The sequence below is a fragment of the Nicotiana tomentosiformis genome, chromosome 1 (assembly GCF_000390325.3).
Source record: "Nicotiana tomentosiformis chromosome 1, ASM39032v3, whole genome shotgun sequence".
In the NCBI taxonomy this organism is placed as follows: domain Eukaryota; kingdom Viridiplantae; phylum Streptophyta; class Magnoliopsida; order Solanales; family Solanaceae; genus Nicotiana; species Nicotiana tomentosiformis.
Genome location: NC_090812.1, coordinates 42,131,919 through 42,203,598, shown reverse-complemented (window position 1 = coordinate 42,203,598; position 71,680 = coordinate 42,131,919). Strand labels below are relative to the sequence as shown.

The 71,680-nt window shown below is 39.6% G+C and overlaps 5 protein-coding genes and 2 non-coding genes across 7 annotated transcripts; 4 read left to right on the top strand and 3 right to left on the bottom strand.

Moving 5' to 3' along the window:
* The first annotated feature begins 32,448 nt into the window (after window positions 1–32,448).
* Window positions 32,449–34,888, top strand: LOC104095816 (aluminum-activated malate transporter 10). Its single transcript, XM_009602035.4, has 6 exons — window positions 32,449–33,037; window positions 33,168–33,308; window positions 33,399–33,671; window positions 33,770–33,888; window positions 33,991–34,134; window positions 34,253–34,888. The coding sequence occupies exons 1-6, from the start codon at window positions 32,707–32,709 to the stop codon at window positions 34,739–34,741; spliced, it is 1,497 nt and encodes a 498-aa protein (XP_009600330.3). The 5' UTR covers window positions 32,449–32,706; the 3' UTR covers window positions 34,742–34,888.
* A 1,229-nt stretch (window positions 34,889–36,117) lies between these two features.
* LOC104095815 (protein LEAD-SENSITIVE 1) lies at window positions 36,118–38,775 on the bottom strand. Its single transcript, XM_009602034.4, has 2 exons — window positions 38,501–38,775; window positions 36,118–37,012 (listed from the first exon to the last, which is right to left on the bottom strand). Exons 1-2 carry the CDS (start codon window positions 38,592–38,594, stop codon window positions 36,342–36,344), a joined length of 765 nt encoding a protein of 254 aa, XP_009600329.1. The 5' UTR covers window positions 38,595–38,775; the 3' UTR covers window positions 36,118–36,341.
* Window positions 38,776–43,155: 4,380 nt separating this feature from the next.
* Window positions 43,156–54,140, bottom strand: LOC104121367 (bifunctional fucokinase/fucose pyrophosphorylase). The gene is made up of 7 exons (XM_070181860.1): window positions 53,530–54,140; window positions 52,415–52,655; window positions 51,873–52,237; window positions 50,757–50,883; window positions 49,121–50,131; window positions 48,145–48,875; window positions 43,156–43,797 (listed from the first exon to the last, which is right to left on the bottom strand). The coding sequence occupies exons 1-7, from the start codon at window positions 53,857–53,859 to the stop codon at window positions 43,399–43,401; spliced, it is 3,204 nt and encodes a 1,067-aa protein (XP_070037961.1). The 5' UTR covers window positions 53,860–54,140; the 3' UTR covers window positions 43,156–43,398.
* On the top strand, window positions 45,677–46,919 carry LOC104087113 (uncharacterized). Its single transcript, XM_009591515.4, has 2 exons — window positions 45,677–46,147; window positions 46,249–46,919. Exons 1-2 carry the CDS (start codon window positions 45,817–45,819, stop codon window positions 46,917–46,919), a joined length of 1,002 nt encoding a protein of 333 aa, XP_009589810.2. The 5' UTR covers window positions 45,677–45,816.
* Window positions 47,029–47,726, top strand: LOC138896567 (uncharacterized). Its single transcript, XM_070181863.1, has 2 exons — window positions 47,029–47,159; window positions 47,245–47,726. The coding sequence occupies exons 1-2, from the start codon at window positions 47,052–47,054 to the stop codon at window positions 47,659–47,661; spliced, it is 525 nt and encodes a 174-aa protein (XP_070037964.1). The 5' UTR covers window positions 47,029–47,051; the 3' UTR covers window positions 47,662–47,726.
* Window positions 47,899–47,996, top strand: LOC117273680 (U6 spliceosomal RNA). The gene has a single exon (XR_004503693.1). It is a non-coding gene; the product is annotated as a U6 spliceosomal RNA (small nuclear RNA).
* Window positions 54,084–54,157, bottom strand: TRNAV-AAC (transfer RNA valine (anticodon AAC)). The gene has a single exon. It is a non-coding gene; the product is annotated as a tRNA-Val (tRNA).
* Window positions 54,158–71,680: the final 17,523 nt, after the last annotated feature.

Below are 71,680 nucleotides of genomic sequence, written 5' to 3'. Positions count from 1 at the left end.
AGCAGCGGCGGGCTCTATAAATGCCACTTTAGTTCCTCCAAGGCCTGTTGGCATTTCGGAGTCCATGCAAAATTTCTCTTCTTCTTAAGCAGCGAGAATAATCGGCGGCTCCTACCTGAGGATCTCGAAATAAATCGTCGTAGGGCGGCTATCCTCCCCGTCATCCTCTGCACGACCTTTACATTATCCACTACCGTGATATCCTCGATAGCTTTAATTTTATCGGGGTTGATCTCGATTCCCCGATTGGACACCAAGAAACCAAGAAACTTGCCTGAGCCAACCCCGAATGCACACTTTTCGGGGTTGAGCTTCATATTGTACTTTCTCAGTATATCGAAAGTCTCCTGCAAATGCTTTAAATGGTCCTCTGCTCACAAGGACTTAACTAACATGTCATCAATATAAACTTCCATTGATTTTCCTATTTGTTCTTCGAACATTCGGTTTACTAGGCGTTGATAAGTTGCACCGCCATTTTTTAGACTGAATGGCATTACATTATTATAGTAGGTATCGTACTTAGTGATAAACGAGGTCTTTTCCTGATCCTTCGAGTTCATCTGTATCTGGTTATACCCGGAGTAGGCATCGAGAAAACTGAGAGTCTCGTGGCCGGTCATGGCATTAATCATACGATCGATATTAGGCAAAGAAAAAGAATCCTTGGGGCATGCTTTATTCAGGTCTTTATAATCTACACACATTCTAAGTTTGTTTCCCTTCTTAGGGATTACCACTATGTTTGCTAACCATTCGGGATACTTTACTTCCCGAATGGATCCTATTTTGAGAAGTTTGGTTACCTCATCGTTGATGAAGGCATGTTTGACCTCGAACCGGGGTCTTCTTTTTTGCTTCATCGGATGGAATTTAGGGTCCAGGCTTAGTTTGTGAGTGGTAATTTCTGGTGGGATCCCTGTCATATCGAGGTGGGACCAAGCAAAGCAATCCACGTTAATTTTAATGAAATGAATAAGTTTTTTCCTGAGCTCTGGGGTTAGCCCCGTGCCTAGGTATACCTTTCATTCGGGCTGATGCTTGGCTAGTGTGACTTGTTCCAGCTCTTCGACTGTCGATTTGGTGACGTCTGAGTCATTGGGAATTATGAAGGATCGAGGGATCTAGTAGTCGTCATCCTCGTCGATCCCTTACTTCTGTAATTGGGTCGAGGCCGATGTCTGTGGTTGCTATTTGGCCTCTTGTTTTCCCTTCGAATCCGGTCCCTTCATTGATGAGAGCGCCGATACCGGTATTACTTCATCGACTGCAAACATCTCCTTGGTGGCGGGTTGTTCCTTGTACACTATTTTGACTCCCTCCGATGTCGGGAACTTCAGAACTTGGTGAAGGGTCGAGGGTACTGCCCTCATGTTATGGATCCACGACCTTCCGAGCAGGGCATTGTACCTCATGTCACCCTCGATCACATGGAACTTTGTTTCTTGGATGGTCCCGGTCATATTCACTGACAATGTAATTTCACCTTTGGTGGTTTCGCTTGCCATGTTGAAGCCATTAAGTACTCAGGCTGCGGGCACAATTTGATCTTATAGGCTGAGCTGTTCTACGACCCTTGATCGAATAATGTTGACCGAGCTACCTGGATCAATCAAAACACGTTTAACTTGAATTTATTCATAAGGACAGATATTACTAGTGCGTCATTATGGGGTTGTAAGAGCCCCTTTGTATCCTCGTCATTGAAAGAGAGGGTACCTTCCGGTACGTAGTCTCGAGTCCGCTTTTCCCTCGTGATTGACACCTTGGTGCATTTGAATACGAGCCCCTGAGGAGTATCGACCCCTCCAATAATCATGTGGATCATGTGTTGTGGCTCTTCTTGCTCATTCTGTATGTTTGAATCTCTGTTCTTGAAGTGGTTTTTAGCCCGATCGCTTAAGAATTCTCTAAGATGCCCTTTGTTGAACAAACGGGCTACCTCCTCCCTCAATTGTCTGCAATCTTCTATTCTATGATCGTGGGTGCCATGATATTTGCACATTTGATTAGGATTTCTCTGGGCCGGATCAATCTGCAGAGGTCGGGGCCACCTGGTGTCTTTGACACGCCCAATGGTCGATACAATAGCTGATGCATCAATGTTGAAGTTGTATTCCGATAGTCGTGGTGCTTCTTTGGGTTAGACATTTCTGTTGAAACAACTCTTATTCATGAGCCCTTGAAGGCTCTGTCCTCGATCATTTCTTCTATCAATTCTAACAGGGTTGCGTACAGGTCCGTTGTTTCTCCAATCACCATCGTATGGCTGATATCGGTCTCTGTTTGACCGTGGTTCCCGGTCAATATCCCTTTTAACTCTGTCGATGGTCCTGTTTAGATAAACGGACTAGTAAGGAGTCCCCAACTGGTCTTCCTCGACCCTAATCTTTGACTAGTACCGATTGTGCACATCGGCCCAGGTTACAGCTGGATATTCGATCAAGTTCTGCTTTAACTATTATGAGGCTACCACACTTCGTACGTTTAGGCCTTGAGTGAAAGCCTGAACGACCCAATCGTCTGCGAGCGGGGGCAGATCCATACGCTTCATTTGGAACCGAGATACGAACTCTCTGAGCATCTCGTTGTCTTTCTATTTTACTTTGAAGAGGTCCGACTTTCTAGTCTCGACCTTTATCGCTCTGGCGTGTGCTTTGACGAAGGAATCTGCCAGCATGGCAAAAGAATCAATGGAGTTAGGTGGCAAATTATGGTACCATATCATCGGCCCCCTTGATAAAGTTTTTCCGAATTTCTTCAGCAGTACGGACTCAATCTCATCGTTCTTTAGGTCGTTCCTCTTTATTGCGCATGTGTAAGAAGTGACATGCTCGTTGGGCTTGGCAGTTCCATTATACTTGGAATTTCTGGCATGCGGAATTTCTTCGGAATGGGCTTAGGAGTCGCGCTCGGGAGGGGGGGGGAGGGCTTTTGTACGAACTTCTTTGAATCCAAACCCTTCAAAATCGGTGGTGCCCCCGGAATTTGATCAACTCGGGAGTTATATGTTTCCATTTTTTTGTCATTCGCTTCAATCTTCTTCTCACCCGATTCAATTCGCTTTGTCAGCTCCTCGAGAATTTTCAAGATAGCGGGGTCAGTCCCTAACTCATTCACATTTGACCTCCTCGGCACTGGTTCGACCCTGTGAACAACTTCCTGTAATGGCTCGGGTTTGACCCTACTCGGTGCGTGCATCTGATTTTGAAGTTGTGATATTGCAACTTGTTGAGCGTGCAGCATTTCGAATATTATTCGAAGGCTGATTTCGCCTTCTTCGCCGCCCTGTGTATTCTGACCGGCTGATCAAACGTCTCTGCGGATGCTATTTTCTGGGTCGACACCCAGATTTGCATTCATGGCAACATGGGAACTGACGTCGATGGGGTTTGCAACTGGTACTCCCTCGAGATCAACTGGAGGCACTTCGTTTCCTGGGACAACTACATTGTCGTTTTCGCCATGAAAACCAAGACCGTTGTCGATGTGTGTGGGTACTACTTGAGAGTTCATCATGCTGATCCTGGAATAAAAAAACGCTTACAAGAACAAGTGTAAAGCAGTGTGTGTTATGAAAATTAGCACCAGGCAATCACTATTATCCTTAGCCTCACGGTGGGCGCCAAACTGTTTACCCTTAAAATCAGATACCAATTAAATTTGTAAGTGATTTTAAGGATATGTGATTTCACTTAGCACAAACTGGGAAATATAAGAATTGAAGTTAGAAATTAACTGTAAAATGAAGCAAACCAATGTAACGCGCAACTTTGGCCCTCGAGGTAGGTCGCCCTTGAACCAACTGATTATATTATTGAAAAGTAAGAACATAACAACTGAATAAGAGAGCTTAAGAGAGAAAATGTAATATATTGCTTTGTTATGAGTGTCTTTACAAAATGATTGGAGCCCCATTTATATAGTAGAGGAGTTCTACATATGGTACAATTTTAAATACAGAAGAAAATCTTCTGATTGGCTAATCAACCGATCTTGATATATGCCGAGATCTCCGCCACAATCCTCGCCCGGTCATAGATTCCTCAGCTTTCTTTTATTCGACCTAGCAGGATTCCTTCGATCTCGCTAGATCCCTATCCTTCTCGGTCTCGACCTTAGCTGGTCTCGATCTCGATCGATCCCTGAATTACGAGCTAGGCAATATTTATTCATATAACGATCCAATATAACTTGGGATTGGACCTCGGTCTGCCACCCCGGTCTCAATTAACCATACAAAATCGGACAAGCACGATTTTGACCGTATACAAATAACAAAGCCGGAAAAGAAACGTAAGAAATTAGATTGAATGAAATTTAGAATAAAAGTACCATAAATTCTGTGCAAATGACAGAATGGTAAAGAATCAGCATTACAATGAGGATGTGCTACTGAAAACGATAAACCCTAGTGCTTGATTGAGACTCGTGGAATTAACAGAAGATTCAAGCTTGTTTTCCTTAAATAAAGTCATTGTAAATTTGGATAATTGGAAAACAATAATGCTTAAACTAGAAATTTCAGTGAAAAGTGAAATTAAAAACATGCTCCTCTGTTTTCAATTCTGAATAATATAAAATTTTCTAATAAAATATTATTGATTATACAGAATTTTACGACGACGATAGAAATCTAATTTCCTTAAAAACTCTCTTAACACATGATCCTAAAATCATTTTCAGTAGTCATCACCACCTTCTTAAGTAATCAAATACTAATTATATGTTTGTGAAATTAATTTAAAACTCTGACTAAATCAAGAAAAAGGAATCTAAACATCCTAGAATTTAGAGCAGAATAAATTGACTATACTCTTTTCGGGCTGACACTAAAGCACAACCATCACATTGAAAATGCCATGTCCAAAGAACTCGGAAATTGGTTATTCATGCATCAGGCATGGTAATATAAGATTATGTCTCAAATAACTAAGTGTTCTTCCACCACACTTTCACAAGTCCAACTTGTGATTGGATCGACAGAAGCCGTGCATAGTATGGGTTAAATTATGAGGGATACATATGTAGAAATTTATTGTTTTCAATTCGAACTATATATATAAATAATATAAAATATTTAAAACGCAAACTTATAATAATATATTTCATCACCCACTCTGAACCCACAAAATCCAAATTGTAAATTCACCTTTCAGATACATGTAGCAAGACTAGACCTGCATGACTCTATATGTTAATCTAACACAGAAGTGTTCTTTTTAGAGTGTTGCTTTTTTCATTTTGTTTCTGTCAATAAATGAGTAGGAAAATACCAGCTATGATGACCTGCTACTAATTCCTTAACATCGAGGGGAAAAAATTACCTTAAATAGCCTATGAGGGTTGGCCGAGTTGGTTAGCCGAGTAATTTTTCACGTGGGAGACCTGAGATCGATTTTCCTTATCAGCAACTTTTTCAGTCAGAGTTCGTCGCACCGGACGTGCCTAGTGTGATTTACATCTCCTGTATGGTTTGCAAGCTATTGCACAGTGAGTAGGTGATACGAGCTGGGCTAAGTAGCAAAAATCAAGGGGCAATGGAAAGAAAGGCAATGAATCAGTAAATGCAAGAAAGAAAGAAACAAAGAAATGCGAGCTAATCTAGGGCAACAAAATAAGAGTGTATATTCATACTGAAGAAAGAGGAAGCTATTACAATATATTACGATTGCAGACCTAGATTCCTTAGCTGGCAATGTACGATCTCTGTCATTTCTAACTAACTGAGTTGGACCTAATATGTATAGGACACTCAAATGCATGGGTCAATGTGTAAATACTATAACTATAACTTAAAAGTGAAAGGGACTAAACTGACTAACTTGTAAACTTGTTCCTAACCTTCTCCTCAACTAATTTAAACGGCTAGGTACACCTGCGCAAACACAAGGTACCACTGCCTGAAGCTTTTCTCTATTAGATTCGTATCAGTAAGTTACTCAGTACATACCCGAAGGGTAGCGGTTGCAGATTAATTTTTCCAAAACAATCGCCTTAAATAATCGCGTGACATTTGATTTTGGGAGACACATTCAAACAATACAATGACTATTTAAGCTGTAATGTTATTATTAATCCACCTAGAATAAAATTCAAACAGAGACAAAAACCAAAAAGGAGTTTGATGAATGAGTACTCCTTTGGCTTGTAGTCAGAAAACAGAAAGGAAGATCTTGGATTTGATTGGAGATGACTTCTTTAAGGAATACACATTCCGAAACTTTTTACAATAATCAATAAAGGAATTGAGAACAAGTTTTCTTTACGAAAATTTTAATCAACAAATAGCGGAAGTAAGATTTTCACTAAAAGAATTTAAAAAATAAAAAGAAATGTAGACACGCGAAGAAGAAGCTAAAGGAATTCGACATCTTATATATATACATAAAAAATAATTAACCTTCCGCTCACCTAACTCCACCCCTGTCACTGACTATAACCTTTAAGATTCATATGAAATCAGTGGATTTCATCAAATCCTGCAAAGAAAATATTTTTTGGATTGCCTACTGGCTGCTGCTCCGATCCTGATGCAGCTGGAAGTAGATTTATTCCACTGAGTGATTTAATTTCTCAAATGCTTCCAGCTATAAAGGTATATATGGTCGAAATAGATTTTGGCCTAAATACGTTCGAACGAGTTCAAGTGGTAAGAAATCGGAGTGGGATTTTGGGAGTGAGCTCCGAAGGCAGTACTAACGAGCCTCGAGTCCGAAGGCTGCTCAAGAATTCGGCTCGATAACCTTATCGAGCCCGTGACCAAATCGATCCGCAAGGGATTGCGTCGAGGTCGAAAATACGCGACGCCCATCCCGAAGGTCGAACTCGAGCCAAGACCGAAGGGCTCGACCCAGTAACGAGTTCGAGCCAGTATCGAGCTCACAGACAAGAGCCGTTGCAACCGCACCAAAAGAGAGAATCTTGGCGGGAATCGAGGAAGAAATAAATCATCATGGGTCCTCGACTATATGCTTTATTTTATTATTATTTTGTTATAAATAAAGTAATGACCCTCTACTATAAAAGGGGGATCCTTGTAAGTTATGAATATACTAAATACACTGGAACAGAACATATCTCCTTGTGCTTGTTTTACTTCAGTTTATTCATTCTTTCTGTTCATTATTCTCATTTTCATAGTCAAGAATATTCGTATTGCTATCTCTCTATACGATTTGTATCAAAGGGTATCACGTATCCTTAGAACCATACATAAATTTAACGTTATCCGAGTTTTCGGGTAAACAGTTTGGCACCTACCGTGGGGCTAAGGATAACAATGATTGTTTGACATAAATCTGCAGTACACACCAGTTTACAACTTCAAATCAGCAATGGCTTTACATATCGACCACGAAGCCGGCCTTCAAGATGAAACCAACAACTTGGCACCCCGGGGCGGAAGGCCACTTGACGATGGCACTGAGGCTCGAATCGAAGTACCCGAAATTCGAGCCAAAGTACCATTGGATGTCAATTCACGAATAGCTCTGGAGGCGAATCAGCATTCCGAACTGGAAAACAACATTCAGAGTGCTACTCGATCCGTAGCCCGAGACACCCATAACGCAGGGGAAATCAGAGCCAGCTTACGAATGATCTTCGAGATGCTACAAGCCCAAAAAGTAGCGATAGCCCAGTTACAGAGCCAAGCTCATATACAAAGAAGGCCGGATCCCAATCCGCTTCGAGAAATCACCCCTAGAACGGAGCCCGCCATAGTGAAATCAAACGAGCAAGAATCGGGGACCACTCCCGAAATTACTAAATTGCTCGAGGAACTCACAAAACGAGTCGAAGCCAATGACAAGAGAGTGGAAACGTACAATTCCAGGGTTGATCAAATTCCGGGGACTCCACCAATGATAAAAGGGCTTGATTCGAAAAAAATCATACAAAAGCCTTTTCCCTCGAGTGCGGCCCCAAAACCAATCCCCAAAAAATTTCGTATGCCCAAAATTCCCAAATATAACGGTACGACCGATCCTAACGAACACGTCACCTCTTACACATGTGCCATCAAAGGTAACGATTTGGAGGACGATGAGATCGAATCCGTGTTGTTGAAAAAGTTCGGGGAGACCCTCTCGAAAGGAGCAATGATCTGGTATCATAATTTACCGCCAAATTCCATCGATTCTTTTGCCATGTTAGCAGATTCGTTTGTAAAGGCACATGCTGGTGCCATAAAGGTTGCAACAAGGAAATTGGACCTCTTCAAAGTAAAGCAAAGGGGTAATGAAATGCTGAGGGAATTTGTATCCCGATTTCAAATGGAACGCATAGAATTGCCACCGGTCACAGACGATTGGGCCGTACAAGCTTTCACCCAAGGGTTGAACGAGCTAAGTTCGACAGTATCACATCGGCTGAAGCAAAATTTGATCGAGTATCCAGCAATAACTTGGGCAGATATACACAACCAATATCAATCAAAAATTAGGGTAGAAGATGACCAGTTGGGAGCTCCGTATGGACCCGTGCATCAGAACAGGACAGTTACTAAAAACCAAAGGGAGATTGACAGAGAACAAAGGTCGAATAGAGACCGATATCAACCGTACGTTGTAGATCGGATGAACAACGATTCAACACGCAATACAGTTCGGAACAATCGAAAGATTGATCGAGGGAAAAATTCTCGGGGACTTATGAGCAAGAGCGGCTTTGATAAATATGCCGATCCTATAGAAGCACCTCGGTTATTAGAGTATAACTTCAGCGTTGGTGCATATGCCATCGTGTCGGCTATCGGACGCATCAAAGACACCAAGTGGCCTCGACCCAGGCAGACCGATCCTTCCCAAAGGAATCCCAATCAAATGTGCGAATATCATGGTACCCATGGTCACAGAACGGAAGATTGCCGGCAACTAAGAGAGGAAGTAGCCCGCCTATTTAACAAAGGGCACCTTTGGGAATTTCTGAGTGATAGGGCAAAGAACCATTTTAAAAACAGGGATTTCGGCAAGCAAAACGAGCAAAAAGAACCACAACACGTCATTCACATAATCATCGACTGCGTCGATACCCCTCAGGGACCAATGCTTAAACGCACTAAAACATCGATTGTGAGGGAAAAATGATCTGGGACTCAAGATTACGCACCCATAGAGACTTTGTCCTTCGATGATGAAGATGCAGAAGGAGTCATCCAACCTCATAACTATGCACTAGTAATATCAGTACTCATGAATAAAACTAAAATTAAGCGTGAGTTAATCGATCCAGGTAGCTCGGACAACATCATCAGATTAAACGCCGTAGAACAGCTCGGCCTGCAGGACCATATCGTACCCACAACTCTAGTTCTAAACGGATTCAATATGGCATGTGAAACCACCAAAGGTGAGATAATCCTATCAATAAACGTGGCCGGAACCATCCAGGAAACGAATTTTCACGTGATCGAAGGCGACATAAGGTACAACGCCCTTTTTGGAAGGCCATGGATCCACAACATGAGAGCTGTACCTTCGACCCTACACCAGGTCCTCAAATTCCCGACATCGAGAGGTGTCAAAATAGTTTACGGAGAACAACCGGCCGCAAAAGAAATGTTCGCCGTCGAGGAAGGGAAATCAATATCCTCGCCTTCGCCGATAAAGGGACCAGGCTCAGAAGGAGAACGAGACACCAAATAGCAATCACAAATGTCGGCTTCGACCTAGCCAGATAACCAGAAGATCGAAGAAGATGATGGTCAAAGGGTCCCTTGATCTTTCATGATCCCCGATGACTCCGATGCCACCAAATCAACAATTGAAGAACTAGAGCAAATCACACTATTCGAGCACTGGCTCGAGCGAAAGGTATACTTGGGAACGGGGTTGAGCCCTAAACTTAGGAAGAAACTTGTTCAATTTCTTATCGATAACATTGATTGTTTTGCCTGGTCCCATTTAGATATAACAGGGATCCCACCGGACATAACGACGTATCGGCTAAGCTTGGACCCTAGGTTCAGACCGGTGAAGCAAAAGAGAAGACCCTAGTCCGAGGAAAAGTATGCATTCATAAAAGATGAGATAACCAAACTTCTCAAAATAGGGTCCATTCGGGAGGTGAAATATCCCGAATGGTTAGCCAACATAGTTCTAGTGCCTAAAAATGGGAACAAACTTAGAATGTGTGTGGACTATAAGGATTTGAACAAAGCATGCCCCAAAGATTCCTTTCGGCTGCCCAACATCGATCGCAAGATCGATGCCACGGCCGGCCATGAGATCCTCACTTTTCTCGATGCCTATTCCGGGTACAATCAAATCCAGATGAACCCGGAGGACCAGGAAAAGACTTCATTTGTCACCAAATATGGAACATATTGTTATAATGTGATGCCCTTCGAGCTAAAAAATGCAGGGGCTACTTACCAATGCCTAGTAAATAAAATATTCGAAGAACAAATAGGTAAATCAATGGAAGTTTATGTTGACGACATGCTAGTTAAGTCCCTGCGCGCAAAGGACCATTTGACCCATTTGCATGAAGCGTTCGAGATTTTGAAGAAATACAACATGAAGATCAACCCCAAAAAATCTGCTTTCAGGGTCGGTTCGGGAAAGTTCCTCTGCTTCATGGTGTCAAATCGGGGAATCGAGATTAACCCCGATAAAATCAAGGCCATCGAAGACATCACCATCGTGGACAACGTGAAAGTTGTACAAAGACTAACGGGACGGATTGCAGCCTTAGGCCGATTCATTTCGAGATCATCAGATCGAAATCACAAATTTTTCTCTCTACTCAAAAAGAAGAACGGTTTCGCTTGGACCCCGGAATGCCAACAAGCATTGGAGGAACTAAAACGATATCTATCGAGCCCACCACTACTTCATACTCCAAAAACGGATAAAAAACTTTGCTTGTACTTGGTAGTATCGGAAATCGCCGTAAGCGGTGTCCTAGTTCGAGAAGATCAAGGTACGCAATTTCCCATTTATTATATAAGTCGGACCTTAGGAGAAGCAGAAACTAGATATCCGCACCTAGAAAAATTGACACTTGCACTCATAAACGCCTCTAGAAAGTTAAGACCGTACTTTCAATGTCACCCCATATGCGTATTAACCACTTACCCGCTTCGTAATATTTTGCACAAGCCCGAACTATCAAGCCGATTGGCCAAATAGGCCGTCGAACTCAGTGGGTACGATATCGAATATCAACCCCGTACGGCCATCAAGTCTCAAATTTAAGCAGACTTTGTGGCCAATTTCTCACCAACCCTCGTACCCGAAGTTGAAAAAGAACTCTTGTTGAAATCGGGTACATCATCGGGAGTATGTATCCTTTTTACAGACGGGGCTTCGAACGTGAAGGGGTCCGGGCTGGGAATAATTTTAAAACCACCCATGGGTAACACTATTAGGCAATCTATTAAAACTACCAGGTTAACTAACAACGAGGCCGAGTATGAAGCCATGATTGCAGGTCTCGAGCTAGCTAAAAACTTGGGGGCAGAAGTCATTGAAGCCAAATGTGATTCTTTGCTGGTGGTGAGTCAAGTGAACAAAACCTTCAAAATTCGAGAAGGTAGAATGCAAAGGTATTTAGAAAAACTACTTGTCACTTTGCACCATTTCAAACAATGGACTTTACGGCATGTTCCACGAGAACAAAATAATGAAGCTGATGCACTTGTGAATTTGGGATCGTTGGTCGAGGAAGATGACTTGAGCTCGGGGACTGTCGTCCAACTCTCGAGATCGGTAATCGAAGGAGGTCACGCTGAGATAAATTATACAAGCTTAACCTAGGATTGGAGAAATAAGTATATTGAATACTTAAAGAGCGGAAAGCTCCCATCGGACCCTAAAGACTCTAGGGCCCTACGGACTAAAGCTGCTTGATTCACGTTGGCTTCAGATGGAATGTTATATTGAAGGACATTCGATGGACCGCTGGCAATATGCTTGGGTCCGGGAGGTACCGATTATATCCTACGGGAAGTGCATGAGGGAACTTGTGGGAATCACTCCGGTGACGATACATTAGTTCGAAAAATAATCATAGTAGGGTATTATTGGACCGATATGGGCAAAGATGCGAAGGAATTTGTTCGTAAATGTGACAAATGTCAAAGGTTTGCGCCAATGATCCATCAACCCGGAGAGCAACTTCACTCAGTCCTATCCCCAAGGCCGTTCATGAAATGAGGAATGGATATCGTCGGCCCTCTGCCATTGACCCCAGGTAAAGTCAAATTCATTTTATTTATGACTGACTATTTTTCTAAATGGGTTGAAGCGCAGGCGTTCGAGAAAATAAGAGACAAAGAAGTTACAGACTTTTTTTGATAGTATGTGACAATGGGAAACAATTCGTTGGCAGCAAAGTAACAAAATTCCTCTAAGATCACAAAATAAGAAGGATACTATCAACACCATACCACCCCAGTGGGAACGGACAGGCCGAATCAACGAACAAAACTATCATTCAAAACCTAAAGAAGAGGTTGAACGACGCTAAAGGAAAATGGAGAGAAATCCTGCCCGAAGTCCTTTGGGCGAATCGGACAACGTCAAAATCCAGTTCGGGGGCGACCCCATTCTCCTTAGTATATGGGTCCGAAGCATTGATACCAGTCGAAGTCGGTGAACCCAGTACCGGATTTCGATTCACGATGGAAGAATCAAATAACGAGGCTATGAATACCAGCCTCGAATTATCGGACGAAAGACGAGAAGCTGCTCTCGTCCGATTGGCCGCCCAAAAGCAGCGAATCGAAAGATATTATAATCAAAGGACCAAGCCCCGCCATTTCAAGCCCGGGGACTTAGTGTTAAGAAAAGTCACCATCGATACCCGAAATCCGAACGAAGGAAAACTATGACCAAATTGGGAAGGACCATATCAGGTTCTCAAGAACGTCGGAAAGGGATCGTACAGGCTCGGCATTATAAATGACAAACAACTATCAAGCAGTTGGAATGTGTCACATCTAAAATGATACTACTGCTAAGGTACGACCCTTCCATATTCATTTATATTTCAAAACTGACCCCTGCAGAAGTCCAAACAAGAGTTAATATGGACCCTTCGCTTGAAAGCACGCGTTGCACTCTTTTTCCCTTAGATCGGTTTTATTCCAAATGGGTTTTTCAGCAAGGTTTTTAAAGAGGCAACCAATGATCGTGTTGCACTTACAACAAGTATCTGAGGCCTCTGTACAATCGACCTTGAATACTGGGGGGTATTAGCCATCAAATATATCAAGTTCTAATATAAGAAAGTTATTTCGCAACAACGGGGTTCCAGTAGAAAAAGTTGTAAGAGCCAAAATGGTCACAACGAACCATGCTCATGTAGTTGGCCCGAACCCATACCTGAAACATGAACACATGTATAATGACTTGCAAAAACAAGTCCTCTTCTTTACTGATATCTTATATCCAAAAAATTCCTCTATTTGGAGATTTATTATGCAATCAGAATTAGGATAAACTCGACCATTATGCCCACGGGCTACATTACTTCGAGTTCGAATTATTCACTCGACAACTAAAGCCTACGGGCTACTTTTATTTCGAGTTCGAGCAAGCACTCACTTGACCATTACGCCCACGGGCTACATTACTTCGAGTTCGAATCATTCACTCGATGACTAAAGCCCACATGCTACTTTTATTTTGAGTTCGAGCAAGCACTCACTCGACCATTATGCCCACGGGCTACATTACTTCGAGTTCGAATCATTCACTCGATGACTAAAGCCTACGGACTACTTTTATTTCGAGTTCGAGCAAGCACTCACTCGACCATTACGCCCACGGGCTACATTACTTCGAGTTTGAATCATTTACTCGACGACTAAGCCTACGGGCTACTTCTATTTTGAGTTCGAGCAAGCACTCACTCGACCATTATGCCCACGGGCTACATTACTTCGAGTTCGAATCATTCACTCGATGACTAAACCTACGAGCTACTTCTATTTTGAGTTCGAGCAAGCACTCACTCAACCATTACGCCCACGGGCTATATTACTTCGAGTTCGAATCATTCACTCGATGACTAAAGCCTACGGGCTACTTTTATTTCGAGTTCAAGCGAGCACTCAATCGACTATTATGCCTACGGGTTATATTTCTTCGAGTTCGAATCACTGACTCAACTAGTAAGCCTAAGGGCTACGTCACTTTGAGTCTGAACAAACAATCAATCATAGAGACTACGAAGTCCAAATTTGATTAAATTGTTAAGATCCTTGTAAAAAAATTTGTAAGGCACGTATAAAGTCTTCACAAGTCGGCCAAGTTATCTATATACAAAAATTTCTACATGATTGATAACAAACGCAAAAATTTAAGAACTAAGTTTCCTGATCATCCTCAGGGGCGTTTGCTTCTCTGTCAGGCTCTTCCCCGTTCTCGGATCCGCTCTTGCTACCGTCATCATCATCATCATCATCGCCATTAGAAGCCAAGGCTTCAACTTCAACTTCGAGCTCTTTAGCCTTTTTTATTTCTTCAGTAAGGTCGAAACCTCAAGCGTGTATCTCCTCGAGGGTCTCCCTCCGAGACCTACATTTAGCAAGTTCGGCAACCCAATGTGCTCGAGTGTCGGCAGTATCTGCCACCTCTCGTGCCTCCATCTGAGCAGCCTCGGCATCAGCCCGATACACGGCAATGGACATATCCGCCAAGATTTTCGATGACTCAACCTCCGCCTTGGCCTCAGCAAGCCGAGCTTCAAGCTCCCCGATCCTCTTAGGTTGAGCCGAACCCTTTTGCTTGACGTTTTGAAGCTGAACATCGGTCGATAATAAGTTGGTCAAAATGGTCTCTTTTTTCCGCAGCCAGGCGGTCGATAGTCTCCTTCCACCGATTACATTCAGCTTTGATTTGATCAACTTCTTCCCGAAGTGACCCGATCTTTTCAACCTTTTGTTGCAGCTGAGACAGCGAAGGGTTAAGTTCCACAGTTGAGTCAAACCCATACTTTAACAGAACGAGGCTCACCTGCTTATCGAGTTCGGCCTCTTCTTCACGAGCCTTAGCCAAATCCACTTGGAGGTCCTTTATAGCCTCGTCCTTTTGGGTGCAAAGAAGCCGTATGGCGTCTCTCTCTCCCGATACCTTATGAAGCTCGACCTCACACTAGCTAAGGTCGACTCGAAACCTACTAATGGTCTGCACAGTAGGGAAATAACACAAGTCAAGTTTGGAAAATAACAAAGAAACCAGGTATAGTAAAATCATTACCTGAGTAATGAAACATTGGGCCTCTTCTAGTAGAAGAGAAGTGCCACCAATATCGGAAGCATCATCGAATCCAGTAAAGCAATCCTGAAAGGGATCCCCTACACTAGAGCCACCGCCCATATCGGGGGTCTTCAATTCTCGAGCTTCCTTTAACGCCTCCTCAGAAAAGGTTGGAAGGGAAGGCGAATGACCCACTATCATAGCCCCAAGCGAATCACTCGGCGCGCTCCGATCAAGACTCGGGATCCCGGGGCCAACCCCGACCGGTACAGCCGCCATCGGCTCAGGAGCTTTGGTGACCTCGATAGCTCTCGTAGATCGAATCACCAAAGCCGAGGCACCGCCTTCTTCTTTTTCTTCTTCTTCTTCTTCTTCTTCTTCTTCTTCTTCTTCTTCTTCTTCTTCTTCTTCTTCTCTCAGTCGCTGGACCGAGTCAATCGAAAAAGCAATTGCCTTCCTCCTCACCTTTCGAGTTTTGGGCTTAAGGTCCTCTGACCGAGAGGCAGCTTTTTGCTTCTTATCTTTCCCTGGTTTCAGGACTGGGGACTTGGTTCCTTCTTCACCGCTCGAAGGCCTCAAAGCGGCATCCTTGGTTACACCTACATGAAAGGAAATCGGTAACGAATGGAGCACAAAGAACACTTTGAAGGAAACGAGAAGTGAAACCTTACCATGATTCTTGTCCTCCTATCTACCTTTTGCCAAATCACGCCAAGCACGTTCGGCATAAGAGGAAGTCGAGGCTAACTTCCGAACCCAATCCTAGAGGTCGGGCACCATTTGTGGCATCCAAAGGACAGCTGTATATTGGAGAAAGACATCAGAAAAAATCGGGAAAAGATGCGAAATGCAACGTCTTATGGGAACCACTTACGGTCAAAATTCCATTCCTCGGGGAACGACATCTTCTATTCCAGAATAAAGTCACGGGTCCTCACCTGAATATAACGGCTCATCCAACCCCGATCCTTGTCTTCGTCGATGCTCGACATCAAAGCCTTCGATGCCCGACGATGAAGTCTTATTAGTCCTCGAAAGATTTGAGGTTGATACAATCGTTTGAGGTGATTCAGGAAAAAATCCAGCCCCCCGGCTTTGATGGAGAGGGATGAATTTGACCGAGGGTGACCTGATATCTTTTGCAAAAATCAATGATCACCGGGTCGACGGGACCCAATGTGAAGGGATAAGCGTAAACACTTAAAAACCCCTCCACATGGGTGATGACGCTCTCTTCGAGGGATGAAATTTGCAACACAACCTCGGAACCCCAATTGCAGTCTTTCCTAACGGCCTCGAGATGACCCTCCGTTATAGAGCACATGTACATCGACACGTGCTCCCATCGATCCGGAACAAATGAAGGATTCTCAACCTTAAAATCGATCTTCAGAGTACACGGACCAAGAAAATAGTCATAGGTTGACGGCTCCACCGGCGCCTTGCCGTCGGACGACCGTGAAGAAGAAGCTTTCTCCTTCTGAGGTACAATTTTCGAAGTTTTGGCCATTGACATGAAAGGAAGAAAGGCAAAGGAAAGTGAAAAATTGACGACACCAAAACTCTGGTGTCGATGGCTCTGCAAGAGACGAGATAGAGAGAAAAGATAAGAAAATTTGGAAGAGTGAATGCGTAAAAGTGGTAAATGTTAGATGGAAGGGTTATTTATAGGCTTGCATCATGACAGTTCAATATCAGAGGTGGTCGACTGCTATTTGACAAGCATTAAATACCTTGAAAGACTAATTCGATGGGACAGCTATCACATACGTCATAATCGATCCCTGTTAAAACGTCAGCTTATAACCCGATCGAACCGTCGAAAATCATATCGATTCTCACCACATCCTTCGTGAGAAATGAGGGGACTATCTGTATATGGTCAAAATAGATTCCGGCCTTCCTACGTTCGATCGAGTTCAAGTGGTAAGAAATCGGAGTGGGATTTTGGGAGTGAGCTCCGAAGACAGTACTAACGAGCCTCGAGTCCGAAGGCTGCTCGAGGAGTCGGCTTGATAACCTTATCGAGCCCGTGACCAAATCGATCCGCAAGGCATTGCTTCGAGGTCGGAAATTCGCGACGCCCATCCCGAAGGTCAAACTCGAGCCAAAACCGAAGGGCTCGACCCAGTAACGAGTTCGAGCCAGTATCGAGCTCACAGACAAGAGCTGTTGCAATCGTACCAAAAGAGAGAATCTTGGCGGAAATCGAGGAAGAGACAAATCATCATGGGTCCTTCACTATATGCTTTATTTTATTATTTTTTTGTTATAAATAAAGTAATGACCCTCTACTATAAAAGGGGATCCTTGTAAGCTATGAATATACTGAATACACTGGAACAAAAGATATCTCCTTGTGCTTGTTTTACTTCAGTTTATTCATTCTTTCTGTTCATTATTCTCATTTTCATAGTCAAGAATATTCGTATTGCTATCTCTCTATACGATTTGTATCAAAGGGTATCACGTATCCTTAGAACCATACATAAATTTAACGTTATCCGATTTTTCGGGTAAACAAAAGGGTTCTGCTAAGTAGAGAAGGATTTTATGGTCCAAGTATTATGATCATAAAACTGGCCTTGTAACAGTCTTCCATTAAAAGTCATGTCTAATTAGGATTTGTATTTTTCTGTTGAAGTTGTATATTTTAATAAGTGAATAATGTTATTTAGTTTCCAAAATTTGTTTGGCAGTCCTATGTACCCTCTTTCATTCTAATATTACATATATTAATGACCCCCCCCCCCCCCAAAAAAAAAAACAGCAAGAAATATGTCGTAAATAATGAAATTATGTTGTTCCAAAAATATCACCAGAGGCGATCATCCAAAGCACTTCAAAGTTTAAAAAGCTAAATTGAGGTTAGTTCCAAACTTCAAATTAAACTGTGGAAAAGTAACAGCTACAAGATTAGGATAAGGATCCAAAAACGCCAAGCTCAATATTAAACTTGCCAAATTTCGTATGTAAAAAAAATGCAAATCGTGAAACACATAAACTGGTAACCAATAAAGAAGGTAATTAAAACAGGTGTTATGCCTAGAAATGTGAACTAATTATATTATTGGATGCAAATTAAAAACATTTCTTAACCTTTTGAAACCTCAACGACGTGATACCTCTTCTAACTCTTTCATCCACAACTTTAATACTTTATATCATATATATCTAAACAAACACGACTCCTATTTTCTTGGACCGAAGTAGTTTATACAGTAATTAGTTACTAAAGGTTGGACAGTCTATATATCCTCAGGAAGTTCATCCACAACTACGATTGCTGCCACGAGATAAATGTTTATGATAAATATTACGTACTCTAATAATTAGTAACTTCATAATAATACAATTGCCAATTATAACATGTTAAATTATAATAATATTATAAAAACGTTACACTAACAACATATATCGCATAACTTAAATCAATTTAAAAATCAGTATATGACACCGGCCCGTCATGTATAATTAATGCACAAAGGAGCTCCCAAAACGTTCCACATCAAACACTAAGCTGTACAGCACTAAAGAATTTGGCCTGAATATATGGTGCATGGCCACATACTATATGCACTTGCTTGTACGTATCACCTTTTTCACAAAGTGAGGCGCCAAATGTTTTAGCCTAATTAAGATCCTCACCATCAATTGTAGTTTTGCCGCGTGGTTCCATTGAGCATTACGCAGAATAATAAAACTTAACCAAAGGATTGATGAGTGATATAATTAACTACGTACTCAACCAAAGGATTGATGAATGATTTAATTAATATACATAGGTTAATTAAAATCGTTATTCCAACCCTTTAAAATCCCATTCTTTATTTTTCCATATAATCTTCCTTTATATATATTGTTCTATGGGACGGGATATAGGGTGACAGCACCCAAAATCTAATCCAAAGTAACCTATTACGAACACATATAAAGTTGGAATTATATAATAATAAATAATGGCACAGCAGCGATATGGCAGTTTGACATTCCGGAAAATCAGATAACGTTAAATTTATGTATGATTCTAAGGATACGTGATACCCTTTTGATACAAATCGTATAGAGAGATAGCAATACGAATATTCTTGACTATGACAGTGGGAATAATGAATCAGAAAGAATGAATAAAATGAAGTAGAACAAGCACAATAAGGTATCTTTTTTCCCGTGTATTCAGTGTGTCCATAACTTACAAGGATCCCCCTTTTATAGTAGAGGGTCATTACTTTATTTATAACAAAAAATAATAAAACAAAGCATATAGTGGAGGACCCATGATGATTTATCTCTTCCTCGATTCCCGCCAAGATTCTCCCTCTTGGTGCGGTTGTAACAACTCTTGTCTGTGAGCTTGATACTGGCTCGAACTCGTTATGGGTCGAGCCCTTCGGTCTTGACTCGAGTTCGACCTTCGGGATGGGCGTCGCGCATTTCCGACCTCGAAGCAATGCCTTGCGGATCGATTGGTCACGGGCTCGATAAGGTTATCGAACCGACTCCTCGAGCAGCCTTCGAACTCGAGGCTTGTTAGTACTTCGGAGCTCACTCCCAAAATTCCACTACGACTTTTTACTACTTGAACTCGATCGAACGTAGGAAGGCCGGAGTCTATTTCGACCATATACAGATAGTCCCCTCGTTTCTCACGAAAGATGCGGTGAGAATCGATATGATTTTTGACGGTTCGATCGGGTTATAAACTGACATTTTAACAGGGATCGATTATGACGTATGTGATAGCTATCCCATCGATTTAGCCTTTCAAGGTATTTAATGCTTGTCAGATGGCGGTCGGCCACCTCTGGTATTGAACCGTCATGATGCGAGCCTATAAATAACCCTTCCATCTAACATTTACCACTTTTACGCATTCACTCCCCCAAGTTTTCTTATCTTTTCTCTCTATCTCGTCGCTTGCAGAGCCATCTACACCAGAGTTTTGGTATCGTCAATTTTTCACTTTCCTTTGCCTTTCTTCCTCTCATATCAATGGCCAAAACTTCGAAAACTATACCTCAGAAGGAGAAAGATTCTTCTTCACGGCCGTCCGGCGACAAGGCGCCGGTGGAGCCGTCCACCTATGACTATGTTCCCAGCCCGTGTACTCTAAAGATCGATTTTAAGGTTGAGAATCCTTCATCTCTTCCAGGTCGATGCGAGCACGTGTCGATGTACACGTGCTCTATAATGGAGGGTCATCTCGAGGCCGTTAGGAAAGACTGCAACTGGGGTTCCGAGGTTGTGTTGCAAATTCCATCTCCCGAAGAGAGCGTCATCACCCATGTGGAGGGGTTTTTACGTGTTTACACTTATCCCTTCACATTGGGTCCCGTCGACCCGATGATCATTGATTTTTGCAAAAGATATTAGGTCACCCTCGGTCAAATTCATCCTTCTCTGTAGCGTATAGTAATCCTACTTTGCTTCTTCTCTATCAAAGCCGGGGGGCTGGATTTTTCCCTAAATCACCTCATACGATTGTATCGGCCTCAAATCTTTCTAGGACTAATCAGACTTCATCATCGGGCATCGAAGGCTTTGATGTCGAGCATCGACGAAGACAAGGATCGGGGTTTGATGGGCCGTTATATTCGGGTGAGGACCCGTGACCTTATTCCGGAAGAGAAGATGTTGTTCCCCGAGGAATAGAATTTCGACCGTAAGTGGTTCTCATAAGACGTTGCTTTTTGTATCTTTTCCCGATTTTTTCTGATGTCTTTCTCCGATATATAGCTGCCCTTTGGATGCCACAAGCGGTGCCCGACCTCGAGGATTGGGTTCGAAAGTTAGCCTCGACTTCTTCTTATGCCGAACGCGCTTGGCGTGATTTGGCAAAAGGTAGATGGGAGGCCAAGAATTATGGTAAGGTTTTACTTCTCGTTTCCTTCGAAGTGTTCTTTATGCTCCATTCGTTACAGATTTCCTTTCATGCAGGTGTAACCAAGGATGCCGCTTTGAGGCCTTCGAGCGGTGAAGAAGGAACCAAGTCCCTGGTCCCGAAACCGGGGAAAGATAAGAAGCGAAAAGCTGCCTCTCGGTCAGAGGACCCCAAGCCCAAAACTCGAAGGGTGAGGAGGAAGGCAATTGCTCTACCGATTGACTCGGTCCAACGACTGAGAGAAGAAGAAGAAGAAGAATAAGGCGGTGCCTTGGCTCTGGTGATCCGATATGCGAGAGCTATCGAGGTCACCAAAGCTCCTAAGCCGATGGCGGCTGTACCGGTCGGGGTTGACCTCGGGATCCCGAGTCTTGATTGGAGCGCCCTGAGTGATTCGCTTGGGGGCTATGACAGTGGGTTATTCACCTTCCCTTCCAAACTTTTCTGAGGAGGCGTTAAAGGAAGCTCGAGAATTGAAGACCCCCGATATGGGCGGAGGGTCTAGTGTAGGGGATCCCTTTCGGAATTGCTTTACTGGAGTCGATGATGCTTCCGATATTGGTGACGCTTCTCTTCTACTAGAAGAGGCCCAACGTTTCATTACTCGGGTAATAATTTTACTATACTTGGTTTCTTTGTTCTTTTTCAAACTTGACTCGTGTTCTTTCCCTACTGTGCAGGCCATTAGTAGGTTTCGAGTCGACCTTAGCCAGTGTGAGGTCGAGCTTCAGAAGGTCTCGGGGGAGAGAGACGCCCTGCGGCTTCTTTGCAGCCAAAAGGATGAGGCTATAAAGGACCTCCAAGCAAATTTGGCTAAGGCTCGTGAAGAAGAGGTCGAACTCGATAAGCAGGTGAGCCTCGTTCTGTTAAAGTATGGGTCTGACTCAACTGTGGAAGTTAACCCTTCGTTGTCTCAGCTGCAGCAAAAGGTTGAAAAGATCGGGTCTCTTCGGGAAGAAGTTGATCAAATCAAAGCTGAGTGTAATCGGTAGAAGGAGACTATCGGTCGCCTGGCTGCAGAAAAAGAGACCATTTTGACCAACTTATTATTGGCCGATGTTCAGCTTCGAAACGTCAAGCAAAAGGGCTCGGCTCAACCTAAGAGGATCGAGGAGCTTGAAGGTCGGCTTACTGAGGCCAAGGCGGAGGTTGAGTCATCGAAAATCGTGGTGGATAAGTCCATTGTTGTGTATCGGGCTCATGCCGAGGCTGTTCAGATAGAGGCACGAGAGGCGGCGGATACTGCCGACACTCGAGCATATTGGGTTGTCGAACTTGCTAAATGTAGGTCTCGGAGGGAGACCCTCAAGGAGATACATGCTCGAGGTTTCGACCTTACTGAAGAAATAAAAAAGGCTAAAGAGCTCGAAGTTTAAGTTGAAGCCATGGCTTCTGATGGCGATGATGATGATGATGATGATGACGGTAGCAAGAGCGGATCCGAGAACGGGGAAGAGCCTGACAGAGAAGCAAACGCCCCTAAGGATGATCAGGAAACTTAGTTCTTAATTTTTTATGTTTGTTATCAATCATGTAGAAATTTTTGTATATACATAACTTGGCCGACTTGTGAAGACTTTATACGTGCCTTAAAAATATTTTCACAAGGATCTTAACAATTTAATCAAATTTGGACTTCGTAGTCTCTATGATTGATTGTTTTTTCAGACTCGAAGTGACGTAGCCCTTAGGCTTACTAGTTGAGTTAGTGATTCGAACTCGAAGAAATATAACCCGTAGGCGTAATAGTCGAGTGAGTTCTTGCTTGAACTCGAAATAAAAGTAGCCCATAGGCTTTTAGTCGTCGAGTGAATGATTCGAACTCGAAGTAGTGTAGCTCGTGGGCGTAATGGTCGAGTGAGTGCTTACTCGAACTCGAAATAGAAGTAGCCCGTAGGCTTAGTCATCGAGTGAATGATTCGAACTCGAAGTAATGTAGCCCGTGGGCATAATGGTCGAGTGAGTACTTACTCGAACTCGAAATAAAAGTAGCCCGTAGGCTTAGTCGTCGAGTGAATGATTCGAACTCGAAGTAATGTAACCCGTGGGCGTAATGGTCGAGTGAGTGTTTGTTCGAACTTGAAATAAAAGTAGCCCATAGGCTTTTAGTCGTCGAGTGAATGATTCGAACTCGAAGTAATGTAGCCCGTGGACGTAATGGTCGAGTGAGTGCTTGCTCAAACTCGAAATAAAAATAGCCCGTAGGCTTAGTCGTCGAGTGAATGATTCGAACTCGAAGTAATGTAGCCCGTGGGCATAATGGTCGAGTGAGTGCTTGCTCGAACTTGAAATAAAAGTAGCCCGTAGGCTTTAGTCGTCGAGTGAATGATTCGAACTCGAAGTAATGTAGCCAGTTGGCATAATAGTCGAGTGAGTGTTTGCTCGAACTCGAAATAAAAGTATCCAGTAGGCGTAATAGTCGAGTTTATCTTAATTCTGATTGCATAATAAATCTCCAAATAGAGGAATTTTTCTTGGATATAAGATATCGCGTCTGGGTTCGGGCCAACTACATGAGCATGGTTTGTTTTGACCATTTTGGCTCTTACAACTTTTCCTACTGGAACCCCGTTGTTGCGAAATAACTTTCTTGTATCAGAACTTGATATATTTGAGGGCTAATGCCCCCCAGTATTCGAGGTCGATTGTACGGAGGCCTCGGATACTTGTTGTAAGTGCAGCACGATCATTGCGCATTGGGATAAAACCGGTCTAAGGAAAAAAGAGTGCAACCCGTGCTTTCAAGCGATGGGTCCATCTTAGCTCTTGTTCGGGGACTTCTGCAGGGGTCCGTTTTGAAATATAAATGAATATGGAAGGGTCATACCTTAGCAGTAGTATCGTTTTAGATGTGACACATTCCAACTGCTTGATAACTGTTTGCCGTTTATAATGCCGATCATGTACGATTCCTTTCCGACGTTCTTGAGAACCTGATATGGTCCTTCCCAATTTGGTCCTAGTTTTCCTTCGTTCGGATTTCGGGTATTGATGGTGAATTTTCTTAACACTAAGTCCCCGAGCTTGAAATGGTGGAGCTTGGTTCTTCGATTATAATATCTTTCGATTCGCTGCTTTTGGGTGGCCAATCGGACGAGAGTAGCTTCTCGTCTTTCGTCCGATAATTCAAGGCTGGTATTCATAGCCTCGTTATTTGATTCTTCCATCGTGAATCAAAATCTGTTACTGGGTTCACCGACTTCGACTGGTATCAATGCTTCAGACCCATATACTAAGGAGAATGGGGTCGCCCCCGTACTGGATTTTGACGTTGTTCGATACGCCCAGAGGACTTTGGGCGGGATTTCTCTCCATTTTCCTTTAGCATCGTTCAACCTCTTCTTTAGGTTTTGAATGATAGTTTTGTTCGTTGATTCGGCCTGTCCGTTCCCACTTGGGTGGTATGGTGTTGATAGTATCCTTCTTATTTTGTGATCTTAGAGGAATTTTGTTACTTTGCTGCCAACAAATTGTTTCCCATTGTCACATACTATTTCAGCGGGTATCCCGAATCGACATACGATATGATCCCAAATAAAGTCTATAATTTCTTTCTCTCTTATTTTCTCGAACGCCTGCGCTTCAACCCATTTAGAAAAATAGTCAGTCATAAATAAAATAAATTTAGCTTTACCTGGGGATGATGGCAGAGGGCCGGCGATATCCATTCCCCATTTCATGAACGGCCATGGGGATAGGACTAAGTGAAGCTTCTCTTCGGGTTGATGGATCATTGGCGCAAACCTTTGACATTTGTCACATTTACGAACAAATTCCTTCTCGTCTTTGCCCATATCGGCCCAATAATACCCTACTCTGATTATTTTTCGAACTAATGTATCAGCACTGGAGTGATTCCCACAAGTGCCCTCGTGCACTTCCCGTAGGATGTAATCGGTACCTCCCGAACCCAAGCATACTGCCAGTTGTCCATCGAATGTCCTTCGATATAGCGTTCCATCTGAAACCAGCGTGAATCGAGCAGCTTTAGTCCGTAGGGCCCTAGAGCCTTTTGGGTCCGATGGGAGCTTTCCGCTCTTTAAATATTCAATATACTTATTTCTCCAATCCCAGGTTAAGCTTGTAGAATATATCTCGGCGTGACCTCCTTCGATTACCGATCTCGAGAGTTGGACGACAGTCCCCGAGCTCAAGTCATCTTCCTCGACCGACGAACCCAAATTCGCAAGTGCATCAGCTTCATTGTTTTGTTCTCGTGGAACATGCCGTAAAGTCCATTGTTTGAAATGGTGCAAAGTGACAAGTAGTTTGTCTAAATACCTTTGCATTCTACCTTCTCGAACTTCGAAGGTTTTGTTCACTTGACTTACCACCAGTAAAGAATCACATTTGGCTTCAATGACTTCTGCTCCCAAGTTTTTAGCTAGCTCGAGACCTGCAATCATGGCTTCATACTCGGCCTCATTGTTAGTTAACTTGGTAGTTTTAATAGATTGCCTAATAGTGTTACCCGTGGGTGGTTTCAAAATTATGTCCAACCCAGACCCCTTCACGTTCGAAGCCCCTTCCGTAAAAAGGATCCATACTCCCGATGATGTACCCGATTTCAATAAGAGTTCTTTTTCGACTTCGGGTACGAGGGTTGGCATGAAATCGGCCACAAAGTCTGCTAAAATTTGAGACTTGATGGTCGTACGAGGTTGATATTCGATATCGTACCCACTCAGTTAGACGGCCCATTTGGCCAACCGACCTGATAGTTCGGGCTTGTGCAAAATATTATGAAGCGGGTAAGTGGTTAATACACATATGGGGTGACATTGAAAGTACGGTCTTAACTTTTTAGAGGCGCTTATCAGTGCAAGTGCTAATTTTTCTAGGTGCGGATATCTAGTTTCTGCTTCTCCTAAGGTCCGACTTACATAATAAACGGAAAATTGCGTACCTTGCTCTTCTCGAACTAGGACACCACTTACGGCGATTTTTGATACTTCCAAGTACAAACAAAGTTTTTCGTCCGTTTTTGGAGTATGAAGTAGTGGTGGGCTCGATAGATATCGTTTTAGTTCCTCCAATGCTTGTTGGCATTTCGGGGTCCAAGTGAAATCGTTCTTCTTTTTTAGTAGAGAGAAAAATTTGTGACTTCGATCTGACGATCTCGAAATGAATCGGCCTAAGGCTGCAATCCGTCCCGTTAGTCTTTGTACAGCTTTTACGCTGTCCACGATGGTGATGTCTTCGATGGCCTTGATTTTATCGGGGTTAATCTCGATTCCCCGGCTTGACACCATGAAACCGAGGAACTTGCCCGAACCGACCCCGAAAGCACATTTTTCGGGGTTGAGCTTCATGTTGTATTTCCTCAAAATCTCGAACGTTTCCTGCAAATGGGTCAAATGGTCCTTTGCACGTAGGGACTTAACTAACATGTCATCAATATAAACTTCCATTGATTTACCTATTTGTTTTTCGAACATTTTATTTACTAGGCGTTGGTAAGTAGCCCCTGTATTTTTTAGCCCGAAGGGTATCACATTATAACAATATGTTCCATATTTGGTGACAAATGAAGTCTTTTCCTTGTCCTCTGGGTTCATCTGAATTTGATTATACCCGGAATAGGCATCGAGAAAAGTGAGGATCTCGTGGCCGGCCGTGGGATCGATCATGCGATCGATGTTGGGCAGCCGAAAGGAATCTTTGGGGCATGCTTTGTTCAAATCCTTATAGTCCACACAGATTCTAAGTTTGTTCCCTTTTTTAGGCACTACAATTACGTTGGCTAACCATTCGGGATATTTCACCTCCAGAATGGACCCTATTTTGAGAAGTTTGGTTACCTTGTCCTTTATGAATGTGTGCTTTCCCTCAGACTAGGGTCTTCTCTTTTGCTTCACCGGTCTGAACCTAGGGTCCAAGCTTAGCCGATGCGTCGTTATGTCCGGTGGGATCCCTGTTATATCTAAGTTGGACCAGGCAAAACAATCAATGTTATCGATAAAAAATTGAACAAGTTTCTTCCTGAGTTCGGGGCTCAACCCCGTTCCCAAGTATACCTTTAGCTCGGGCCAGTGCTCGATAAGTGTGATTTGCTCTAGTTCTTCAATTGTTGATTTGGTGGCATCGGAGTCATCGGGAATCATGAAAGATCGAGGGACCCTTTGACCATCATCTTCTTTGATCTTCTGGTTATTTGGCTGGGTCGAAGCCGACATCTGTGATTGCTATTTGGTGTCCCGTTCTCCTTCTAAGCTCGATCCCTTTATCGGCGAAGGTGAGGATATTGATTTCGCTTCCTCGACGGCGAACATTTCTTTTGCGGCCGGTTGTTCTCCGTACATTGTTTTGACACCTCTCGATGTCGGGAATTTGAGGACCTGGTGTAGGGTCAAATGTACAACTCTCATGTTATGGATCCATGGCCTTCCGAAAAGGGCGTTGTACCTCATGTCGCCTTCGATCACGTGAAACTTCGTTTCCTGGATGGTTCCGGCTATGTTTATTGGTAAGAATATCTCGCCTTTGGTGGTTTCACATGCCATATTGAATCCGTTTAGAACCAGAGTTGTGGGTACGATCTGGTCCTGCAGACCGAGCTGTTCTACGACCTTCAATCTGATGATGTTGGCCGAGCTACCTTGATCGATTAACACACGCTTAATTTTAGTTTTATTCATGAGTACTGATATTACTAGTGCATCGTTATGAGGTTGGATGACTCCTTCTGCATCTTTATCATCCAAGGACAAAGTCCCCGTGGGTGCGTAATCTTGAGTCCGAGATCGCTTTTCACTCCCAATCGATGTTTTAGTGCGTTTAAGCATTGGTCCCTGAGGGGTATCGGTGCCGCCGATGATCATGTGAATGACATGCTGCGGTTCTTCTTGCTCGTTTTGCTTGCCAAAATACCTGTTTTTAAAATGGTTCTTTGACCTATCACTCAAAAATTCTCGAAGGTGCCCTTTGTTAAATAAGCGGGCTACTTCCTCTCTTAGTTGCCTGCAATCTTCCGTTTTGTGACCATGGGTGCCATGATATTCACACATTTGATTGGGATTCCTTTGGGCAGGATCGGTCTGCATGGGTCGAGGCCACTTGGTGTCTTTAATGCGTCCGATAGCCGACACGATGGCGGATGCACCAACGCTGAAGTTATACTCTGATAACCGAGGTGCTTCTATAGGATCAGAATATTTATCAAAGCCGCTCTTGTTCATAAGTCCCCGAGAATTTTGCCCTCGATCAATCCTTCGATTGTTCTGAACTGTATTGCGCGTTGGACTGTTGTTCATCCGATCTGCGACGTACGGTTGATATCGGTCTCTGTTCGACCTTTATTCTCTGTTGATCTCCCTTTGGTTTTTAGTAGCTGTCCTGTTCTGATGCACAGGTTCATACAGAGCTCCCAACTGGTCATTTTCGACCCTAATTTTTGATTGATATCGGTTGTGTATATCTGCCCAAGTTATTGCTGGATACTCAATTAAATTTTGCTTCAGCCGACGTGACGCTATCGAACTCAGCTCATTCAATACTTGGGTGAAAGCTTGTACGGCCCAATCGTCTGTGACCGGTGGCAATTCCATGTGTTCCATTTGAAATCGGGATACGAATTCCCTCAGCATTTCATTACCCCTTTGCTTTACATTGAAGAGGTCCAATTTCCTTGTTGCAACCTTAATGGCACCAGCATGTGCCTTTACGAACGAATCTGCTAACATGGCAAAAGAATCGATGGAATTAGGCGGCAAATTGTGATACCAGATCATTGCTCCCTTCGAGAGGGTCTCCCCGAACTTTTTCAACAACACGGATTCGATCTCATCGTCTTCCAAATCGTTACCTTTGATGGCATATGTGTAAGAGGTGACGTGTTCGTTAGGATCAGTCGAACTATTATATTTGGGAATTTCGGGCATACGAAATTTTTTGGGGATTGGTTTTGGGGCCGCACTCGAGGGAAAAGGCTTTTGTATGAACTTTTTCGAATCCAGCCCTTTTATCATTGGTGGAGCCCCCGGGATTTGATCGACCCTGGCATTGTATGTTTTCATTCTCTTGTCGTTGACTTCGACTCATTTTGTGAGTTTTTCGAGCAATTTAGTAATTTCGGGAGTGGTCCCCGATTCTTGCTCGTTTAATTTCACTATGGCGGGCTCCGTTCTGGGGGTGATTTCTCGAAGCGGATTGGGATCCAGCCTGCTTTGTATATTAGTTTGGCTCTGTAACTGAGCTATCGCTACTTGTTGGGCTTGTAGCATCTCGAAAATCATACGTAAGCTGGCTCCGATTTTCCCCGCGTTATGGGTATCTCGGGCTACAGATCGAGTACCGCCCTGAATGCTTTTTTCCGGTTTTGGAACGCTGATTCGTCTCCAGAGCTATTCGTGAATTGACATCCAATGGTAATTCGGCTCGAATTTCGGGTACTTCGATTCGAGTCTCAGTGCCATCATCAAGTGGCCTTCTGCCCCCGGGTGCCAAGTTGTTGGTTTCATCTTTAAGGCCGGCTTCGTGGTTGATAGGTAAAGCCATTGCTGATTTGAAGTTGTAAATTGGTGTGTACTGCAGATTTATATCAAACAATCACTGTTATCCTTAGCCCCACGGTGGGCGCCAAACTGTTTACCCGAAAAATCGGATGACGTTAAATTTATGTATAGTTATAAGGATACATGATACCCTTTTGATACAAATCGTATAGAAAGATAGCAATACGAATATTCTTGACTATGACAGTGGGAATAATGAATAAGAAAGAACGAATAAAATGAAGTAAAACAAGCACAAGGAGGTATCTTTTTTTTCCGTGTATTCAGTGTGTCCATAGCTTACAAGGATCCCCCTTTTATAGTAGAGGGTCATTACTTTATTTATAGCAAAAAATAATAAAATAAAGCATATAGTGGAGGACCCATGATGATTTGTCTCTTCCTCGATTCCCGCCAAGATTCTCTCTCTTGGTGCTATTGCAACGACTCTTGTCTGTGAGCTCGATACTGGCTCGAACTCGTTACTGGGTCGAGCCCTTCGGTCTTGGCTCGAGTTCGACCTTCGGGATGGGCGTCACGCATTTCCGACCTCGAATCAATGCCTTGCGGATCGATTTGGTCACGGGCTCGATAAAGTTATCGAATCGACTCCTCGAGCAGCCTTCGGACTCGAGGCTTGTTAATACTGTCTTCGGAGCTCACTCCCAAAATCCCACTCCGACTTCTTACCACTTGAACTCGATCGAACGTAGAAAGGCCGAAATCTATTTTGACCATATACAGAGGTAAAACATAGCACAATTGACTTCGAAAACAGCTCATTTAATTGTTGAAATTAGCAGCAGTACAAGTTATAAATACTAACAGGTAGGGGGGTTCTCCAAGTATGTTTTTCTGTTTTGCATGCATGGTAGCTAACATGATGTTAAGAGCTTGCTAAAACGCCGCTGTTCATAAGGCGATATACATAACAAGATTTAATTTACATTCGTTGACAGTGTAATCGAAATTTTGCACTAGCAATTTAATATGTTATATTAGCTTTCAAGACCTACAAACAGTGTAAAATTTATCAGTGTAAAAAAATTAAACTCTATGTAAAGATTAAGTTAAGTTTAACTAATTAATATTTGATAGTTGAGATAGCTTTTCAAATTGTATATGTTGTTGTTCGTGTAACGTGAGGGAAGTTCCCTTGATACTTTCCAAGTGATGATAGCACTTATCAGGTTAAAATAGATTAGCAGACTAATAAGGAGGAATATTCATGAAAGCACAAGGTTAGTCGTACGTCAGTCGTGCTTCGTGACCTAATTTGAAGACTAACTTGATTACACAAGCATAATTAATTAGATATTAAATCACGGTGATGTTTGGTTTTGGGGAGAGGGGGTTGCTGTTAGGCTAAATCTTAGCCGTTTATCATAAACGGTTTGTTTTTTTAAACATTTCCGTACTGTATTGGACGTGAAATCAAATTTAAATATGAAGAGTTAAAGGGCCTTTCTAGCTAGGTTGAATTAAAAAAGCATGCACTAGTAGTAGTAGTAGTGCAGAATTAGGTCATGTTGTTCCAACACAGAGAAAGGCCTAAGTTTAGGTCTTACCAACGCAGAAATGATTTTACCTAATTACTACAAAGTCATTGGAGGACGATTTCCAAATATAACTTTTGAGGTCTACTTTGTACTATATCTTTTTTTCTTTTTGAATTTATTAAGTTATATAACACACAGTATAAAGGTTTGTTACACTATCAATGTAATCTAATATGTTATAATCATTTATTAGTTATCATTTGTATAATTAATGTTATAAAGATAAAATATTTATCGATAATAAGTGACATGATTCTATAATTATCTTTTACATCGTCACTCATCAGTGAATTTAAACTCTTAGGTTTCTTATATGGGCAAGTTGTGACGATTTACTTTTTTGATTAGCGGCAAGTTGAGACGATTTCCTAATGTCACCCCTATCTCTCCATTTTGTCTAGACATATGGCACTAAGCAGACATGCGTAGGAGAAAGCATAAACACAAAGATAATATTAAGTGCGGAGCAGAAAGTTTTTTTCCCTGGGAAATCCTAAAACTATTAGAATTTAATTATAATCAAACTCTAGGTATAATATATCAAGATGGCTTGACCAAAATAGCGTGGGAAATCAAATGTATTTTCATACTATAACTGCTGCACGTAAGAATTTCATTATCCACTCATAGATTTTGCTGAATTCTTGCTTTAGTATTTTGATATTTTAATTATGAATATATGCACGCCATTCGTTTGGATTCTTAGCAGAAAACCAATAGCAGCAGTGGAGTGCAAGTGCTAAGAAGATTAGGAAATTCTCATTTAAAAAGGGATTTTTTTTTAATAAATTTTTTTATCGATAGCATATGCATAACATGAAGGATAAGAAGGACAACAAAGAAACTCAAATGGAATCCAAATTTCTTGGCTTCCATTTCGTTGTGGTGGACCGATTATTGCACTATACTTATGATAGAATTAGAAAGAAGCTAAAGGGGAAAACAGGACTCTGGATTTGATTGAAATGCAAGCTGAGGGTGAACTCATTATTGCAATTTTAATAAACTCCACTATTATTTTGTTTAGAATTTATGACTCCATATATGTAGAAATCTGAAGGAAAAAGAGGCCATGATTTATTATCTATGAAGGATAACCTAATCAAGATATGAGGATAATCTTAGTCGAGAAACAAATGAAACAAAAACCAACTGATGACGTTTTTACATTAGGTTCCACTAATGTTTGATATGTTAGTTTTTAGGCATACTGTTGTATTCATAGAAAAAAGCACTAGGAATAGATTTGAATATCAAATCCCTGCCCACTATTTGTTTAAAATAAAAAATCCTGAACTTACCTAACTAAAATATAAAGTTTTCCCGTACAATCCTACAAACGTACAAAATCAAATCTTGGAGCATGAGTATATATATGTGCATATGACATACTTGACTAGCAACTCATGAAGTTTTCCAGCTTTGATTGTGAAAGCTGAATTCTCCAATACATGGTAATTTGAAGTCTCTATCCTCAGCAGTCCTTCTCAAAGCTTAACCAAATCAATCTCACATTTTACCTGACAAAAACGAAAAGTTTGGACAAGGTGTGTGTTTTAGCAAAAATGGTTAAGGAAAATGAAGTGTCTGCTGCAAGCTTGGAATGGAGGGTCAATATGCCTAGTGGCTCTTCGCAAATTTTAGTGCCAGAGTCAAGGCAAACATGTAGATTGTTAAGCTTAGTAATGGGGTTTGTTTCAAACATCACCAAGTTTCTTGACAAGGCATGGAATTTAGCTGTAAATGAGCCAAAAAAGGTTATTCATTGCCTCAAAGTAGGATTGGCTCTTTCTATTGTGTCACTGTTTTATTACATGAGGCCTTTGTATGATGGCGTTGGAGGGAATGCTATGTGGGCAGTTATGACAGTTGTAGTAGTTTTTGAGTACACTGTAGGTGAGTATTCATATGTCACACTATGATTTATCTTCTTTTTTTTTTTTGTGTGTGTGAATTAATTCATTGTGCAAACAGACTTTTGGTAATGGTATTGATTTGGAGTCAAAATCCGATTCCCATATGGCAGGTTCTACACTATATAAGTGTGTAAATAGAGCTATTGGAACATGTCTAGCTGGATCTCTAGGAATTGGTGTTCATTGGGTTGCAAGTCAATCTGGAGACAGATTTGAACCTATTATTCTCCAAGCTTCAGTTTTTCTCTTAGGTAAGTAACAGTTTCTTATTACTATATGTTTATGAGAACTTTATACTAGTTGTGGATTGCTCACATGTTTTAAACATATCTTCCTTGCAGCTGCTGCAGCAACCTTTTCTCGATTTATACCTACTATAAAAGCGCGATTTGATTATGGTGCCATGATCTTCATTCTTACCTTCAGCTTAGTGTCAGTGTCAGGGTATCGCGTTGATAAGTTGGTTGAATTGGCTCATGAAAGGGTCTCCACTATTGCTATTGGGGCCACCATCTGTCTTTTCATTACCATGATTTTGTGTCCTGTTTGGGCTGGGACGGAGCTGCATCATCTCATTAGTACTAACCTTCAAAAACTTGCTGATTCCTTAGAAGGTAATACTATGCATTAGATAACTGAACAATGATATCACAAGTGTATGCTCTCAATGAATGAAGAAACTAATACTAGTTTTTGGACTTTAATATTTCAGGATATGCTGCTGAGAAATTCAGAGTAGATGGCAGTAAAAATTTAGATGAGAAAGATTCCAGTAAGAGATTGCAAGGATACAGATGTGTACTTAATTCTAAGGCTGCTGAAGAATCCATGGTTAGTCAACAACTTTCTCAAATAATGATCGATCCAGCATGTAATATCAAAACTCTCTCCAGTTTTGCTAATATAAGATAAACTCTACCTCTTGTATTACAGGCCAATTTTGCCAGATGGGAGCCAGCACATGGAAAATTCAATTTCCGACATCCATGGAAACAGTACCTCAAGATTGGAGCTTCAATGAGAAGCTGTGCCTATTGCATTGAGACTCTCCATGGAGGCATTAACTCCAATACTGAGGTAAAAAGAAGCACTCCTATTCAAAAAATTCTAGCTTTCTGAACAAGTCTTGCTAACATATTTTCTGCGAAGCTAGTATTTGCGTTTATATCATTTTTGTTTTTGCTTGTGGCCACAGACTCCTGAGTTCCTTAAGAAGCCTCTCAACGACGTCTGCATGAGATTAGGTACTAGCTCCTCTAACGTGCTAAAAGAGCTGTCGAGTATGATAAAAACGTTGACAAATTCAACAAAGCTAGATATACTTGTTGATGAAATGAATTCTTCGGTAGAAGGCCTTCAAAATGCCCTCAAGACACTCCCAAGTTACCAGCATATACCAACCCCAGATCCCAAAACTGAAGAGGCACCTACTGGTACAGAAGAGTCTATCTTGAAACCTACTGCGCTATCACTCATGGAAATTGTTCAAATGGCCACTCTAACATCACTGCTCATAGAAATAGCATCAAGAATAGAAGGGATTGTGAAGGAGGTCAATGAACTGGCAAGCCAAGCACAATTCAAAGATGATAGCAGCAAGAAGTCCAAACAAACTCAAACAAAGTTAAATGAAAATGATGGTAATGAACATGAAGTAACAATGACGACTCTTCAAAAAGTCTGAGTTACCATTATAGGATGAATCGAACATGGTGGGGTTTCTTCCCAATAGCTGACAGGCTTTCACTTTTATGAGAAATCTATTACTGTAAACTGCATATTGTACAGAAAAGAGATAACTTTCAATACTATACTAGGGACTTTTGAGGAATAGGGTGAACTTTCTTTCTCCTTCTATTTTGCTGCATTTCTCTCTGTCTTTTCCTCCATTTTTCTACTCTTGAAATAAGCGCAGAGGATAAAGAACCATGTTTTTACATATTCTGAACCTTTTTGTAGACATAAATGATTTTATGTAAGTTTAACTAGTTAGTAGAATTACAAATGATACAACGAGATTAACTAAGCTATTTAAGTTTGTTCCTCCACGTAAATCTGTCATGGCATTACTATTACTATTAGAGAATAACCTAATCCCCGTTATGAGAACATAAATGAAGGTGGTGAAAGTTCAGCCTCTTATTCTCTTGAATGAACGAGAGAATATATAGATCTCTAAGGCAATTAAACTGCATGACAGCAGCATGCACCGTACTGCCAAGTGCATTCCAAGATCACCAAACCTAATTGTTACTGCAACTCTTTCTCTTGCTTTAGCAAAGTGGAACTCTATCCCTGGTGGCGGGACCCAAAAGCCAATGGCCTAATTAGATGTCAAGCTTTAGAAATTATGCGCCAGAAACTACAGCTGCTGAGCTGCAGTTGATTTTTTTTTTCCCACTTGGCAGATATAACTAAACTAAACTTAACCTTAGACATTTTATGTAGCTAAGTTTTATGCATTTCTGGCTTGTGGCCAGAAGGCACAAAGTTTTTAAGAGGCATGAATACTTAGTGGTTTTATTTTTACCCTGTCAACTCTAGCTTGAAACTGGTAGAATGATCTGAACTCCTTATAGTGTATTTTCAACCAAAACATCACAGTGACCTCACTCGTCAAAATTAAATAATAGGGAAAATCATAAGTAGGTAAAATTGTCTGTACCTAGAAATGATGTTACATAGAAATTCTTTGATAAGGAAAATCTGTTGGTAACCAGAAATGGACATTCTTGATAGATAGAGCAGAGGTCTGAAAAGTTTGTTGTCGATATCAGAAGGTTATCCTTCTACTACAGGAAGGCCAGGGAGTCCGTGGAATACTTCTCTTCTCTCGGTTTCATCCCAGAATTTGCCCTGAATCCGGCAGAGTTCTAGCTGGATTTAGCTTTGGAAAGAATACCCACCAACTTCAAATAAGTAAATGATTTCGCCAATCATTAAAGGAAAGGCTCAACAATGGGAGGGAGGTGTGACAAGGGAAGGATAATTTGTATTCTGTAACAAGTCCATATTTTCAGCTATTATGTACCAAAAGTTTGGCTCCATAATTAGAATGACTTGCTAAGAAACTGTGAAGACATATATTAGTATGCAGGATAACAAACTAACACCAATAACTTACTTTCAATGTACAATAGGATCATTATGGGTGGCGCACATGGACAGCCAAATGGCAGTTCCTGGACCAGAATGCTTATGATAAGATGTGAACTAGACTAATTATCCCAAATTGATAAGTACAACATCAGTAGCATTTTATATGCAATACCATGAGAATGATGTCACCTGTCAAGTAAGTGATTAGAATCCTCATGTTCCACAATTGCTCCTTCATTGCTGCTTCCCCAGCCAAGGTTTACAGCTAAGTCTTCGACTGCAACTTTTATGACATCACTTCGAACACCAATGTCAGTAGCGTATCTGCTCATACAGTACATTCCCGCTGTAACAGTGGCCACGCCAACAGGACTAGGAATTAGCAACTTCAGAGGGGAGGAAAGAAGTGCAGCTAAAGGAGCACCAACAACAGAAGAAGCTTGTCCACTTCTTCCAACTCCCAATCTATCAAGTGTCAGAAGACCTGTTTTGCAATACAACGCAAAGTCCTCACAGTTGTTTTGGAACACATCATAGTTCCCAAATCCATTCTGGAGAAGATGCATTGCTCGGTGGATAACCATCTCTGGAGGGTCTGACACAGCAGTAGTGCAAGTGCCCCCTCGCACTTTGGCAAGGAAAACAGAGGGGCTTACTCCATATTCAAAGCTGTAGAGTGAACCATTACGGAGAAAGCAATTCAGACAAGAAAGAACAACATTACTGTTAGGGAGCCTAAATCCACAGTCGGGAAAGAATGGACAGGACGAAGAAAGGCCTGATATTTCATCAGCAGCATCTGAAGAGCTCTCGACCAGCGTAAAATGAACCACTTTGCTCCCACCAACAAAAATACCTATCCCACCAAATTGCTTAGAAGCTAAGACTTGTGAAATATGATGACTGTCTCTTTACTTGTTTTTGGAAAAAGAAATGAAACTCACCATTTAACACTAGTTCAAATAGTATGATAAATTGGATCAATATGAAGTATGAACCAGCAGTGACTCAACAATGACTTGTATGTCTTAGTAACCACAGCTGATTCACAGGAAAATGTTTGTTTTTCTCTTTTGGAAGGCCATTTTTTCAGATCAACCAAGATCAAAGTATCCATAGCGAACTTTTTAAGTAGTTTGATGAGGGTGAAGTACTTCCATACACATGATATTAGAGGGTCTCTTAGTGTGTCTATGTATAATTAGCTTTTCCAGTTATTATTGTCATAAGGTATAGATGGCATGCAAAGCCAATTTTAAGAGTTCTACTGCTGTCTTTTAATCCCCTAATAATCACACCATGAAAAGACCAGAGAGTCAGTGAAGAAAATTCATAAGAAAAGGAGCCTGCAGAGACCAGATTTATGTCCACATGAAAGAAGCTTACCATTTAATTCATGAATCAAGACTCAAGAAGTCTTGAGGTGTTTAAGAGTTGAACCAAGTACACATAAGACGTCATGATTTTAACTATAAAATAGACAAGCACATCTATCTGTAAAAGAAAACTCTGAATGCAACATCAAGGTAGACGTGGTTTTGATAGGATGGAATTCAGTGATTAGAGAACTGGCTGATGGTAAGCAACACCTTCGATGCCTATTTTAGTCTAATTTGCTCAATGTCATCCCACTATGTTTGAGTGAAACAGATAAGTTTAGACCAGTTGAGTTTATCAGGTAAAATGGCCTCTCAAAAGTTTATCCGCGTTACTTTAATTAGCCTTAGACTTTTCCTGCTTTTGAGCATAGCTTAAGTCCTAGATTAAGCAAATGTACATTACTGAAGCCATACACAAATATGAACCCCCATTTATAGAATAAGCTATTTATTGCTCAAGCACCAAAAAGTTATTTTTTTTCTAATGCAGGAAATTTCTACACAATTTGTGGGTCAAACGAGAGAGGGGCAAATTAACAAATGGAAGTAAATAAAAGCTAATACTTGATTAAATAATCTCAAGCACATAGGAGAAAGTTGAAAATCATTGTGAAAAGACAAATCTTGTGTTTAGAACCAAATCAATTAATCAAAGGTTTAAAAGAAAAAGAAATGAAAGCAGAAATTACAACAAAAGAAACAGAAAAACCTAAGATGAAATCGGCGGACTTTAAACTCGAACTTTACACAGCAGCAATCTGCAGAATGCAAGGGAAAAAGAAGGCAACCAAATAGTAGATAAATAGTAATTCAGAAGAACCCACATTTCCGCTTTCTGATATGCATCGATCAAAGATCATAAATTTTGGGCCAAAAGTGATGAAATGAAAATGGAAAACATGCAAAATTCTCATTAATTTCTAGCTTTATGTGGACTAGGAATTGAGGAATTAGTGAATATTTACCATGGTGAGAATAAGCAAAGACAGCTCGGTAAGTGTAGATATGGTCTCCTGCTTTAATCTCACTTCTCTCCACTCTGTTTGTCAGCAAACCCATCTTCTCCCTCTCTTCCTTTTACTCCTCCAGAGTCCAGAGTCCAGTACTCCTCTCTTCTCCAAAATGCAAATGTACTTAAAATAAAGTTGCAATCTTTAACAATTCCAGGCCAACCCCACTGCAAAAGGAAATTGATTACTCAAACAAATGGACGCATTTCATGTTTCTTTAAACAAATGGAGACAAAATGACGTGGTAGAAGGTGATAGGTTCACTGCAGAATCTACTCAACAACCGTTACCAATGAAAGTTATGAATAAATAAAATATATAGAACAAATAAAATCAAAGACAATTATGATGTTGCATGTTCTTTTCTTGTGGGTCCCAATATCCTCTTGTTTCCACGAGCTTTGCTTTCTCTCTCATTCTCTCTCTTTTTGACTGACGGGGTCAGAATGAAAATAAATGTTAAAGAAAAAAACAAATGGTTCTTTTGGACTCAAAGAACAAAAATATACGGAGGAAAAATGCGGTAAAATACCGTGCTATACTTGAACTCAAATGGACGGAAATGTATAGCGCACATATGTACTGCTCTATACGATAGCGCTCTATATATACGCGCTATACCTACACAAATAAGCCGGCCATCTTCTTCCCCAAACAAAACAGAACACACCCCCCCTTAAAAACTCCCAACAGCGGTCCCCCCAATTTTTTAGCAAAAAAAATCCGCTTGGAGTCCACCGGTCCCACAAAAATTATAGATTTTCGGTCTCACATCCTAGTTAAGGCATTATCTCGTAGTGAGTTGCTCATTTCGGCTCCAAATCACTAATTTTCAAGTTTCTAGAAAATTAAAATCGAGATATTCCGATTTAGTTTTTGTTAAAACTCATGTATAAAAAATACCTATTGGTTATTTTTTACTGTGCTCTATGTTATTTCGTAATTGTTTTGCGATTTAATTAATTTGTTATTTTTTATCCGGATTATATTATTAGTGTGCTAAAAAAATTAGTAAAATAGAAAAATTGTTATTAGTTGTTAGACAAAATGTTAATTAGTTAATTTTTACTGTGATATATGTTTTTTCGTTATTGTTTTTGATTAAATTAATTTGTTATTTTTATCCGGTTTAGATTATTTATTTACTAAAAGACTAGTAAAATAGATAAATTATTATTTTAGGAATAATTAACCTTATTTAGATGTTATTGTTGTACATATATGAATATGTGACCTTATTACCAAATCTTGTGCCCTAATGTAGTGCTCGTATTTGTAATGTAGTACCCTTTTAGCGTAGTAAAATGTAGTGCCCTTTAGCGTAGTATCTTTGTAGTTATTGAATTTAATCATTTAATTATCTGTTAAACCCAAAAATATCTGAAAAAAGCTAATAGTTCAAACACAAACTCTCTCGAATTTTAGTCAACAAACGTAAGAAAATAATATTAGAAAACAACAATATTTGTCAAACTAAGTATTGTTATATGAATATTTAATAATTAAATCCTTTATAGTTATGAAAATTAATTATTTAATTTTATTATAGTCAAAAATAGGTGAGTAACAAACAAACATATAAAATAATAAACTAACATATAAAATAACAGACCTGTTGAGTGATAAATTGGAAAATATTTCTCATCATGAACACAAGAACATTGTATACCTTGGTGCAACTGGGCCTCAAATATCGAGTCTGGAACCAAAATGTGGTTCATTTGGACTCACACAAAGTATTGTTATATGAATATTTAATAATTAAATCTTGTATAGTTATGAAAATTAATTATTTAATTTTATTATAGTCAAAAATAGGTGAGTAACAAACAAACTTATAAAATAATAAACTAGCATATAAATAATAAACTAACATAAAAAATAATAAATTAACATATAAAATAAGAAACAAACATATTAAATAGTAAACTAACATATAAAATATTAAAAATGTTAAACAATGAAAAATAAAAATACTTTAATTAATATTGTTCGGTTTACAGTGTCGTCATGGAGGTTCCGCCTGTGCATCCCGGACCTGCCTCGCTAGAGCTACTGTTGCTACAGGCCGAGCATATGTCTTCGTACATATGGGAGGGGCGGGTATTGGCCCAGACGTTCCATGCTAGAGGAGTAGACGATATGTGGGACTTTCTTAGGGCCCACCATCTCCATCCCCGTATAGTCAGACGCCTTCAGGATACCGGTTTCTATATTAGGTTTGGGCCTAGGAGCGGTTCCTACAATTGCAACCACCTCTACCACCCATCGCTTCGGATGTACCACCTCCAACATTTCTTCCTTTAGCTAGAAGGTGGGTTGATAGGCGAGGCTACGGACGCGAGGTCGAGGCTCGACATAATCTCCCCTATTGCAGGGATTTGTTGGATTTGCTGGAGGGCGCGCATGTACATGTATACTTAAGTTTACTTGGCCTGGCTTTATATGTGTTGCGTATACTCACGATTCCTGTTTTCACCCGGAACCTGTTCGGCTAAAACTGCTCCAAAATAACTACCTGATGATTGAGGATATCCCTACTTTGCAGAACCTCATTATTGCGAACGTATTCAGCCTTAACGTACATTTCCAACATTTTTATCATAAGATATTCCCGATGTTCATCCGGAGTCCTCAAAAAATCTTTTAAAGTTTCATCGTCTTCGATGTTAAACTCGGCATAACAAGCAATCCCTTGCGGAGTAACAGAATACAGATATCTTCCGGTTACTTTAATATTCACCGAACGTTTGCTCACACTCATTTTTTTACATAACAACGATACCAATGTATCGTACTCCATTGTAAGTGGAAACTTAACATGACAATGTGGAGAACAACTATAGTGTACTGAGTTATTCTCCACCACAACCTCACCCCTAATATAATGAAACCCTAATTCTTCGCTCTTCAGACATTATGACAAAATGCAAAATAACTTAACGAACAAATATTTCGGAAGACTTGAAGGATTCTGAATGGATTTTTACAAAATCCTTTTGAAACTCTTTAAATAAGGAAAAATTTGACGTATAGCGCCTTAAATATGCGCGCTATACCCAGTTGAATTATTGGTCTGCCAATTAAGTTCAGAAGATTGGCAGTGGTGCGGTATTTCACCGCGTTATACCCTGTTGAATTATTGGCTTGTCAGTTAATACCAGAAGAATTATTAGTGGGCCCAAAGTTCAAATATAGCGTGGTATTTCACCGCGCTATACCTTAACAGACAAACATGTCGTTAAGGTATAGCGCGGTGAAATACCGCGCTATATATATTATGGTTCCCAAGTTTTTTCCCCACATATTTTGGTTCTTTAAGTCCAAAAGAACCACATTTTGGCTCCAAACTCTGAAGGGGCAGGGCAGAGATAACAGAGAGGAAATCCTTATCAGTAATCAGTACCTTACCAAATTAGGTGCCCGTTTTGATTGGCTTATTTTAAGTGCTTTTAAGCCAAAATAACTTTTAAGTCATTTTGTAGTGTTTGGATAAAATTTAAAAATGCTTTTAATCATTTGTTTTTAAGTTAAAATGACAAAAATAAGCCAAAAGCTAGAATTCCTAACTTATGACTTTTGGCTTAAAAGTCACTTAGAACAAGCCTATCCAAACATGCTCCAGGTGTCTTTTGTAAAACCTTTTATCACTTTGAATATTAAAAGAAAATACTTTAAATTTTATATTAAAAATCCGTGATCAAGTAAAGAAAATGTTAAAAATAAAGTTAAATCATAACTCAGAAAATAGATGTTAAATCACAGCCTAAAAAAGTTAAGTCTTTTTTGTAATAATGTTCAATATTGATGATTAGAGGTAATTTAGACATGATGTATACACCGGTTACACGTATTTTTTCCCCATAGATTATGAATCTATGATTTTACTTTTTCATTTAACATTTATATTCAAGATAACTTCCATGTGATTATGGAATATTTTCTTAAATCCTATTTACTCATCCATAAAAATCACCACTCCTCTCCATTCGACATATTTAAAGGAAGAGAGAGTCCTGATTATTGAAAACCCATTTGATACTGACCAATATCGTTGTGCCATCTTCTTAGATTGTGTACATGGATAAACTGGATGTATGGTCAATGTAAAGGCTACAGGATTCTTTTTACTTTTAAATTTGGACTAAATAGGCCTATAATTGTCAAAAGTTTCCAAGTGAAATTTCTATAAATGCAAAGAGGAGTATCATATTCTTAGGGAAAGACCTTTAATAGTTTGTAACCAAACACCGGAGCAAATGTAATTCTTTGCCCCTTAGACACGCCAAGAATAATATCTAAGATTATATAGTAGACAAAGAAAACTAAATGACTGCCTTACTTTTTGGGGAAAGCACCAAACAAGTTAATTATCGATGATACAGACCATTACTCCACCAAACAAAAATGAAATCCCATTACTTGCATTGCAGGTCAACCATATTAGTTGATTCCTTATTCTTACTTCACTCTTTTGAGTTCGTTAATTAGAACTAGAAATGTATTTTATGTCATTACATTAAAGAATTTCATCCCAAGAAAAATCCAGTTTTTATTTTCTAAGATAAATCAAACACAATGTCTGAGCCTGGGTAAACTATAATACCTGATTGAAAGACGGTAGACCTTGTAAATTTATGAAATCTAGAAATATACTGTCAGAAAGTTACACAGTACATGGGCAGACATACTGACTATTAACTCTCATATTTGGATCTTTCTCTGTAAATTCTACCCATAGAGACTGGTATGTTGAAAGAAAAGGATACGTGTATACATCCTCAAATATACAGATAAGAATAGTGTCAAAGAATGAGTATTGTATTAGTAATTGTTTGATGGAATAACTTCAGCTAGTTCTCCAAGAAGATTTTCCAACCATAGACTTTCACGTCAAAATCAGAACTATTCGCGAGTGAAAGTCTCAGTTCCTCAGCTGACTCAGCACTTTTTCCCAATAGCAAGGCGAAACCCCCACCACCTGCACCTACAAGCTTGTAACCACAGCAATAGCGATCAGAAAATGCGAAAAGCTTATCAACAAACTCATTGCTGCAGAAAGGATCCAGCTCCTGATGCAATCTCCATGCCTCCAACATTACGTCTCCAAGGGCATCAATGTCGCAATTCATTAAAGCTTCTCTTGCAAGCTTTGCAAGTTCAGTAAGGCGCTTGATGCTCGATACGAGCAAATTGTCTCGTCGAAGATAACGAGTAACCACCTTATGCAGCACTTGGTGTGCAAGTCGGACCTGCATATACATTGTCAACAGCTGAAATTGACAAATACTTGAACAAAGTTGGTTTGCAGTTAGTGTAAACTTGGACATGAACTAACCACCAGTCTCTCTCTACCAAGGAAGAGCATCTCAAGACTACCCTTCGAAGAGCACAATTAGAAATGTAGTCGCTGAAACTAAAACCTCCTAGACTACTGGACTGCACCAGTAACAAGCCAACAAATGTAGAAACAAATTTCAAAAGAAAATTAACAGTAACCTATACCTAATTACTTAAGAGTTAAGATCTTATAATCAATATCTCATGCAGTTCATAGTTTTTCCTCAAACATTCGTTCCAAGGAGAAGGAGAGCAGTAGGCACTCAGAATAAAGGAAAGCAATAGTGGCTTGAAGACCCCCCCCCCCCCCCCCCCCCCCAAAACCCACCAAACACGCACACAAAGGGAGAGAGGGAGAGAATAAGAAGGATCTAAGTATTTTGTTATACTCAAACTATAAATGAACCAAGCTCAAGAGAAATCACACGAGCACTGGAAGATTTAACAAAATCTGAGGTCCCTTCAGGCAGTGTTATAAATAGCGCTCGCCTCAGCGCTAATAGCGTGAGGCGAGGCAGTGTCGCCACTTTCCCTCTGTTGCGTTGCGTTTCAAAATAGCGCTCGCCTCTGCTTGTGTAGCGAGAGGCGACAATGTCGCGAGATGCGACTGTAGCGTCGCTTATTTTTAAAAAAAAATAAAAATGGGCAAAGACTTTAACAAAAGGGTCGCGATTAGGGCTTGAGTCTTGACAACAGAGCTTCTTCAACTTCGAACAAAACAACAGAGCTTCATCTGAAAAAAGGTCGCGAACTCGCGATTAGGGCTCGCAATTACTGTGCCATCGTCTTCTTCATCTGAAAGTTTGAGGTTTCTGCCAAGTGCCATCGTCTTCTTCATCAAGTTTCTGCCATTGAAAGACCAGATATGCTTCTCTGAGTTTCCTTTCTTTCTTCTTCTTCTTTCTTCTTTCTATTTTTTTCCTCTGTTTTTTGTCGAGAAGAACAGAAACAGAGGTTTGTTTTTGTGCTCTATTTTTCGAGCAAAATACAGAGGCTCTTCCCTTCCTCTTTCTTCTTCTCTTAATTGTTTTTGGCTCTGTTTTGGCAAAATAACTGAGGCTCTGTTTCGAGCAAAAATAACAGAGGCAGAGGCAGAGCAGACTGCAGAGGCAGTAGCTCATTCTGTTTTGTTTGCCCTGTTTTTTCAATTATTGACTTATAGTCTTATAGAGTAGAATTAATTGCATATTGACTTGATAATTTTTTTTTCTATAAAACAACGTTGAAATGGCGTCGTTCGATAGTAATAAACGAAATGATATAGCTTGGAATTATGCTATACAAGGCTCATCAAGATCTGCAATTAAATGTGTGTTTTGTGAAAAAACATATCATGGTGGAATAACTCGACACAAGCAACATTTGATAGGTGGATTTAAAAATGTAATACAATGTCCTCTTTGTCCACCCGAGGTTAGGAAGGAAGTAAAAGCATTTGTTGATAAGAAAAATGTGACAAGAACTCAAATGAATTATGAAGCATCGATGAATCTAATTGATGAAGATGGTGAAATGGGACCTCCACCCCCCAAAACTCATAAGATATCTTCAAATAGTTCTAGTGGGTCATCCACGACGGCACGTACGGTGACAAAAGGTCCTCTCAATCTTTATTTCTCGACAAAACAACAAGAAAAGGGAAAAGGTGATTCTGGTTCAGGTTTAGAAGCCAAGAAGATTTTGAGGGATCGATCCGTAAGTGCCTTTGCAGCATGGATGTATGATGCAGGGCTTCCTTTTAACTGTGTTAACTACAAAACTTTTGATAAATTCATTGAGGCCGTAGGACAATATGGCCCAGGAATGAAGCCTCCTAGCTATCATGAAGTTAGAGTAACACATCTTAAAAAAGAGGTGAAGAAGATAGACCAAATTATTGAGGAGCATAAAGTGGAATGGAACAAGTTTGGATGTTCCATTATGATGGATAAATGGACATAATGGATAAATGGACAGCACGAAATGGAAAAATGATCATAAATGTGTTGGTGAACTCTCCAAGAGGGAGTGTTTTTCTTGAATCTTACGATGCTAGCAACTCTTCTACGGATGGAAGCAAAATGTACAGCTTGTTTAGAAAGACTATTGATAAAATTGAAAAGAAAAATGTTGTACAAATTGTTACCGATAATGCTAGTGAGAATGTTAGTGCGGGTAAGATGATGGAAGCTATGTATCCACACATTTATTGGACTCCATGTGCTGCCCATTGTATCAACTTAATGTTTGGTGACATATTCAAGGAAAACCCATATGCTTCAGGTAACTTTAATATAGTTATCTTTAAAGCTTTAACTTTATTTATACTTATTATGTCATATTATTAAGTATTAACTATAAAATTGTTATTTTTACTTTTACAGTTTTCACTAAAGCCGTCAAGGTATATTCTTACATCAGTCAGAGGTCGTTGTTGTTGAATTTGATGAGGAAATTCACAAATGAAAGAAATTTGGTGAGACCGGCCAAGACTAGATTTGCAACGGCTTTCTTAACTTTGCATAGTTTTTACTTGCAAAAGAAAAACTTGAGAAAGCTAGTTCTTTCAAATGAATGGAAAGATAATAGATATGCAAAGGAAGTTGCGGGGAAAGAAACTGCCAAAGTTCTTATTTCTCCATCATTCTTGAATGACGTCGTTCGGGCTCTTAAAGTTGGTAGTCCTTTGATTAGGGTGCTTCGTATGGTGGATGGGGAGAGAAAACCACCAATGGGCTATCTTTATGAAGCTATGGATAGAACCAAAGAGACTATTGCAGCGTCATTTGAGGGAGATGTTAGGAAATATGAGAAAGTTTTTGAGATTATTGATAGCAGGTGGTCGAATCAACTCCATCGTCCTTTGCATGCAGCAGGCCATCTTCTGAACCCGGGATTATTTTACAAGAACACTAGAGATGAAACTTTGGATTCAGAGGTGTGGATTGGATACCATGAGTGTCTTGAGAAGTTGATCACCAATTCAATGACGGTAGATCAAATAGGGAAGGAGTTTGGTAGGTACTCACAAGCAGAGGGCCTATTTGGTTTATAGGCGGCCATTAGAGCCAGAGACATAAGGTCGCCAGGTAACTAACTTTAATATAGATATCCTTATAACTTTAATTTAATTTATTTGATTTATACTTACTAACTTTTAAAATATTTTTCTATAGTTGAATGGTGGATGCAATTTGGACATCAAACTCCAAACTTGCAAAAGTTTGCCATTAAAGTACTAAGCCTAACTTGTAGTGCATCTGGATGCGAGAGAAATTGGAGTGTATTTGAGCATGTAAGAAGCAGATTTATTATATTAATATATTCTATATTGTATTATTATTAGTATCTATTAATTAATCTAAATAATTTATTCGCAGATTCACTCCAAGAAAAGGAATAGGCTTGAGCTATCGCGTCTCAATGATCTAGTGTATATTAAATACAATAGAACATTGAGGCGACGTTATGAAACTCGCGATACCATTGATCCAATTTTGTTGGATAACATTGACGAGGCAAATGAATGGTTAACTGGAGCCCTCCAAAATCATGAAGATGAACAAGTGTATGTAGGAGATGATCTTGATTGGGGTACTGTTTCTATGGCGGCTGGAGTTGAGGAGAATATCTATGGTCTTAGAGGGAGTTCTTCAAGTTCAAATTACAAGGGAAAAGGGGTAGCAAGTTCAAGCCGGTCCCTAATTGATGAAGACTCCGAGGATGAAGAAGATGATAGCCAATATAATGCTAACATTCATGAAGTTCTAGAATTTGAAAATCTTGAAGAAGAATAGATGTTGCTTGTTTTAGACTTTTAGACTTTAGTTTATGAATCTACTATAACTATCTAGTATCTATTGAATTTTTAGTTATTTATATATATATATATATATATATATATATATATATATTTATTATGTTTTTGTATAAACTGTTGCTTCACATCAAAAAGGCGAGCGCTTCGCTGCGCGCCTCTCGCCTCAGTGAAGCGGGCCCTCGTCGCTATTTGTCGCCGCACGCTATCCAAAACACTGCCTTCAGGTATATAAAATTGGACAGATAAAGATAAGATTAGCATGGTCCCTGTGCAAGGGTGACAAGAACGAAGCAAGAAATGGTCCAAAAAATTAAAACTTGGAAAATCATAACAGTATGAAAATGTAAAAAACACAGTGGGCACAATCAGAATATTAGGAATCAAAATAATCACCCCAGGAAAAAGATACAGAAAGCAATAGCAGACAAGCCCAATGAATTTAGTTACAGTCACAACTTACTTGACCAGTGAAAACTACAAGAAGCCGTTGCTGCAACTCCTTTATTAACTGAGGAGAAGCCAAGAGAGGAATGACTTGAAGCCGCAGCGGTATTCCCGGGAAACTTGAAGTAAATTTAATGCCAGCATATAAACCTCCAATTTGATCCTGCCAACCACCTCCTGTGCCCATGAGCTGTTCTAGGACTAAAACAAGTCTTGTAACATTTTCGTTACTTTCATCTCCATCAGTAATATGCAGCAACCCTTTAACAACGGCTGCTGCTAAGATGCTAGAAGTTCCCAAGCCACTACCCCTAGGAACATTGGCCCATGTCCTGATTCGCAAACCCGCTGATTGAAGGGTCTTTTCATGGATAACATTGGTAACAAGCAATGCACATTTTACTAGCCGAAATGGATCATTGCTTTCAAATGGAAGTGCAACGGACGATAGATCTTCAATACTTAACTGGTTTCCAATGTCATCGCTAATAAATATCCCTGTCCCTTTCTCTGTCTCTATGATTGTGCCAATAGGAAGAGAATCTTCCAATGTTATTGCCATGTTCAGAACACAACCAGCACGCTCTAGACTCCAAGGGGGTGTATCACTCCAACCCCCAACAAAATCCACTCGAACTGGTAGTTCAATCTTCACCATCCTATGGTGGGAAGATCCACCGCAATAACCATTAGTATTATCAGGATTTGCGGCAATGGAGGACCAGCTGGAAGACCCTGATAGGTTTTCTGATAAAGAAATGGCATATCATTAGGAAATTGTATTTACAACTTATGTGTAAAGCATCGCAAATAAAAGAAAGCAAAGAAAAGAATAGAGGAAAAGAAAAAGGAGAACCAGAGACTATCCTGCCAAAACCAAAACAGCACCAGATGGTAAGGTAGATCAAGAAAAATAAATAGCAGGTCATATGAGACATATATTCTTGGATTTAGTTGGTCAATCTTCACGAATACCGACATGGCATTTTTACCTTTGAACCCATATCTCACAGCAGAAGCAGTTTCATCAGCAACAGCAGCCCAGACTTTTCGCTCAGTTTCAAGTGCCATCTCTTTATTGCCACATGCTCGTAGAAGATCAACATGAACTTGTAAGGCCCTGCTCTTAGGAAGAATTGCCGAATTTTGAGCTTGAAGGTTAGGGCAGTGGGATAGAAATCCTTTGCAGACTTCAACTCCGGTTGATTCCTTTTGAAGAATTTCTTCGCACAACTGACTTATGTTGCGGCCAAGTGAGCCAAAGTTAAGACAAGCATTGACAATCCCAGAAGCTAAATCTGCCTGATGATTACTGGAACCTGAACACAGGTGTGGAAAGTCAATTGATTTATGCAACTCCTCCAAACTGATCCGATGGGACTGTTTCCATGAGGAAAGCTGGGTTTCATTTCTTTGGTTGTCCAAGCCCATTAACCATGACGCCAACGTGAGCATTTCAAAGTACGGAAGAATAGGGAATATTTTGGCATTCCACAAGCACTTTTCCTGAGTTTTTTCTGCAGTCCATAGATCATTATCTTGAATGCCTAGATCATCTAAGACCTTCCTCCAGGGTTTCCCACAAAAGGTCCCATTTGAGAGTGGAATCTTTGGGTTATCATGGAGACCACAGTACACCATAACTCTCTCAGTGCGTCCCACTAAAGGAACCTCCCAAAAGCAGTGACGATCTGGAAGCATAAATCTAAATGAAACCTTTGCTGTCATTTCAAAGTCAGCTGGCACATTAACACCAACAACAATAGACTGGGAACCAATCTGTATACTGGCTGAAATGGAGGAATCATAAATGAGAGAGTCTTCTCCAATAGAAACTCCAGGCTCGATTTTACTGGAAAGGATAATAGCTGAGGCAGCAATATCAGAGACATTGGTTGCTGGAATAGAACACAGGTGCCTTCGACCAACAAGTCCAGCACCAGCTTCACTCATGTGATCCAGAACTTCGCTAGATGTTCCAAAATGTAAGAATAACAGATCACCTGCATCAAACCCAAGAAAGGAAGACTTATTTAGTTCTAGAAATCATTGCATGTACCACAAGCATTGTAACTGCACTTAAGGTTTCCATATACTGCAATAATAGATCTTTTATTCGAGCAATAATGTTTTGATCCATAATTCTTTAAGCAAGTTTAGTTCAATGAAAATCCTCTAGAGAATATCTAAATCATAATCCTAAAATCTATAGTATTGTAGGTCCACTTAACAGTTACTTATGAATCAGTTTTAAGCTGGACCTGGATAAGCTGCATAAGCAGTCCCATACATGTCAGAATTTTAAGACTTGGATATTCCCATTCAACTAAAGTCACTACATGATTAAGGGATTTCATTAAGACGGTCTCTTAATCAACCGACAACTTGTATTTTCGGAATATTTCAATAGATTCAAATTTTATAGTTAGAACTTTTCTATTTAAGTAAATACAACAACAACAACAACAACAACAACATACCCAGTATTTCTATTTAAGTAAATAATCTAAATAATATTTTTAAGACTGAATTGAAAAATTATTAAAAAAACGAAGAAGCAGACTTGGAAATTTGCGATGACTTAGGATATTACTAACATCATCACACAGGTAACAACATTCAACCTACAAGCACAATAGCTGAACATCTTTTCTTCTCCCAATCTGTTGACAAGTTCATCACCCAAAGGGCGGGATCGCAACCATTCGTGCTTTGCTGGTACCCAAGCGGCTACAAGGTCTTCATACAAACTCATCTGCTCAATTTACAGAAGTAAAAAAAGTAATTCAATGACATAGATCAAGGACCATTTGAATGTAAATAACAAAACCAAATGTTGACTTCCAATAACTGGAAGTAACAGTTTCTTTTCACTCCACCAAAACAAAGTAGAAGTATAACCACTATTGAAAGAAAGAAGAGAAATTTCTGCAACATATGGAACTAAGGTATGTTAAACTTATGATTAAATGAGAAGTAACTAAACCTACCCCAATAGATTGCTGAAATTGCTAAAATGGTTATATCTATTAGCATATGGATTAGGGAAGCAGCTTATATATTAAGCAATATGACAAAAGTCAAAATAGAGAACTGAAAAGAAATGAAAAACGAAAAGAAAAGTCACAGCTTGGAGTGATGAGCACTCTCAGGCTCAATATACAGGATGAAATCGCAAAAGTCATAGCGAGCTAAGAGTAATATCAGAGATGGAGGAAAAGAAAAGCAAGTTATAGGGAGAGCAAATTTCATGCTACATTAAACCTTTGTCAGGTTACCGGCTGAAATAAAAACCACGCTAGAGGGAGGACAAATGTTCATGCTACATTGGAACCTCTGTTATTGCATCTTCCAACACTACCTATCAAGTGCACTTCCACCTATATATGGAAATAATCCTAGGACAAGATACTGTTAAAAGACTCAAATGCCTCTGGACTCAGTTACTTGAAGTGCTTTTTCAAAAACTACAAAACATTTAACCGAGAGATGAATGAAAATTTCAATGTCATCTTTTGGCCTTAAACTGGAAAAGATATATGAAGAAGTAAGAAAAGCGTGCTTTAGGGTTAAAAAGGAAGACGACTGCACATCAAAGAAATTATCAAATATCTAGTACGATAAACTAGTTGGAACAAGTGTATAATACTTCTTAGAAAATAGTAAAGTTCCAAATTACTATTAGATTCTGGTACATGGACATCCAAAAGAGTTGAGTAAAGCAGCTTATGAATGATGACTCGCCTCTTTTTTCCTTTCCAGAAGTTCTGAGATCATTGATTGGCTCGAACAGGCAAGTTTTACTAGATTTAGCCATGCCTGACCTCTAACTGCTATTATTCCAGTATCAAGCAGTGTTCTACCATCATCCAGAATAGCTTGGTGCCTAACAAGCTCCTCCAAGCTAGGTTTTTGAAGCAGATTCTCCACCAAGTTGATAGAATAGGTATCATTTGAAATCCCAGATTTTGCTGCCACGATAACACCATGATTGGAAGCAATGTCCAGTGTAATAGGTACAGTCACAAAGCAGGATGCATCCTTAGGCAGAACCATAGTTGAGGCATCAAAACAAGGAAGAACATCCCCAGTCATTGTAAGTAGCCCACCTGCAAAAACTCTTTGACTCTGCTCAAAATGGTGTTTCATGAAGAAGTAGAGAGTATACCCCACTATGTTGGGCGAGAAGTTATCATATAACAATACAAACTAATTAATCAATAATTTTTGGAGAAAATTGAAAAATGTTGATGATGCATGCTGATAAGTAAATAGGTTTTAAAAACCTTCATTTTCAAAAGCTTGTCTTGCACAAGATGCAATTGCTAGGATGTGATCAAAGAGCAGGGGAACTGGCCCATCTTGGTCATCAGCTGCCAAGTAAGGAAGTGGCAGAAACACTTTTCCCATAGGATTTGCCCATGGTACCCTTTTAGAATCACCTCCAGCATGAAGCAATAAGATGTGTTTTTTGGCAACCAAGTCAAGTAATGATGAAGAAGGTTCTTTCCTCTCAGAACTTCCGCACTGTATCAAAGAGAAACAAATGATTTACTAACAAAGTTACACCTACTCCCTGCAGAGGGATGATTAATGACATTCCATCAAAGATAGCAAGATTTAGCCAAGGGTCTATCGGAAACAGCCTCTCTGCCCTTCCAAAGTAGGGGTAATGCTGCGTTATCTTACCCTCCCCAGACCCCATTCATGGGAACTCACTAGGTTGTTGTTGTTGTTGTCATCAAAGCTAGCAAGAAAACACTTGCACGACTGGTCAAAAATTAGAGCTTGGTTTAATGATTCTTTTTACACAAAGAATTGGTTTTGGAATTCAAGAATGACATCAAGAACAGTTCATCTCTCTTTTGTCTAACGGAGATACATGAAAATCCTCCCAAATGAAAAATAAACTTCACCCAGTTCTTAAAATGCATGCTTATCTTGCATAGACTCATATGACTTGCATCAAGATTTATATCAAACTAAGCTTTCTCAGCCCATAGTAGACACAGCTTCTGCGTGGAGATTAGATGGACAAAGTGAGCAAAAACTGGTGCAGTATGCCCAATGATAACTAAAGCATTTGGAGGTATCACTGATATATAACTAAGTATCTCTCTTATTCAAATGTCATTAGTGAATGCTGCACCAGACAAACTTATGAGAATTAGTGATAAGTTATTCAGTCATAATAAAGAAGTACTAGCTGTTAAATTCAGTGTTGTCCTATGTAGATAGAGGGATTTGGCCCTATATATCTCACATTAATAGACTTAAGTCATTTCACCAGTTTGAACTAGACAAACAGTAAATTTCATACATAAAGTAAATGCACGTGCATTTCAATATCTCAAACTCAGACTATAAATGTGAACATAAGAAAATTTGGTAAAAGAGAAACCTGAGAATTGAGAGCAAGCTGTTGGTAATATTCGGCAAGTCGTAAAATAGCATGAAGAGTGGCAGCACCAGAACCGATTCGCTGGCCATGTGGATCGGGAACAGCGAGGGTAATTGTGGAATCAGCGATGCGACCCATGCGTTTGGCTCGCTTGAGCTGCCATTCATAGAGCTGAGCTTGTTCAGGGCTCGCCGCCGTGAGCACGATTGCATCCCACGTCGGAACCCTAGCCGGATGTCGTACCGATAACCTTAAATGATACCACGATTTCCTTAATGTAGCAGCCAAGTCTGCTTTGACTCGGCTTCTTTGATTGTACCTCCTTTCCATTTCTATAATAATTGCAGCTGCTGCTGCCGGAGAAAAAGGCAGATCAGTAACACAATCGCCACCGACAGCCTTAGTGAATACTGGTTTGTGCCGCCAAAATTAGAATAAAACATCAGTTGACTGAGTGAAAAATCAGTTGGTTAAAATGGAAACTGACAGTAGGAATTCATAAGGAAATTGATGGAGAAAAAAGAAAAAGTTATGGATCAGCACAAAGATAAAAATGGAGTCGCCCGGACTCGAACCGGAGACCTTCACTGTGTTAGACTGACGTGATAACCAACTACACCACGACACCTGCTCATTGATCTTACAGGGACTTATTGTAATTGATTATATATTTACTCGAATGTCAGTGAATTAACTCTCCCTCCGTTAACACAGTTTCTAAAAATAGTTATCTCAAATTATTTGTTATTTTAGAAGTTCATAAGTAAATTAATTATTTTTTTTCTACTCTACCCTTAATATTAATTATTCTTGAAGACTGCAAATACCTTAATTATGAGTAAGTATTAAATGAAGAAAGATTATATCTTAAGACATAAATCAGGGTAAAATAGTCAAAAACTTTTCCTATTAAATATTTTTTTTAAGGAGCATGTAAAAGAAGACAAATAATTTGAGACGGAGGGAGTTCAAGTTTGAGTACTTATTTTTTATCGCTAACTTACATTGCAACCTTTTTTGAGGGATTTATAGACGTACTCTATATTTGTGTCACCTTTTAATATGTACCCTATTTTTAAAAATTATTGATTTGGTAGCCAACTGATAAAAAATCCGTAATAATATGACAATTATACCCCGACAAAAGATATAAAACCCGCATCACGCATTAATCGTGTGATCTGCAACCTCATTCGTGAAAAAAGATCTCCTCCATCACTCCGTCCCCCCTCAAAAGATCTCTTTCAACCTTGGTCGAAGATCTCCTATCCTCTCAGCAGCTTTATTAAAAAACCAGAAACTTGAACCAAATTCATCTTCAGAATTCAAAATTACAAAATATATTGTAAGTATTGCAATTCATCTTCACAATTCGCATTAGTTTGTCAAACTGATTGAACTTCATCATATATATTTCTGCAATTATTTTGGTAATTTGTCATATTTTTTAAGTTTTGAGCTTAAAAAACAAAATCTGAATTCAATAGCGCCTATAGTTATTTTCACTTATGCTTATTTACAAATCACACTTGCATGAAGTTGTTTGACGGATATAGCATGAAGTTTTCACTTATAGATCTTCAAAAAAAATTCAAAACTTCAAATTTAATGCGTGAAGGATATAGAATAAAGTTGTTTCACGTTGAAGTCTGAAGTTTTAATCAAATACAAGCAAAAACTTCATGCTAATTTAGCATGAAATTATTTCACGTTAAAGCTAAAACTTCATGCTAATGTAGCATGAAATTGTTTCACGTTAAAGCTAAAACTTCATGCTAATGTAGCATGAAGTTTTTCATGTTGAAGCTAAAACTTCATACTAATATAGCATGAAGTTGTTTCATGTTGAAGCTAAAACTTCATGCTAATATAGCATGAAGTTGTTTCACATTGAAGCTAAAACTTCATGCTAATGCATGCTAAAGTTATTTAGTTCATTTGCTAAAATTTCATACCAAAACATGCTAAAGTTTTGTCCTGCAGTCTACAGTTTTGTTATGAGTTTTATCCGAAACTTCAGTCTAAACATACTGAAGTTTTTTAGTTCATTTGCTAAAACTTCAGACTAAACATGCTTAAGTTTTTGTCCTGCAGTATGTAATTTTCTAATGAGTTTTTGCTAATGCATGCTGAAGTTATTTAGTTCACTTGCTAAAATTTCATACCAAAACATGCTGAACTTTTGTCCTGTAGTCTACAGTTTTGTCATGAGTTTTATCCAAAATTTCAATCTAAACAAGCTAAAGTTTTTTAGTTCATTTGCTAAAACTTCAGACTAAATATGCTTAAGTTTTTGTCTTGCAGTATGTAATTTTTTAATGAGTTTTTGCTAATGCATGTTGAAATTATTTAGTTCATTTGCTAAAATTTCATACCAAAACATGCTGAAGTTTTGTCCTGCAGTCTATAGTTTTGTCATGAGTTTTATCCAAAATTTTAGTCTAAACATGCTGAAGATTTTTAGTTCATTTGCTAAAACTTCAGACTAAATATGCTTAAGTTTTTGTCCTGCGGTATGTAATTTTTAATGAGTTTTTGCTAATGCATGCTGAGGTTATTTAGTTCATTTGCTAAAATTTCATACCAAAACATGCTAAAGTTTTATCCTGCAGTCTACAGTTTTGTCATGAGTTTTTCCGAAACTTCAGTCTAACATGCTGGAGATCCTCGCATTTTTTTTTATATGATGTGAAATATTTAAACCGGACTGCAAGCTGCGATGGAAGTTATATAAGGACGAGGTCCTTGTGGTGAAATATTTATGAGTTGAAAATTCTCCCTTTGTGAAATTTAATTTGTACAATAATATTAATAGGGAGTCATGCCTGTTAGGCTTATTTTGATAATTTTTATATATTTTTTGCTCATATTCAGCTATTTTTGTGCTATAAACATTGAGTTTTAACCTATGAGATGAGTGCCCAAGTGGCGTTAAATGTGACTCATTAATCCGAGTAAGCAATCATGAGGTTTTCATGCCTCACATTCTGTTGTAAGTGTTGTGAAAATTCGAAATGAGGTGGTGGTTAATATGAGATTAATTGATGATGCTGGAATTAATTATGAACAACCTTTAAGACCAGAGATGTGGTGATGAGCATACATATGATGTGCTTCATGTCCTGATATCATTATGATAATACAGTGTTTGTAATGCTGAGATTGGTGTCATTGATATATACCTTGTGGTATTGTGTTGGGTTGTGGATGTGTTGTTAGGAGTTGTTTTGGTGTTACTCTGACAGGTGGATAGGCCCAATTACAGGGGATACTCTGCCGAAATTTCTGAAAAAAATTTGGGAGTTCGTAAAATTTGGAGGATTGAGATTTGCAAAGGAAGAGATAAGTTATGTTATGTGTTTGAGGGCGAATGATCCTAAGCGGGGGAGAATGAAACACCCCAGAAATTTTTTGAAGTACTTCAACACTATCAAGATAGTTGATGTGTGCATAGGCATGAGTTGCTATAGCCAGTTGAGACTAATACCGTGCGTCGAAGTAAAAATCAGGCATTTTAGAAATTATTGGAGGGTTAGGGATTTTGCTCTAAAGCTTATAAGAATGAAGAACAGAAATAATCTCAATTGAGATGATGTTGTCGAACCCGTGTTAAATTGCGGGAATGTAGAATCACCCACAAGTATGTGTGCAAGAATATACTCAGTAATTTAAAGTCCTCATAAAGATTCTTAGCACGTTCGAGGACGAACGTTTGTTTAAGAGGTGGAGAATGTAACGACCCGACTTTTTGTTTCAAGAATTTAAGTCCTGTTTGGCGGTATATGACCCGGAGAAGCTTTGTATTACGCGTATTGACTTGCGAGCGTGGTTGAATTCAGTTATCGGATGATTCAGAGTAATTTGGGACACTTGGTCCCTAAAAAGGAAGCTTAAGTCTTAGGATTTTGAACTTAGTCGGAACTGTGTGAAGATGACTCCGGAATGGAGTTCTGTCGGTTCCGTTAGCTCTGTATGATGATTTTGGACTTAGGAGCGTGTCCGGAAAATTATTTAGTGGTCCGTATTGGAATTAAGCTTGAAATGGCGAAACTCAAAATTTTGAAAAGTTTGACCGGGGGGTTGAATTTTTGATATCGGGGTCGGAATCCGATTCTGTAAGTTGTAATAGGTCCGTAATGTCGAATGTGACTTGTGTGCCAAATTTGAGGTCAATCGGACGTGATTTGATAGGTTTCGGCATTGATGGTAGAAGTTGAAGTTTCAAAGTTCATTAAGTTTGAATTAGGGTACGATTCATGATTTCGATGTTGTTTAATGTGATTTGAGACTTCGATCAGATCCGTGTTGTGTTATGGGACATGTTGGTATGATTGGACGGGGTCCCGAGGGGCTCGGGTGTGTTTCGGGGTGGTTTCTGTAACGATCCGGCCGGTTGTTTTGAGAATTTAAGTCCCGTCCGGCATCATAAGGCCCTAAGCATCTTCGTATTATGTGCCTTGACTTGCGTGCGTGGTTGAATTCAATTATCGGGTGATTCAAAGTGATTTGGGACACTTAGTCCCTAAATGAGAGCTTAAGTCTTAGAATTTGGACCGTAGTCAGAACTGTGTGAAGACGGATCCGGAATGGAATTTTATCGACTCCGTTAGCTCCATTGACTGATTTTGAGCTTAGGAGCGCGTCCGGAATGTGTTTTGGAGGTCTGTAGTAGATTTAGGCTTGAATTGGCGAAATATAGATTTTCGGTGATTTCGGCCGATAGTGGAAATTTTGATATCGAGCTCGGAATGGATTTCCGAAAGTTGCTGTGGGTTCGTAGTATCATTTGTGACCTGTGTGCAAAATCGAGGTCATTCAGACGTGGTTTGATAGGTTTCGGCATCAGTTGTAGGAAGGTGATTCGTGATTTTAGCATTAGTTGATGTGATTTGAGGGCTTGACTAAGTTCGTATAGCATTTTAGGATTGGTTGGTATGTTTGGTTGAGGTCCCGGGGGGGAGGGGGGCTTGGGTGAGTTTCGAGTGCTTAACGGATCAAAAGTTGGATTTGTGTTGCTGCTGAAGTCTTCAGGCATCTGTCATTTTCGCACCTACGGTGGAGAGACCGCAGGTGCGTGATCGCACATGCAGGGAGGCAAGCGCAGAAGCGGAAAAATGGAAGAGTGCCAGGGGTCGAAGGTGCGAGGTGAATTCCACATCTGCGATGTCCGCAGATGCGTTAGGGTCACGCAGGCGCAGAGGAGATCGCAGAAGCGGACAATAGTCCGCAGGCGCGCACTCGTAGGTGTGACCCTTTTTCCGCAGAATCGGACCCAGCCCTCTTAAGTCGTTTCCGCACCTGCGAAGGAAATTCCGCAGATGCGGAATAACTGGGCAGAAAAGGAGCAGATTCGAGGGTTTGAAGTTCACTTCACAAATTTGATTGAGAGCTCGGTAGAAGGCGGAATTTGGAAAGATTTTCGGAGGCAGTTTTTGGGTAATGATTCTTAACTCCCTTATGGTTATATTTCACTAATCTATGCTAGAATTCATCGTTTTAATTCGGATTTGGGGTGAAAATTTGAGAAAAGTTCTTAGGCCGAATTTTGGGGTTTTGATCGAGAATTTGGTGTCAGATTTTAGTAAATTCGATATGGTTAGACTCGTGAGTGAATGAGTTTTTGTATTTTATGACTTTTACCCGATTCCGAGACGTGGGCCCGTGTCGACTTTTTAGGGCGAATTTTGGAATTTTTGTTAAAGTATTGATTTAATTAATTAGATGAGTCTATTATGATTGTAAATATGATATGTAATTGCTTTTGGCTAGATTTGGGCCATTCAGAGCCGGATATTCGTGGAAAGGGCATTCTTACAGATTGATTGAGCTTGACTCGAGGTAAGTATCTTGCCTAACCTTGTGTGGGAGAACTACCCCTTAGGATTTGAGTCATCTATGTTAATTGTAGTCTGTGTACGCGAGGTGACGAGTGCGTGCTCAAACGTATTTGTGGAAAGTTGGCCTTTTAGGGTTCTTATGTCCTTATATTCACTGTGTATGATGTTGTTTTTGATACCTTTGAATTCCTATTTGCTAGTTTCACCTTTATATGCTTTGATTAGAGATAATTGCTTTAGGATTCACTCTTACTGTCTATTTGACCCTTATTCGATTTAACCAAAGATTTTACCTCTTCTATCGTCGTGCTATATTTTTCATAACTGCTTATCTTTAATTGAAATCATTATTTTCTCATCCTATAATTGTTTAGTCTTAATTGGAGTTATGATTATCTTCCGCTGCTTATCCTTACTTGAATTGTTGAATTTTTCTCGTAATTGCTCAACCTCAAAAGGAGTTTAGATAACCTATATCTTAGTTGACTTGCCATTATTTGAAACTATTTGACTCGTGTTGGCTTCTTATTGTTGACTTGAATATTGTGGAATTGTTGCTATATTTTTGTTTTGTTTTCCCCTGTTAAGTTGTTCTCCTTGTGCCTAGCATTCTTTACTGTGGTTATTCCTTGTGAATGAGTTCTACTGTTCCTGTGATTTAAATTCTTGAGTTGATTTGCTCGTCGTACCTTGCATTTCTGTCATTGTTGCTTTTGTACTCGTTGTGGTGATGTACTAGATTTCTGTTGTGTTATAGTTGTTATCTCTGTTGTTTGCCCTGCATATTTAAATTGGGACTACGGACGTATTCCGGGAGATCCCCCAGCACTGCATATTTATTTTGGGACTACGGAAGTATTCCGGTAGATCCCCCAGCATTGCATATTTATTTTGGGACTATGGGCGTATTCCGGGAGATCCCCCAGCACTGCATATTTATTTTGGGACTACGAACGTATTTCGGGAAATCTCCCAGCACTGCATATTTAAATTGGGACTACGGACGTATTTCGGGAGATCCCCCAACACTGCATATTTAAATTGGGACTACAGACGTATTCCGGGAGATCCCCTTGACTTGCATAATTAATTCGGGACTACGGGACGGTATCCCGGTAGATTTCCCTTGTGGTTATATCTGTATTCGGAGCTGCTAATCTTCCATACTTAGGTGTCACAGGGTGACTTATACTCGAAGGATATTACTTGAAGAGTTTATATTTGAAAAGTATTTATCTTGAAGGAACTATGTTTGAAGATATTTATTTGAAAGGGTTATACTTGAAAAGTATTTATCTTGAAAGAACTATGTTTGAAGGTTAATTATTTGAAAAGTTTATATTTGAAAGGTTTTATCTTGAAAGAACTATGTTTGAAAGATATTTATTTGAAGGAAGTATATTTCAAAAATAATTTCTTATTGGAAAGGATTATATTCTAAAGACCTCAATTTAAAAACTTACGGGTAAAAGTTTACACTTGAAGGATTTGACTAATTTATTGGGGTTGTTGGCTGAGACCTGATGTGAAAACTATTGCAACTGCTGAGATACTACTTGCCTTTACTGTATTGTGATTTCTGGATTTGGGTTGTATTTTCGTTCATTCTTATGTGTCTTATTCTAGTGTTCCACTGTTACTTCCTGTTTTTCCTTCCTTATTGCAGTTGCTATGTCATTAGCCATATCGCAGGGTCCTTAGATAGATGTCATGATCTGTCATCCTTATACTTATGCTTGTTCAGTTTATTAGACCAGTGGCTGTCTTGACTAGTCCTCGTCACTACTTCACCAAGGTTAGTCTTGATACTTACTGGGCACCGCTGTGGTGTGCTCATGCTACTCTTCTACACATTTTTTCGTGCAGATCAAGGTAATTATTCATTAGCTAGCTGTGTGGATTGTTGTTGCGGAGACTCAAGGTAAATCTATTGCTGCGTACGCAAGCTTCGGAGTCACCTTCAACTTTTCATTTTGCACTGTTTATTCTTATTTCTGGACAGTTGTATTTAGAAGTTTTCTAGCAAACACTCTATAGAGCTTATGACTTGTACTACCGGTTTTGGGAACTATAAGAGATTCTATTTAAATAATGCTGTTGTTTTAATTATTGTTAGGCTTACCTAGTCCCTAAGACTAGGTGCCATCATGATACCCAAACGGAGGGGAAATTGGGTCGTGACAGTTTCGGACCAAATTGGAGCTGTTTGGATTGCTGTTGCTGAAGTCTGGTTTCCTTCTTCGCGAACGCGAAGGGAGTCCCGCGTTCGCGAAGAGGAATTTGAGGGGCGGTTGGTTTAGCCTTCGAGAACGCGAAGCAGGGGACACGAACGCGAAGAAGGACCTGGGCAAGCCTTCGCGAACGCGGCCTAAGCAACGTGAACACGAAGAAGAAAGGAAGAGAGGGGCCTGAGGTCGTTTGGCCTTCTTGAACGTGAAGCATGGAACGCGAACGCGAAGGAGCTGGTCAGCTGGTCATCGCGAACGCAACGAGGAGGTCACGAATGCGAAGAGGAAATGATGGGGTAGAAACAGTTGGCCTTCGCGAACGCGACAAGGAGGTCGCGAACGCGATGAAGGATTTGAGGCTGTTGGGTTTTGGGCTTCGCGAACGCGAAGAAAGCCTATCTGGGCAGAATTAAAAGTCCCCAAAATGGGGGTTTGAGTTAATAACTCAAAATCAAATTTGGAGCTCGGTAGAAGGTGATTTTTGGAGAGATTCTTGTGTGGGTGCTTGGGGTAGGTGATTCTTATCCAGTTTTGATTAATTTTCATGATTATGTCTTTGAATCCATCATTTAATTCGGATTTAATAGAGGAAAAATCAAGATTTTTGTAAAATCATCCAAAAATGAAAATTTAAGATTTGGAGGTCGAGTTGTTATTGGAGTTCGATAAAATTGGTATGATTGAATTCGTATCAGAATGGGTGTTCGGATTTCATGAAAATTATGCCGGGTTCTGAGAGGCGGGTCCCGCGTTGACTTTTGTTGACCTTTTGGAATAAATTTTTTAGTCGACGTATTATTATCCGAAATTATTTCCGATAAATTTTAATGAAGTTGTACAATTAATTTGGATAGATTTGAGCAGTCCGGAGGTCAATTCAAGCAAGAAGGCTATTTTGGAATATTGGCCTAACTTCAAAAAGGTAAGTATCTTGCCTAACCTCGAGTGGGGGAAATTACCCCTTAGGCATTGAGTCTTATGTGCAATTTGTATAATTGAAAACCATGTACGCGAGGTGACGAGTACGTACTTGGTTTATATGTGCAAATTTCATTGATTAAAAATCCTTAGACGCTCTTATGTATTAAATTGAAAATTATTGGTACTTATTAAATTCTCTATTTTTTATGCCTAGATCCTTGTTTGTTAAAATTATTTTTATATGATGTTTTGTTGTGATTGCCACCTTGATTTTTATGTGAAATATTATTTTGTTGAGTTGTTCACTTTTGGATATTTTGTTAAGATTTTTGTGCACATTATGGTCGAACCATGGGCTCCTTATTGTGGAAAATAAGGTATTGTTGATTTTTGTGCTATGTTGTAATATTTAAGCACTTGAGGTGCAGTTTATGAGATGTGATATTGGCACATTATATTGTGGGAGTTATGTTCGGGTGTTTGCACGAGGTTTCTGCCGTGCTAATATTACTATTGATTTATGCACATGCGGCGTGACAAGGCGTGCTATTTATATATGTATGTGGGTTTGCGCATGTGGCGATACAAGGCGGGAACACTATTATGCACGTGTGGCGAGACAAGGCGGGCACTTACTTTATTATTGCACACGTGGCGAGACAAGGTGGGCTATGTCGGGGATTGATTTGTGATGGCCTGGGGGAATTGTTGATGTTGCATATTTACTTTTGGGACTACGAGGTGGTACCTCGGGAGTGCTCTTTTTGTTGATATTTTCTATGGTTGCACTTGCTTTTGGTTATTTTGCTTTTATGTGATATGTAAATCCCTGTGTTCTTCCGCGATGTATTATTTGATTTTATTGTGTGTTTGTATTCCTTGTTGTAATGTTTTGACTTTGGCTCTTGTACGAGACTCTGAGGATTTGTGTTTCTAGGTTTTTCTAATTTTTAAGGTTAAGTTGTTTTGAATAAAAGAAATTGTTGTATGATTTAATTCTTATAAGTTTCACATCGAAATTAGCAACTATCAGGTATTTTGTTTTTATGGAAATGTTATTTTCTCCGCCCAAATGATTTCTAAAATAAATTCATTCTTTTGTTGATTTCCTACTTGATTTAATTATTTTTTTTTTAAACTTACCTTATTGGGAATAAATTGATCATGTGGATCTTATATACATTGATATTATTGGCACTTGAGTAGTCCGTGCAGCTATGGTAGAAATGTGGGCACGAGGTGCCGTAGAAAATATAAAGGTGGGTTGAGACCCGTATTTAATGATTTTGAAAAGAGGTGTCACAGGGTGACTTTTAAATTGAAGAATTATATTTTTAAAGATATTTATTTGAAAGAGTTTTACATTCGAAGGATACTTATTTGAAGAAATATATATATTTGGAGGGTATTTTATTTAAAGGGTTCTTATGTGAAAGACTTGTTTAATTGGTTGTACTTGTGTTCTTTCTTATTTGTTGGAGCAATAATTGTGGTGTTCTTGCTGCCTTTCTGTTTATACCACTGCTATTTGTTCTCGATTATTTTAGTATGACACAGGTTATTTGACTAGTGAGTGTCTTGACTGTACCTCGTCACTACTCCACTTAGGTTAGTCTTGATACTTACTGGGCACCACCGTGGTATGCTCATTCTATACTTCTGCACATTTTTGTGCAGATTCAGGTATTGTTCGCTAGCAGCTGTGCGGGTCGTTGCTGTGGAGGCTTAAGGTAAACCTATTGCTGCGTTCGCATGATTCGCACCTTCAAGTCTTCATTTTGCACTGTTTATTCTTATTTCTGGACAGTTATATTTAGAAGCTTTCTAGCAAACACTCTGTAGAGCTTATAACTTGTACTACCGGTTTTGGGAAATTATAATTTTATTTTGGAGGTTTCTATTTCAAAGATTGATAGATGTTATTTAATTATTGTTGTTATTTAAAAAATGTTAGGCTTACCTAGTCCCTAAGACTAGGTGCTATCACGATACCCAACGGAGTAAACATTGGGTCGTGACAGAAGAGAACTTGTGACTGCTTGAAATTTCAACTTGATGAATTGCCCTGTTCACACGCAATTGCTGCTATCAATAAGAGATATTTGTAGAAATCTAATTACCGCTTAAAATGGTATTCAAGGGAAACATGGTTCAAAACATATCAAGGGCATGTCAATATTGTGGGAGATCAAAATTCATGGGATATACCACAAAATTTAGAATCTCAAATCACAAAACCTCTCGATATAGAGATTTTACAAGGAAGAAGACAAAAGAAGAGGTATATCCCTGCGACTGAATTTGTACGACTGAAGTCTACCAAATGCAGTCGCTGTAAACACATTGGGCATAACAGAACAACTTGCTTGTCTTCTCTACCGCCTCATCCATATTCCAAGAAACACGCTGAAAAATACTTCAACGTTCAATAATCCTTGGGAAAAAAATTCATTCTAAAGGAAGATAGATATTCTGAATTTAGACTTTCATTATTGATTGATATATGTGAAATGTAATTGTTTTCATAGAAATAAAAAAAAAATCTCTTGGATTAAAAAATTCGTTTATATATTGCTTGAAGTACAAACCACTCATTTTTTTTGTGAAAAAAGTACGCAATCACTTCAGCGAGAAAAAACTATAAGTGAAATACATATCTTTAACACACACACACGCACATAACACGCGCATATATATAATAAAAAACTACAGACCTTTCTGCATGAAGTATTCATAAGTCTGAAGTTTTGCAAAAGCTCATAAGAAAAATACATATTGCAGGACAAAACTTCAATGTTTTCACGACCCAAAATCCTACCACAGGCGTCGTGATGGCACCTAGTCTCTAAGACTAGATAAGCCTATTTCAATTACATTTTGAAGCCATTTGTTTTTTTAAATAAATAAATAAATAAATAATCAAAACTAACAACGGAATAAATATGAACATACAACCTCCCAAGACCGGTAGTACTGAGTCACGAACTCTAACTGAATACATGGAATGATCACGAGGACCGAATATACAATATTGTTGGATTACAAATTAACAGTACAATGAAATTGAAAAAGTCTCCAAGGGACTGCGACGACCAAGCAGCTCTACCTTGAATCCTTACGATCCCGCTTTAACTCTGCTCAAGTCCGATATCTTCAATATCTGGCTCTGCACAAAAATGTACAGAAGTGTAGTATGAGTACACCACGGTCGGTACCCAATAAGTATCAAGACTAACCTCAGTGGAGTAGAGACGAGGTACAGTTAAGACACTCACTAGTCTAATATCCTGTGCAATATAATATACAAAATAATAGAAAACATATAACAATAAGGGCGGGATAAAACAGCCAGTGATATGCACAACAAGACAACAAGAATATCATAAATATTACTCAATAATTAATTAATACATGTACGCCCAATTAATTTAAGTTTTTCAAATAAATATCCTTCACATATAATTCTTCCAAATAACTCTCTTTCAAATATAGTTTTCTCATATAATTATCTTTCAAATATAATTCTTTCATATAATACTTTCTAAATAAAATTCCTTCTAAATAAATATTTTGAATATAATTCTTTCAAATTAAAAAGTCACCATGTGACACCTCATTTCATAATCATAAAATATACGGGTCTCAGCCCAATTTCATATTTTTCGTAAACACGGGTCTCAGCCTATTTTTCATATTTCCATGGCACTTCGTGCCCATCATTAAATCATATTATTTCCCCGGCATCTCGTGCCCTCAGTTCATATCACAACTGCACGGACAATTCACGTGCCAAATATCATTATCAATTATTCACAATACCTCGTGCCCACATTTCATATCACAACTGCATGGACAATTCACGTGCCAATATCCTTATTATTTACTCACAACACCTCGTGCCCATATTTTATTTTATAATCCGCCTGGCAATAACCACAAGCTCCCAATATCAACATAAATCAGATTATTATCAATTTACCAACAACAAGACAAATTGCACAAGGTATAAAAATAAACACAAGAAAATTACAAAATCACATGAAAATCACCAACACCACAACTCCATATCATCACATATCGTCCCTGACAATAGCCACCCTTATCTCTCCTATAGCCACCCTTATCTCTCCTATAGCCGCCCTTATCTCTCCTGTAGCCGCCCTTATCCCTCCTGCCTAACAATATCAATAACCACCCTTATCATTCCAATAGCCACCCTTATCACTCCTATAGCCGCTCTTATCGCTCAGCCCAGACAATATTCCAACAAACACAACAACAGTGAAATGCCACCCTTATACCCACCTAATATCAACGGTGAAATGCCACCCTTATCTCTTCAAAATAATAACTCACACAACACAACAATTTATACGGAAAATTATCACGGCAACATAACAAAATCAATTCATAACACAATTTGCCCAATGGCCACAACCAAAATTCCAAAGGCACAACCAAATCAATTAATTTCACAATGAATAGCCGAAAGCTCCACACAATGTGTATAACACCCCCAAAACAATCAACAGAGATAGAAATTACTCAGCATAAAGCAAAGCCTTCATTAATCCAATTTAGATAATTATATTAATACTTTTTTTAAATCTTGCTTAATTAATTATTTGCATAGGGAAAATACATATTGAGATTAAATTCCAAGAAATATCAAACCAACAATACTCACGAAATTACAAAAATTTTCAAGTAACAATCACATCAAATTGTCATATAAACAAATTCAACAACAAGGATTTAGGCATGGCAAATAGATGATTTAATAAATACTAACAATTATCAAAATTACTACACAATTTTGCCCAAGACTTTAACTCAATGAATTTTGCATATATAAGCCCGAGTACATACTCGTCACCTCGCATACACAGCTTTTCATATTTCACAAATGGCATATAAGACTCGATGCCTAAGGGGTAATTCCCCACTCGAGGTTAAGCAAGACACTTACCTTTTTAAAGTTAGGCCGATATTTCAAAACACCCTTCTTGCTTGAATTGACCTCCGGATAGCTCAAATCTATCCAAAGTAATTGCATAACTTCATTAAAATTCATCGGAAACAATTTCGGATAATAATACGTCGGCTTAAAATTTTATTTCAAAAAGTCAACAAAGTCAGCGGGGGACCCGCCTCTCGGAACCTGACATAAGTTTTACGAAATACGAACACCCATTCTGATACAAGTTCAACCATACCAATTTTATCGAATTCCAATAACAACTCGACCTCCAAATCTTAAATTTTCGTTTTTGGAAGATTTTGCAAAAATCTTGATTTCCTCCATTTAAATCTGAATTAAATGATGAATATAATCATGGATTCATGAAATATAAACACTTTAGGATATATAACATTTACCCAAGTCAAAGTCGTGAAGAACTCCTCCAAAATCGCCCAAAAACCGAGCTCCAAAATCTCAATCACAAATGACAAAGTGAATGGTTTTTGGTCCTTATGTTGCTGCCCAGTTTCGCACATGCGGATACTGTTCACGCACATGTGGGCACTGTTCACGCACCTGCGGGTATAGTTCACGCACCTGCGAAAAAAATAGCAAGGTGCCCAGAAATTCCACCAGCTTTTCTTCAAGTCCGAATTGATCCATTAACCTTCCGAAATCCACCCTCGGCCCTCGGAACCTCAACTAAATATACCAACATGTCCCAAAATACAATACGAACTTAGTCGAGGTTTCAAACCATGTCAAACAATGCCGATTACGAATCGCGCATCGAATCGAATTATGAGTTTTCAAATCTTCCAACTTCTATATTTTTGCGCCGAAACGTATCAAATCGATCCGTAATGACTTCAAATTTTGCACACAAATCATAAATGACGAAATGGAGCTATTTAAATCTCCAGAATCGGATTCCGACCCCGATATAAAAAAGTCAACCCCCCGGTCAAACTTTTCAAAAATTCATCTTTCGCTATTTCAAGCCAAATTCCTCTACATACCTCCAAATAATTTTTCGGACACGCTCCTAAGTCCAAAATAACCATACGGAGCTATTGACATCATAAAAATTCTATTCCGGAGTCGTTTACTCAAAAGTCGACTCTCCGGTCAACTCTTCCCATTTAAGCTTCTAAATAAGGATTGTTCTTTTAATTTAATTTTGAATCTTCAATAAATCAAACTCGACCACACCCGCGGGTCATAATATATATTGCGAAACTGCTCGAGACCTTAAGTCACTGAACGGGGCGTTAATTCTTAAAATAACAAGTCAGGTCGTTACATTCTCCACCTCTTAAACAAACGTTCGTTCTCGAACGTGCTAAGAATTATTCTGAGGTTACCAAATTGATAATTTTACTTTTACACCTATACTCGTGGTTGATCCCACGTTACCGCATTTGAGATAAGCCCGACAACTCCGTCTCATTTGAGATTATTTCTTTTATCCATATTTGTGAACTTTAAGACTAATTCTTACACTCTTAAACATTTTCAAAAGACTTGATTTTCACAACAATGCACGATTTTAGTCTCAACTAGCTATAGCAACTCGTGCCGATGCACACATCAACTTTCTTAATAGTGTTGAAGTACTTCAAAATTTTTTTGGGGTGTTACATTCTCCCCCCATTTAGGATCATTCGCCCTCAAACACATAACATAACTTATCTCTTCCTTTGCAAATCTCAATTCTCCAAATTTTACTAACTCCCAAATTTTTCAAGAATTTTGGCAGAGTCTCCCGTGTAATTGGTCCTATCCACCTGCCAGAGTAACACCAAAACAACTCCTAACAACACATCCACAATCCAACAAAATACCACAAGGTATATATCAATAACACCAATCTCAGCATTACAAGCACTGCATTATCATAATGATATCAGGACATGAAGCACATCATATATATGTTCATCACCACATCTCTGATCTTAAAAGCTGTTCATAATTAATTCCAGTATCATCAATTAATCTCATATTAACCACCACCTCATTTCAAATATTCACAACACTGACAATAGAATGTGAGGCATGAAGACCTCATGATTACTTACTCGGATTAATGAGTCACATTTAACGCCACCTGGGCACTCATCTCATAGGTTAAAACTCAATGTTTACAACACGAAAATGGCTGAATATGCACAGAAAATATACAAGAATTATCAAATAAGCGTAACAGGCATGACTCCCTATTAATATTATTGTACAAATTAAATTTCACAAAGGGAAAATTTTAAACTCATAAATATTTCACCACAAGGACCTCGTCCTTATATAACTTCCATCGTGACTTGTAGCCCGGTTTAAATATTTCCCATCATATAAAAATGCGAGGATCTCGCCCTCAACTCCGAATCACAAGTATTTTGCACATTGTGCTAACTGAAATTTCAATTTCCTTTCTCTCTTATTTTCAATATATTTCATAAACGGTTTTCACAACACATAATGAACCCTCATACCGGTAGGGCATATAATTCATAAAAATTGGAATCAATTATTCTGAAACATATTAAACCCACTGTAATGAATAATAAAAATTACTTTTGGACTTATAGCCCTCAATGGTGTACAAAAATAAATGACAGACACGGGCTCACATCTTCAAATCTCCCAACATGGATAAGCATATAAGTGAGTCACAAAAATTATGAAGCTCACCCATAAGCGGAGCATAATAGGAGGCCTCACCTCAATATTCAGAACCGAATCAAATTAAAGAAAAATATCCTTTTATAACAGAATCAGGATCGTACCTATAATGACACTATCTGGTGTATCGGCCTCAGCCAAATCATATCGATTATATCAACGGGTCGGGCCTCCACCTCTTAGGCGCCCACTACCCGCATGTCCTCCACCTCTAACTGACTATGCACGTAGAGTATTAACTGGAATAAAGCTCGTAGCTTGAGTGCTCTGATGAAATCCACCCCTCCCAAGTTTGGGACAATCTCTCATGATGTGCCTAGTATCACTACATTCATAACAACCCTTCTGAGGGCGCGGTTGCTCGTATTGAGTCTATGCCGGATAACTGGAATAACCATTATAGGAATCCCGTGCCGGTGGTGCATCGTAAGAACTTAGTGGAGCACTCCAAGTAGTCTGATGTGCGGACTAAGCTGGCCGACTGCTCGAGCCTGCGCTATAATAGGTCCTAGCTGAAGAGTAAAATCCACTGAACCCTCCAATTCTTCGAGACCTTTTGGCCTCCTTAGACTCACTTTCCTCGTCTAAAACACCCTCAATTTTCTCGCAATCTCCACTACTTGTTGAAATGGAGTATCAGTTTGCAATTCTCAAGCCATGCATATTTTAATATCATAATCGAGCCCCTCAATGAATCTGCGAACCCGCTCTCTGATTGTAGGAACCAAGATCGGTGCATGACGGGCTAACTTACTGAACCTAATAGCATATTCTGACACTGTCATAGTGCCCTGATGCAACCGTTCAAACTCTGCGCGCCACGCATCTCGGAGAGTCTGGGGAACAAACTCTTTCAAGAACATTTCTGAAAATTGAGCGGAAGTTGGTGGTGTTGCATCGGCTGGTCTACCTTTTTCATAGATTTGCCACCACCGATATGCTGCGCCTGACAGTTGAAATGTAGTAAAGGCAACTCTGCTCACTTCCACAATACCCATGGTGCGGAGAATACATTGACAATTTTCTAGAAATCCTTGGGCATCCTCTGTAGCTGTTCCACTGAAAGTAGGTGGACTATACCTCTTAAACCTTTCAAGCCTTTTTTGTTCTTCTTCTGATGCCTCTGGCCTGACCTCTGGCCGAACCGAAATAACAAGTTGTACCAGTATTGCACCCGAAACCTGACCAATGTGAACCTGCTGCTCTGGAGTTGTGGTAGGAGTCTGAGCTACTCCCCCAATCTGCGAAATATTTGGTGCAACAAAGATCAATCCCGCCTGAGTTAATGTACCAAACATACTCAGGAACTATGCTAAGGTCTCCTAATGTCCAGGGGTAGCAACAGGTGTTTCTGGTACCTGTCCCCCAACTAGAGCTACTGGTGGCTCCTCAATTGTTGTTCTGACAGGTGCTCTAGTCGCAGCACGTGCCCTTCCTCGACCTCTACCTCGGCCCCGACCTCTTGCAGCCCTAGCAGTATGTGCGGATTCCTGCTCAGCTAACCTGGTAGCACGTGTCCTCAC

What these genes read in the sequence shown, in the direction of transcription:
- LOC104121367 (XM_070181860.1), bottom strand. Translation starts at nt 53,859, where the DNA reads ATGGAAAGGAGGTACAATCAAAGAAGCCGAGTCAAAGCAGACTTGGCT. An exon ending in AGCTTGCTCTCAATTCTCAG is followed by an intron (nt 52,656 to 53,529) that starts GTTTCTCTTTTA and finishes TCTTTGATACAG; the next exon opens with TGCGGAAGTTCTGAGAGGAA. An exon ending in TGTGAGATATGGGTTCAAAG is followed by an intron (nt 48,876 to 49,120) that starts GTAAAAATGCCA and finishes TTTCTTTATCAG; the next exon opens with AAAACCTATCAGGGTCTTCC.
- LOC138896567 (XM_070181863.1), top strand. Translation starts at nt 47,052, where the DNA reads ATGCAATTTGGACATCAAACTCCAAACTTGCAAAAGTTTGCCATTAAA. An exon ending in ATTGGAGTGTATTTGAGCAT is followed by an intron (nt 47,160 to 47,244) that starts GTAAGAAGCAGA and finishes ATTTATTCGCAG; the next exon opens with ATTCACTCCAAGAAAAGGAA.
- LOC104087113 (XM_009591515.4), top strand. Translation starts at nt 45,817, where the DNA reads ATGGACATAATGGATAAATGGACAGCACGAAATGGAAAAATGATCATA. An exon ending in GGAAAACCCATATGCTTCAG is followed by an intron (nt 46,148 to 46,248) that starts GTAACTTTAATA and finishes TTACTTTTACAG; the next exon opens with TTTTCACTAAAGCCGTCAAG.
- LOC104095815 (XM_009602034.4), bottom strand. Translation starts at nt 38,594, where the DNA reads ATGGGTTTGCTGACAAACAGAGTGGAGAGAAGTGAGATTAAAGCAGGA. An exon ending in CTTTGCTTATTCTCACCATG is followed by an intron (nt 37,013 to 38,500) that starts GTAAATATTCAC and finishes TTGGTGGGATAG; the next exon opens with GTATTTTTGTTGGTGGGAGC.
- LOC104095816 (XM_009602035.4), top strand. Translation starts at nt 32,707, where the DNA reads ATGGTTAAGGAAAATGAAGTGTCTGCTGCAAGCTTGGAATGGAGGGTC. An exon ending in AGCTTCAGTTTTTCTCTTAG is followed by an intron (nt 33,309 to 33,398) that starts GTAAGTAACAGT and finishes TCTTCCTTGCAG; the next exon opens with CTGCTGCAGCAACCTTTTCT. An exon ending in AGGCTGCTGAAGAATCCATG is followed by an intron (nt 33,889 to 33,990) that starts GTTAGTCAACAA and finishes CTTGTATTACAG; the next exon opens with GCCAATTTTGCCAGATGGGA.